General features: G+C 32.2%; 2 pseudogenes; both read right to left on the reverse strand.

Annotated features, from left to right (window-relative positions):
* Nucleotides 1–37600: 37600 nt before the first annotated feature.
* Nucleotides 37601–37763, reverse strand: LOC145284230 (U2 spliceosomal RNA; annotated as a pseudogene).
* Nucleotides 37764–37905: 142 nt separating this feature from the next.
* Nucleotides 37906–38087, reverse strand: LOC145284270 (U2 spliceosomal RNA; annotated as a pseudogene).
* Between the last annotated feature and the right edge of the window lie 34002 nt (nucleotides 38088–72089).

Consider the following 72089-nt stretch of genomic DNA (forward strand, 5'->3'; position numbering starts at 1 on the left):
TATTCCTATCCCTCGCGGTTAACAAACTGACGAAGCCTAGAGAAATCGTTGGCCGAAACTTCGTAAAATAACGACTATAAAGGTGGGATAATAGTCTGCAAATAAAAAAAATACAAATTAAAATTTTCAAAAAGAATTTCAACAATTAAATAATATAAAGCGACGTTTTTTACTCAATAATTTGTTTACATATTCACCGCCATGTTCAATGCACTTTTGACAGAAATTTAATGACGTATCTCTGCTTCCGACGTACATCAATGACAAATCAATGTTTTCGTAAAGTCTAACACCCTGAATATCTGCAACAGAGATCTGTACATTTCAGGTAATGGACTTTATAGTATCCTCTGATCCATTCTGGTGGAATAAAAATAGGATACTTTTTGGAACGTGCCATGTTTGATATAGTTTGTAAATTAAGATATTGAATTATTTGCTGATAGCTGCCAATCCAAAATACGTGGTGTTCTAATGTTATGTCGAAGTCATTTGAAGCAGATATTCCATATCCTAATAAGTTAAAGGTTTCTTGTCTCTACCGGCAGTTGTGTTTTCTTTTTTTGTAACATTGTATTTTGATATTGAGCAGTTTATAATATTTCAACTTTCGATCGATTTTAAATTTAAAATACGACAATGCTATTTTTAATGAAGCCAAGAACGATCGCAATGTTAATTTAATAATTCAGTTTTCGTACTCTGTGTCCATCCATCGAGTTTAATTTTGTAAAAAATATATGTAAAATGTAGTACCACAATGTCTGAATTAACATCACCATCAATCATAATAAAGATGTGTTACACATTTTATGATATTCCGTATCATTTCGATTTTTCGAAATATATTTTGATCTTAATTGTATTCTCTCTCCTCTGATCTTGAGCACGTAGTACAATGGGGTAAGGAGTGGCTGGTTACTTTTAATGCATCTAAAACCAAGCTTCTCTCTTTACATCATCAACATTCTGATCCACATCTGGCATCAATTGAAATGAATGGCTCTCGTCTTCAGGAGGCCTCAAGTTTTGACAAGCTTCTGGGCTTGACCATTACTCCTGATCTTAAATGGAACACGTACATCAAATCTGTTGCCAAGGCCGCTGGAAAAATGGCGGGATCTTCCTATCGATCCAGTAGATATCTCACTGCTGATGCAATTCTCTACCTATATAAGAGCGATGTATGTACAAGGATGGAATACTGTTGCCACATCTGGGCAGGAGCTGCTAGAAAGGACTTGTCCTGCCTTGATAGACTTCAAAATAGACTTGGTAGCCTCGTAGGAGATGTCCTTTTCTCTTCCTTGCAACCTCTATCTCACAGAAGAGATGTTGTGAGTTTGTCTCTGTTGTATCGTTACTTTCATGGAAAGTGTTCGACTGAGCTTAAGTCTGTGGTCCCCCCTCGCCAAACTTTTACAAGAAACACTCGTCTAGCTGTAAACACTATCAATAATTCCCCCCACTCTTTATCTGTGCCTAAACCTAAACGTAGATTCCATGAACAAAGCTTCTTTCTTAGAACTGCACGCCTGTGGAATTGTCTTCCGTTTTCCTGCTTTCCGGCTGACTACAATATGGTTGTGTTCAAGTCTAATGTAAATAAGTTCTTGATGAGCCGTTCCATATAAGTTATCAAATTAACCGAATTTTCATTACTAATGACTGCTATATTGTCCAATTTCTACTGTACACTCTTTAACACTTATCCTTGAGTGGCCTCTTGGCCTTGATAATGTGGTGATTCCTGTGTAAAAAAAAATTCTCACAAGGTTTCGTTACATGTGTAACCGAGCAAGGACACATGTATGGGAGCAGCAGCAGCATCTGTATGACAGCCCACATATACAAAGGATCTGCGACGTGACGTTAAAGTGAGGAAAAATATATTAAAAAAAAGGATGTCCTGACCCAGTAAAGCAGAAAGAGCGCGTTAAACATGTATCCTTAGAGCAACAGGGAAAAACATGACAGACAAAGACAGAATACCACGTGTTCGACACGACATAATCTTATTAAGCACATTGGAGTACAAGAACGCCTTTGAACAAAAAAAACAAGCCGTTATTATGAAAGTACCTGTAAATAAACGTAAAAGTACCTGTAAATAAACGTCTGTTGCTTTTACTGATATCTAAGTGAGTCAAATTCTTCCCTAGTTTTTGTTTTATTTGCGACTGTTTGTGCCCAACGTGTGTCCAACGTGCAGGCACCATCGTTGACACCTGACGATTACGTTATACATAATATCGCCGTGTTCTTTCTAGAACGAAATTCTTATGTACGGAATTAAAAAAAATGAATTATTTATTAAATACCAAAATAGAGGTTGCTTCTGGTTCCGTCAATCATAACTGAATAGGCTCTAAAGTAATTCCTAATAGTTTTAGAATGAGTTGGAAGGCTAATTGGCTACACGAACCCTCTCCTTCATGAACTTTCCTCTCTCACAAGCTTTCTCTCATTTACTTTAATCCTTATATATAATCCCCACCAATAAGTTATTTAACCCTCTAATTTACTTAACGGAAAACAGCTGTAAACGTTATGCTTTTCGACTTCATATCCTAAGACCTTAAAACTATACTACACATTCGACATAGCAAAATATTTCCTCCCTTAAAATTAAAAAAAAAAGTTCTTTAACTTTTTTTTAAATTTCAAATGAAAAAAGTTGAAGAATTTTTTTTAATTTTCAAAATTTTGTCTTGCCTGATGAGATCAATGATAATCGAAACGGTCTGCACATCGTGGAAAGATATGACTATATTTACATAAAGAAAATAAAAAAGTATGAATTTTCTTAATTACACTTCGTCTCGGCAGCCGTGTCAAACGCATATCTTATTTTTCTTTTATTAATATTATTGGAATCCCCCCCCTTTTCCTTGTGCATATTTGTGAATTATTCCACGGGTTCCGGTCTTTTGGATTATTTTGGACCATCTTCCAATTGCGTGATTACCTTGGATTTTACTTGTGCGAATGAAAATTTAATTAACTTTCTTGGATTTACATTTTTGGATTTTACCGTCATTGGATGATTTATCTTCCACCAAACTATCCATTCACGTGTAATCACATTTTTCTTCACCATATTCCCTCTGTTTCACTTTTTGTTATCAAGTAAGATCTTTGACTTATTTACAGTTTCATTAAATACTTTTGTATGCAAAATCCGATCCCGCATTTTGCTAATTCCTACCCTCTGATGAGAAGGAAAGTATTAAGGACTATCCATTTATTAAGTGTCTCCTTTTCAGATTAAATATGTTTTAAACTCTTTTTCAAAGTGTTTTTAACATGTTTTATTAACTATTTGCTCTTATTATAAGCTCTATCTCTTATTTGGTTTGATCGAGCTTTTACATCTGGTTGAGATTACTTTACAAATATTAATTCTTTAATATTTATAATATACTTTAGTTTTACCATCTTGGATCATTTTGGTAAATTAAATTGTAATTATTATTTTATCTATATATTTATATATATGAATATATATATATTTATATATATGAATATATGTATTTATATACAGTATAACTCTTATAATTTGAACATCCGCTTCGTTCAAATTAGAGGATGCTGTTCAAGTTTCGTGATAAAAAATGTGCTGCAGTTAACTTTAATTTTCGTAGAATTAAGAAATAGTAAATGAAATTCATTGCTATATGATACTTTAAGTATATATTCAGTTGAGTATACAATATATTGCAAGTAAGAATTGTTAAATATTATTACCAGGAACAAAAACATTGAAAATAAATTAAATCTACTCTTACTTTTTATGTAATTATTACCTAAGTTATCATCTACAGAAATCATACATTTTTTTTAGTTATTCATTGAATGAGTCTCATTGCAATTTCTATTTTCATCGATTGAGCTTTCGGGCGCTGCATTGTATTCCGTAAGCGATCAAGAACATCTACAATTTCGTGGTTCTGTAGCTTCTTTATGATTATATCTCTTTGGAGTGACATTGATTGCAAAACATAGTTGTCACTAAAGTAAGGACTTTTTCTAGAAATTTTATAACCGTCTCCATAGACTTTTCTGCATCATCCCATGATATTGTTTTATCAGAGTGTTCTTGGTTATTTACATTAGGGCCAATAGAATGGGAGCTGTCGCTATTTTCATCAGCATTACTGCCTTCAGGATATTGATCAGTAGTTTCCCCATCTTGTTGCACCCACATTTCAGCATCATTTGCATTAAGTGATTTAAGAACAGCGTGGTTGTTCGGTAACCGTTTGGGTTCAAGAATTTTTTCTAGATCAGATGTATTCTTTGATTCTTTCAGTTCAGAAGCCTTTGGCGCTAGGCATAATTTACTCCATGCTTTTGTTAATGTGCTTGCTCGAACTTGATTCCATGCACTTGCGACAGAACAGATGGCATCTTTCTTAGTAAAATGGCGCTGAAAACCTCTTATACTCACGGTACTATTTATCATATTCATCATGAAATAATTTCTGTAGAAACATTTTAAGTTACAAATAATCCCTTGATCCATAGTTTGGATGAGAGAAATCACATTAGGTGGTAAGTAGCACGCAACAATATTCCCGCAAGATGACACCAGTTCTGACAATTGTCCAACAGAAGCACTTTGAATCAGGTTTACCTAATTCAAGAAAACGCCTCTGGACAACTGGCACAAATTCTTGTAAACTCATTTTTAAACAACTGTTGATTCATCCATCCATTTTGTGAAGAATAATAGGATACTGGCAAAGGTGAAACTTCTTTCAATGCTCGGGGACACTTTGATTTGCCGATGTTATGAAGCTTAAGTTCATGAGTTCCAGAAGCATTAGCGCATACCATCACTGTTAGTATCTCTTTATTTAATTTGAATCCTTTTATCTTTTGTTCCTCGAATCCGGCTAATGTTTTTGTAGGTAGGCACTTCCAATTTACACCACTTTCATCAGCGTTGTAAACATCCTCTGGTGTTAAACCATAATCTGCAATTATTGTCTTAAATTTGTCACAATTATTTGATGCTGCGTGTGTATCAGCAGACTGTTGATCGCCTAACATTGTTAATTGTCTTATACCATGTCTACTCTTATAGCTCCTAAGCTAGCCTTCACTGAATTTCATATCTTCTGCCATATTCAACTCTTCCTTAAGATTTTACTTTAGCAATTAATATCGACCCAGATATTGCTACACCTTCTTTCCGTTTTGCTACAAACCCCTCATGCAATATTCGATCGAATTCAACTTGCTTTGGTCTGCGAAGAGTCCTTCTTTTCACATGTCTTATTTGGAGAGAAAGGAGCAGCCTTCAATATTTCCTCCTTTTCGTTTTTGATGTAAAACAGTGTACTTCTCCAATCTTATAATCTCTCAGTATAACGCTATTTTCAACGCCAGCATCTAATTTTTCTATAATTTGACGTTTTTCGAGTAAAGTCAGTGTCACTTGTTTTCTTTTAGAGTTGCAAACCATTGTGATGGTTTTTTAAATATAGCAATCTGAAAAAAATGACAGTGTAAATTAATTATCAATAACTAATCTACATTTATTACATAGTATCAATATTAACATTTCTGCGCAATATCTGATCAACCATGCAAACAGTTTTACTGCAACTCCGCATCGAATATGCTAATACAATTTCAATGACGAGACAGTTCAAGTTTAGAGAAATTCCAGGTTTAGAAGAAGTCCAAATGAGAGGAAGTCTAACATTTAAGGAAGTTCAAATTAAATGAGTTTTACTGTATATATGTATATATATATATATATATATATATATATATATATATATATATATATATATACATTATTTATATATATTAATATATTTGTAGTCATCGACATACAGTCCTGTTTCGTTGTATCACAATTAATCATTGCCGCTAGACTAGCACCTCTCCCAAGCCGAGGATTGAATATAATATATATGAATATCTCTCTCTCTCTCATATATATATATATATATATATATATATATATATATATATATATATATATATATATAAATATAAGTGAACGTGTCTGTATGGGTGTCTATATACATTTCGCTACGCAATAACTATCAATTTTTAGTCAACAGTTACACTCTAAGTTAGATATACAGGGTACTGAGATTTGGGAAAATCGATGTGATCGGTTTTGGGCCAGAAATTTGGCGATTAAGGGGTCAAAGTTCAACGATTTAATCTTTGAGAACTCTACCAAACTCCTCCGACAATTTCGGCTATACACACTTGAAATTTTAGATATAGGTTCCTTGGACATGGATCTACCTTAATAACTTGATTTGAGCCCAAAACAATAAATTTTACGGGGTCATAATAGGGGTCAAAGTTAAAAGAAATTGACCTCTGCTGTCTCTTCCAAATTACTCAGACAATTTATGGTCTAAATATTTGAATTTTTACATAAAGGGTATTCTGAGATAGGACAAGCTTTTTCATCAGTTTGTGTCAAAAATTTTTCGTTACCAATATATAAATGTATGTATGTATGTATGTTTGCATGTCTGCCTTAAACTTTCAATAGGTGCGACGGATTTTACCAAGATCAATATCGTTTTAAAGTTCGACCTTTAATACGACAAATATCGAAAAATTAGCTAAAAACATTAATATCTTCCTCTTCAAATAGGCAATTTTCTACAGGTAGGGTCACTTTATTCGCCGATATTTTTTAAAGTTATCCTCTCCTGTAGATTGTCTAGCCTTAATTTTGAAAAATGTCGCTTCCGGTTTAGTGGTGGTCGTAACAGCATAAACGTTAGGTTTTACCCCGTTCTTTTCCTCCTTTGCGGTACCGTTTCAAGCCTGCCTTCCTACAACCACTTTTTTCTTTTGCTCAACATACACATCCAAACAGCCGATCAACGCCTGCCTGAAATGCTAGTATATATATATATATATATATATATATATATATATATATATGTATATATATATTTATATATGAATATATATATATATATTTATTTTTTGTATGGATATATATATATATATATATTATTAATTCTATATATGTATTTAGTTATATAATATATATATATATATATATATATATATATACATATATACATAGTACTTTTATTATCATCGTTGTTATAATTATTGAACTACATGCACTAAGCCGTTGCCCGTAATGAGAGCCGTCTAATTATCAAACGCTTTTTCTTTTAATTGTATTGAGTAGATAATTGGGTCTCAAATAAGTGAGGGCGTGAGATACGCGAACAAGCCGGAGAGAGGAAGGCCTGGAAACGGCGCGTATTCTAAACTGATGACCCAATATTATGTATAAGACGAAATACCCCACACACATGACTATATAAACTATTTTTAAAAAGATATGCTATGAAATACCCCCGAAAAAGCACCATCTTATAAAACTTAAACTAAAGCCATAGAAAGGCGCTTTATCTCTCTCTTGACATTAACTTTATCTGAATGAAAAAGCTAATAAACAATAAAGCCGATAAGGTAAACTGTTTCTTTGACATACATCTTCTGTTGTTCGCTTGCTCTATGGCGAGTTTCTACTAGTGTTCCAGTAGACATTTTTATCCTATATATATATATATATATATATATATATATATATATATATATATATTTATATATATATATATATATTTATATTTATATTTATATTTATATATATGAATATATATATATATATTTATATATATATATATATAAGTTGGAAAGCTACAATAAACATCCATATGAATACTTTGACCTTAGTTGCTGATTTCAAAAGGCGAAGAATTAAAATATACATGTGCCTATACTTTTAATGCTAGCTTTATTTATGGTGTCTTTTACATAAATTTAAAAACCTTCCCAATACTTTGCTGATGAGGAAACTTTATTTGTTAAAAATTCTATATGTAAAAACTATTGTCCGTGGCTTAATGTCTACCAAAATAACAACATTGTTTTCCGAAACGATCGTACAAATTATTGATTTTATGTTATTCCTTCTTGTGAAACGGATTTTTTTTATTTAATTCTAATTTGAATTTTAAATTATCAATCACATTACTGAATATATTTATATATATATAGATATATATCTATTTATATATATGAATATATATATATATTTATATATGTGAATATATATATAAATATTTATATACATAAATATATACCTATATATTTATGTATATTTGTATACAGATATTTATATATATACATGAATATAGATGTATAGATGTATATATATTTATATGTATATATATATTTATATGTATATAAATATTATATATATATTATATATGCATGTATATATGTATATATATGTATATATATATTTATATATATAACTATCAATATATTTATATATACGTATATATATGTAAACATATGTAGATATGTGTATGTATAAATGTATATATATGTGTATAAATATATGTATGTATATATATATGTTTGTATGTGTATATATATGTAAATATATGTGCATATATATACATATATACATATAGATATATTTGTATGCATATGTATATACATATATATCTATATGTATATGCATATTTATATATATATATATGTTTATATATGTATATATAAATATAGATATAATTGTATATCTCTGTATATATATATTTATATATATATATGTATATTTATGTATATATATATGTATATACATATATGTGCATATATGTGTTTATGGTTATATATATGTATATAGATGTGTATATGTTTATATATATACATGTACGAATATATGTATATATATATATATCTACTTATATATCTATATATATGTGTGTATATATATGTTTATATATGTGTTTAGATGTGTATATTAATTTATGTATATATATATATATATATATGATGAGAATAATTGAAATAGTATTCAGACAAAATATTTATATATAATATAAAGCTGAACGCGCGCGTGTGTGTGTGTCTTGTCACGAATAGGCTCGTATATGGTTGACTATTATAGAAAAATTATCGCATATAATGAAAGACGATGTATCGAGACACAGTAATGGGTATTTTTGATCTGGCATTATGATGATTCCTTAAAATTGTGGTGTCAGCGTGCTCGCCTGGCCACAAAGTATGGGAATAAAAAAATTTGAAAAAAAAAAGTTTACAAGTGTTTTTGATATAGATGTACATAAAAATACTTTGATAATATGTTTTAACTTAAATAGGGATGCTATAATAAAATTGTGACGTTTGCGTTCGCACCTGGCCTCCATAGAATGGAAATAGGCCAAATTTTAATAAACACTGTTTATATCTGTGTAGGTATACTTTGATAGTTCTGTTTCAGTTGTAAAAAAAATGGTATAATAAAATTATTGGGTGTTCGTTCGCGCCTGACCTCCATAGAATGGAAATATGTCACACAGTTTAACAAGTTTTTTTTTTAATATAGATTTACAGAATATTGTGATAAGTGTTTCAGTTTGAATTGGTATGGTATAATAAATTATGGAGTTTATCTATTTTATTTTTACGTTCATCATATTTTGCTTTGGTTTTGATACCCCCAAATTCGAAGCTATCTCTTTACAACACTTCCTTTTCATAACCTATCATACTTTCATAAATCAGAGTCCATTTTATGTAGGCTGTTTTTGAACCCAGTCAAGGACGGGTACTTTCGTTAGTATATATATATATATATATATATATATATATATATATATATATATATATATATATATATATATATGTTTAAAGATAGGAAGAAACTGTTAAATATGAAACAAGAAACTTCTATATCCTGCAAACATTTCAGAATACATGCACTTAAAGAACTCTAAATTAGAAGATCAGAACAACTATGAGTACAACTATCCCCCATCCAATACCCCCCCGAAAGAGGATAAGTGAGATCGTAACTATGATCATACCCGTATATAAGTCGCTAAATATTCTACTTTCTCAAGCAGTTATAATATTACTAACCTAAATAAATACCTGTATGAAAGTATATTTGAACCAAACGAGTAATAGATTGTTGGATGAACCTCGTAATAATGTATGCATGTAGATATGTTTGAGTGTGTGCATGTATGTGTTTATGATCTATATATATATATATATACGTGGGTAGAAAAAATGAATAAATAAATAGATAAATAAATGAATTAAGGGAAATAAGAAGAGGTAAAAATGAATAAATGGATAAATAGATAAAAAAGTAAAAAATGAAAAGTGAAAGAGAAGAAAAGGAAATAAAGAAATAGGGGGAATGAATAAAGAGGAAGGTGAGTACTAAAATATATAAGCCTTTATACTCTGTTTATATAACCTAAATACTCTGATTTTTTGTCATATGTTATTATATATTATTGTTATATCGTTATATTTCTTATGTATATCTGTGATCCTCGAAAGAGTGCTTGCTAAATATGAGGATATACCTATGGACTTCAAGCTGAATTCACTATAAATTTTTACATAGTAAAAAAACGTACAACTTATGAAAAAGTAACAAGCGGGTGGGGGCGGGTAATATAAATTTGCGTGTGGGGTTTGATAGAAAAGAGAATTATGTAGTGAATGAGTTCGTTTCTATTTCTATTTTAGATGTATCATTTGGTGGCAGTGTACATATATATATATATATATTTATATATATGTCTGTATTTTGTGTAAATAGGTATGTATAAGTGTATTTATGTATGTATCTGTATGCATGTGTATGTATATATATGTATATGTGTGTATATGTGTGTATGTATATAAATGTATGTATATATATGTGTGTGTATATATATATATATATACATATGTATGTATATATATATATATATCTGAACTATTAAAATAGGTGTCTCGTATACGATGATTGTAATAATGTATATTACAAGAATGTACGGGTGTCCGGGTATATATTCATGTATGTTATGTATGTATATATACGTCCGTGGAGACTGGAGTGGTACGCGGTTTGATATATGTAGGGGTTACCACACTACTGAAGTAAAAGGGCACCTTATTATTATTAATAATAATAAAGGTTTTTACATTTGTGCATGTAATGCTGTGTTTTTATACGTTGTGAGTGAACGGGTATATGTGTGTCCATGCGTGTGTAGGTATGTGAGTATATGCATGTGTCTATGTTGGTGTGTATATGTATATGTGTCTCGTATACGTCTGTGGAGATTTGGGGGCACGTGTTGATGGGGATGTGTGTTTGCGACTGCGGATGGTCTGACTGTGTGTGTATGTGTTCCGTGTATACTGGTGTGCATGTGCGTGTATATGTATATGTGTATGTATATGTGTGTGGGTGTATATGTTAGTGTGTGTCTTTATATATATATTATATATATGTATATATATATGTGTATATTATATATATATATATATATATATATATATATATATATATATATGTATATATATGTGTATATATATCTGTGTTTTGTTGGGACGTGGGTTTTGGCGTTCCCAATCGACAGTCTTATTATTGTTATTATTATTCACATTGGTGGTGTCATAAGTATTATCAATGTTATAAGAATTATTATTATTAGGATTGTTAGTGGGATTAATATTAGTTTTGATATAATAACAGTCATGATGTATGGTATCCAGGTGTGTACATGAATGTCTGTGTTTGAGAGTCCGTGCATTGATATAACTGCGTATGTAGGTATAGATGTAAACATGTTATAACTATATGTGAGCATTATATGTCTATGTATGTGTATATATGTGTGTATGTGTATATATGTGCGGGTGTATCAAGGGTGCGTGTATATACGTGTATTTATATATATGTATGCGTGAGGAGTTTGATAACGTTCGATGTTTTATGTTTATTTTTATTTTTTGTTTGTTTGTTTGTTTATTTATTTTATTTTGTTTTATTTTTATTTTGTTTTATTTATTTATTTAATTTATTTTAATTTTAATTTTATTCTTGTGTCGATATAGTCATGGCCCGTTTTCAGTGCGTGTGTGTGAGTAAAATACAACGAACAATGTATATCCGCTCCTGAGTATAGATATAAGCGTATGTTTGCTTCGTGTGTGTGTGTGTGTGTGTGTGTGTGTGTGTGTGTGTGTGTGTGTGTGTGTGTGTGTGTGTGTGTGTGTGTGTGGATTGAATGGCACCGGTCAGTAATCAATGCCCATAAGAAATGTTTTTAATTTAGGGACAACAAGACAAAATACTAAATCCTCAAGCACCTTATGTCATAAAAACAAAAGATAGGATAGATAAACTTAAAAAGGAATATAAAAAAAGGGAAATAAAAAAGATGTTTATTATCTTCAAAGACCTCACTTGTCCTCTCCCCCTCATAAACCCCCACCCATGTTACATTCTAACTTTGTAAACGAAATAAAATGTTTTTGTTTGAAATATCAGTTGTCACCTGTGAAATTATGTGGGAAATTAGTTTTGTGTTTTTATGTTGTCATATACAATATACAACACCAATATATAACTTAACTAAAAAAACCAACGAACTCATCACACCGTATTTACCTTGTAAATACGGTGTAAAATCTAAGGAAGAACTTATGCAGATTCTACAAGTAACTAAAATCGATAATAAAATCACCGCCTCTTTAGATGTTGAAAATCTATTTACAAATATACCAGTGAACGAAACCATTGAAATAATCATAAAGAACATATATAGCAATCCGACCCTTCCTCCACTTAAAATGAGTTCAGTAATCCTAAAAAACATATTAGTAATGTGTACAACCAAAGTTCCATTTTTTAATCATCTGGGAAATATATACACACAGGTGGATGGCGTAGCGATGGCTTCCGTATTGGGACCAACATTTAGTAATTTTTATATGGCTGATCTAGAAAACAAGGTATTTAATTTAATAGAGAAACCTTCTATTTACGTTCAATATGTAGACGATATACTAATTCTTGTCAATAACACAGAGGAAATAGAATATTTAAAGGGTATCTTTCAGAATAATTCAGTTCTTAACTTTACATATGAATTAAGTACTAATAATAAAATCTCGTTTTTAGACGTTCTCATTGACTCTAGCAGCGATGATTTTATCACCTCCGTTTTTAAAAAACCTACATCCGTTAATTCCTGTATTTTAAATTTTAAAAGTGAATGTCCATTCTGCTATAAAACGAATATAATAAGGAATCTTATACACCGCGCAAAAGTGATTTTCTCCAGCAAAAAATATTCTTTAATGAATTAAAAAATATAAAACAAGTGTTAGTAAATAATCAATTTCCTAACTCTCTTGTGGATAAAGGAATAAAATTAGCCATTAGTAATTTGAATCAAATTAGTAATATTCAAGAAAATTATCAACCTGTTAAAATATATATTACCGTAACCAGTTACACAAAACTACAAAAATCGATGAGAGTATTCTTAAAAATATAATCCGTAGATATGTGGCTCCCAAAAATAATAAAAAAAATAAAATTTATTATATATTATTAAAAAATACAGACAACAAGCCTTGTAATGAAAAACAACATTTCGCAAACAAATGACCTGTTGGAAAGGACCAATGTAGTTTACAAATTTAGCTGCTTAATAGGAGAGTGTGTCTCCAATATTAGTAGTATGATGGTTCAACAACTAACACATTGTCGCGAAGATTGACTCTCCATCTCTCTGACTCTAGCTCCATATCACAACATTTTAAGGGACATGGCTGCCAACATTCGGAATTTCGAAGAATTATGGTAGAAAATACAAGAGTATTGCAGAGTGAGAGAAATGTAAATAGGCTAAGAATACTCGAAGCATTGTACATTAAAACAAAGAAGCCTCAAATAATAGTATTAACTGTGAGTGCAGCCGGAACATCTTGAAATGTTTGGGATAAATATTTAATAATGTATATATGTGTTTGTATATATAAATGTGTTTAATATATGTAAAAAAAATGTCCGCCCACTTAACTTGTAACAAATTACCATGTCACTAGGAAATATATATATATATATATATATATATAAGTAAATTAAAAAAAACAATCCCTGCATTTATTTCTACAATATGCCTGAGGATGATAGAAGTACTTCTGTCGAAAGCACTCGCGATTATGGATCCAACATATACAATTTCGAGAAAAACACAAAAAAGGACTATTCGGAGATTGGAGAAGATAAAAAGGAAAATTGTAAAACAGAATAATCCCGTGCTATTCAATAATATCTGTCTAAATGAGAAAATGCTGCCTAAATATACACAATATATATATATATATATATATATATATATATATATATATATATATATATATATATATATATAAGGAGAGAGAGTGTCTGGAAATAAAGACGAAACATTCTATTAGTACATAGTACATAGCTGGGTTTGTTCGGTGTTCTTTGTCACTCTCTCCCTCTCTTTGGGCATCTCGTAAATATATATATATATATATATATATATATATATATATATATATATATATATATATATATATATATACGGGGAAAAAACTAAGATCTTTAGATATTTTCAGTTTGCAAGTTATATGCTTATATATTTTTATTTTTGTATATCATTGCAAATCATTGAAGGGTACATCCACTAAATGAAGAAAGAGAATAACCAATATTTTGAGTTCGATATTATTATAAAAATATTAAGTATCGCGTTTAAATAATTAATAAAATAACATTATAAGTGTTCACTAATTGTCCGTATGATCCAGAAAAAATTGACGCAATTTATATATCTTTGCTCTCAGATCTGAAATAAATGACTTAATGTGCAATATATTAATTCAAAAGTGAGCACCGTAAATATTTGTTTGCACGAAACTTGTCGTTTGGATCCTCTTTTTATAAGGAGAGACATGGCATTCATTTTAGGATGTTTCGGATATTTAAGTGCCCAAAACGTACGCCTTACACTTATTTTTATTTCTAGTTTTAAAGAGTTCTAGAGCCTTAAAGCTATTTTTATTTCTGATTTTAGATATCACGATTTATTACTTATTATTCCTATATCTTAACGTCTATCTATCATCTTTATGTATCTATTAATGTATTTTGCTTATTAATTGTATATATATTAAATATATTGTATACGTATTAAATTCGAGAACCTGAATACTTCTTGTCATTAAATAATTATTTCTAAGCAAAACAATTATTCAATATGATATTTTACCAACAACTTCTTCTAAAATGCTCCACACATGCGTACATATGAGCAACGACGTATGGCCGCAGCTAAAAATCATCTGATTGAGCGGAACCAATGTTATGATTCAGTGCATCGAATTCGAGTTAAATCAGCTGTAACGAACATGTTCTTGACCAGTGCTGATATGTGTTGTTAACAAAACGAATTTAAAACTGACCCATATGCCAAGATCTACATTGCTCGCTTTCAACTCATTTTCATATTAAATTCACCATTACAGCACTTTAAGTCGATTGTGGTCATGCACACATTTTGAACATTAGTACTTTACTAAAACAATAAATACTCATTTCCAAATCTATCGTTTTTATTGCACAGTTATCAAATTTCCGGTGGTTTAAGAAAGTAGTCGGTATGTCTGTCCAGAGTGTCTGCACTATCACTAACATGGGTCTGATTTATTTAATGGAATAGTCCTACATTCAATAACAGTCGATTCAGTTTTATCAATTGTATGCCAACCGTGCCCTTTCATATAGAAAAGCTTATTCGACAACCAATGGCCTTAACTTAACATGGACACAGATCTAAAGTTGGCATTTGCTGTTGATCGAAGCTGTTCTTGGGCATTTGCAATATTGATTGACGAAGGCAGCCTATACCTGACATTATTTACAAATACATGAAATTGGTTACAGACTTAAAGTTTTTATGCGTCTTTGATGAAACAAGATGCTCATAATATTCACAGACTGCAGTTTCAACAATTGCGCTACACTAAACTACCATGGAAAACTTTAACATTACAAACAGCGCTATGAGTGAACATGAAATATATGAAACTAATAAAATAAAGGAAAATGTAAGTAAACGGATGACGTATTAAAAATTTTCTGTTTTGATGTTAAAAATCTTCGTGTATTGATGTGTGCTACGTGGCAATAAAATGCATTTATTGCCAGATCTGGAGCAAAAAACGAGATTATATCAAGAAAACTTGCAACAACGTTTGAATACCTCCAATAAAAACGTGTATGTTTAGTTCGATTCAAAGGAATGTTTTATTTAATTACCGCATGATAGCATCATAACATGTTACTACGCAACGCTACATAAAGAAATGAGTGCATAGCACGAAATGCGTATTTCTTCTGGAACGAACGAATTTGACTAGAGATGTTTCTTACATGACGACGGCAATATATAGATTGCAAATATCGGAAGCAGAAATTATAGATATTTTATTAAAAAGCCTAGAGAAAACGAAATATCCTCTCAGTTATTTTATGAATCACAAAAGAAGAATTGTTTTGGCCAGAATTAATTTTGAATCGGATTATATATCGTAAGGTGTTGATAGGGAAATAAATTTTATGACTTATTAATCATGTTATAATAATATTATTGTAAAATAAATTTATTCGAATTATGTGGGATATATTACTTTGAACTGGGTACCAGATTTTTGCTAAAAAGTTCAAGGAGTTTCGAGCTCATTTAAGACACTTTTGCATTCTGAATTATAAATAAAGTTTTTTTTTATTTCACCTCCGTTTTTTTAATATTTTTCTAGTTTATTTTTCTAAAATATTGCAATCTAAGCTTTTATGGCTAATGATTTGGAAAAATCGTGTCGAACCTAAGCTTCTCTATTTTTATTTTACGTTTACGATCTAGAAATATGGATCTAAATTGTAAACCAATTTTACTAGGCTCTGTTACATCTCTGGACCTGTTGACCTACTATACCATCACACAAAATTAAATGTTTGAGACCAGGATATCCTCTCCTACAAACTATATGTAAATGACCAATGGTAATGAATAAAGACAAAAAATTTGAGTATGGCATTCGGTGCGCTAATAGTGTGGGAGGAAGGAGAATTCACATGACCGATTGCATGACAAATCCTAAAAGCACTAATCGTAGTAACACACCCCATGTTTAATAGCCAAATTTTTATTATGTCATAAAGTTAAATAACCTAACGTAACACGCGGCCGCAGCCGAGATAGAACTCACTACACAAGTTTTGTAATTTAAATCTTGTCCGTAGCTGAATACTTGATGCTTCGCCAGGGCCATCAAGAGTATTTTTTACCGCGACGCCATCACTAGATGGGTTGCCTATATGACGATATTGCGATTTGTCTATATCGTATTAATAAAAATAAATAAATTTAATGCTTAAGATTCCAAGAGGCGAAGGAATTAAAACAAACAAGTGAACCGTTACAATGACAACGACGGCGACGCCGACAGCGACGAGAAAAAAGAAAAGAAAAGCGCTGATATATTTAAAATTTGGAAAACTGTGATCAGCGTTTCTTTCGAAGGAAGTTAACCGTTAAGAATTTGAAACGCAAGTTACTTGCAGAAGGGATCCCAAGGAGAGAACCTGTCTTACTAAGCGACTCCGCTGATAAAAACAACACCAGGAGAAATATGAAAAGAAAAACATAATTGGTGTCAATAAGCGTACAATAAAGTTTGGTTTATCTTTTACTCTTCTCATTTGTCAGTCATAAAGACATATATATATATATATATATATATATATATATATATATATATATATATATATATATATATATATAACCAAGGTGTGAGAAACTATTAAATGTAAAAATAACTCAGAAATTTCGCTGGAGTTTGATAAAAAAATATCGTTCTAAAGAAAAAAGAAAAATAATAAAAGCGAAAAAAGAGAAATATAGACAAAGAAATAAAACAAAAGAGCATATTGGTGTAAGGGGCATAATCCTGTGAATTATTTATGTTATAAATTTGTCTTCCAAATGACATAAAGGGGAGCAACTCTGTAAGTTATTTTGTTATGAATCTGTCTTATTCTTTGTTATTGGAAGCTCCAAAAAACAAGAGAAAGGAAAAAGGAAAAAAAGAAGTAAGATAATGAATATATATATATATATATATATATATATATATATATATCATCTTTTTAAATTTGTATATATTACAAATAAAAAAGGAATATATATATATATATTTATATATATGCATAGTGAATTGATTATCTTTTCATGTTAAAAATATATGTTGAAACTTCTCTGACCTATCATTTCTTACAGCGACAGAACAGCCGACTGCTAAATAAATCTATCTAGTCATCTGGTATCTATTTTATATAACACACAAGCCTATAGTTTGTGTTTAAGCCGAGAAGGGCAGTTTATTGTTACCCTCATTTAAAATTCTCTTTTTGATAGAGGAAGTCAATTAAATACCGACTTTCGCGTAGCTCCTCGCGCCCTTCCACGCAACCTAAGGATATTATTTTTTTTTAATGAATTTATCACGATCGAATAATAAAGCTAACTTCAAAGGGGGCACGTCACACCTACCACGGCTTAAAGAGGCCCCTCTACCATCGAGGGGAGGATAGAACATAGTATTTTACCTCGTGGCAAAAGTTAAATATGTTGAGTGTATGGTAATAGAGAACGACAAACCGGTCTCTTCAACTCCAGCTGAAGTGGAGATGTTTCAGTTTTTCAACAGAATTTCGGTTTTCGAACTACTTTATCGAATTTAACGTCAATAATTTCAGACATAGTTTCCATTACTTAGCATTTAAATCATAATAGTTTTTTAGTCGCATGCAAGCAACTCTGTAAGTCACTCGGTCGGTCGGTCTTTCGGTCGGTCGGTCGGTCGGTCGGTCGGTCGGTCGGTTAGTCTGTCCGTAACACTTTTGTGCTTGGTCTTTTTGGTTAACAACAAAGGTATGTTGTTAATAGATGCTGCTCTTAGTTTTTCAAGCTTTTCTTAAGATCAAAGTGTAGTATCTGTTCTTACTAGATGCTTACTTATGTTTGTAACTTTGTAATATAAAGTGGGGGATCACTTTTCTGTATTAATTTAATGTAAAATGATCACCCACTTTACAACCACTAAGTCTCAAAGCCATTCAAGTCATTCTACAGATCATTCAAGTTGTTTTTGAAACATTCCAGTTATTTTTTTAAGCATTCACGTCGTTCTTAAGGTCATTCAATTCATCCTTAACTTCATTAAAGTCATTCTAAGTAATTTGCTTTTTATTTATTTAAGTCATTTCAGCCCATTTGTCGGTCATTTTTGTTCATCTTTAAGAATTTCATGTCAATCCTACATTCGCGCATTGATTTATTACACGAGAGCACGCGACTAATGGCTATCGGCCTTGTTATAATCAATACTTACGTTTACCATTTTTGTTTTGACTGAAAATTGAGTAGAATTTGATTATTTATGAGAACTACTCAACAAGAATTTGTGTAAAAATGTAAAAATTGCAATATGAGGCCAAATAATCAACAAAATGTTTGCTCATTTCATTAGTGAAACGGCAAATGGTTTCAAATAATTGATACGAATTATTATTCCGTTTTACAAATATCAAGAAAATAAAATAATTGAGTTTTTATAATTATTCACTAATATGAGATTTTTTATTTAGTTTTACGAAACGAAAAATATCTATTCAAAATTATTGCATTTTGTTCCTTTACGTCTTAGTATGTTTTGATTATTTCATGAAACTAACCAATAATTGTCTTTATTATACCTACATGACGTAAGGAGAAATCAATAGCACTTTCAGATTCTGTGAAAGATTTAAGCCGCATTGAAATTTATATGAATGTTCTATTATCTATTTATATATGACACATGCAAGTATTGACTTGAGGGGTTATAAAAATGTATGGAAAAATGTTTCGTTACTGCCAAGGGACGGGTTCCCTAACGACAGAAGATGAGAAAAGTTTTGTTGCATTAGACCGAAAAGCAAACATTTTTCTTGTCGAATCAAAAACCCAGCGTCCAATCAATGATATTTGGTTTATTAAGAGCAACTAACAAAAGACGATTTTAATGCTTCAATGCATCTTAATATGTTTAGTCAGGCGGGTAAGCACGATTTGGATGAAAAGTGTGTATGGTAAACTTTATTTGGAGAAATATATTATGTTAACTGGGACCGTGACTGAATGGCATTGTTTCAGAACTGACGGTTCCAATATATCTGCTTATACTTTTTTGTACTAACTGGCGACCCGGCATTGCCTGGTCGTACAATACGCTTAAAAATGATATTTTAATTTATGCAGATTTCGTATATATTATTATATAATCAATCCTCTATGTATTATTTTATATTACGAGGAATAATTTTGCCGGAGGAATAATTCGCAAAAAAAAAATTAAAAAAATGTAAAAATAATGATAGTGTCGTTCATCAAATTTTATCTTTGTTTGGTGACTGTATTTGTTTACAATATCACAATCTATTTTCACTAGACTTAAGGTAATATGCCACACATTAGTCAGTTATTTTACAACTTTTATGTAAATAATGTTAATTCATGAAAAAATTTTAAAAACTATATATTATCGACTCATTACCACTTCACAAAGTTTCGAAATTTTAGAATGCGATGCCAGAAAGACGTTGCAAATCTATTTCTATTTTATCATTATTTATTGCAAGTGCTCGATCGAACTTCGATTTAAGGTCCTAGTTGTGATACACCTGCAATGAACACTCCTTCAACTATAATAAACAATTTTCCCTACTTCCTATCTATGCTAAAACTAAACGCAAATTCCATAAATAAAGATGATTTTCTATTACTAACTTGTGGAACTCTACACTGCGTGTTTGAAAATGAAGTTAATCCTACAAACGAAATTAATATATTGCTATGTGTTTGAAAATCAAGTTAATCCTACCAACGAAATTAATCTATTGCTGCGTGTTTGAAAATCGAGTTAATCCTACCAAGGAAATTAGTATATTGCTACGTGTTAGAAAAACAAAGTAATCCTACCAACGAAATAATTATATTGCTACCTGTTTGAAAATCGAGTCAACCCTACGAAGGAAATTAATATATTGCTACGTGTTTGAAAATCAAGTTAATCCTACTAACGAAATTAATATATTTCTACGTGTTTGAAAATCAAGTTAATCTTACCGACGAAATTAATATATTGCTACGTGTTTGAAAATCGAGTTAATCCTACCAAGGAAATTAGTATATTTCTATGTGTTTGAAAATTAAGTTAATCTTACCAACGAAATTAATATATTGCTACGTGTTTGAAAATCGAGTTAATCCCACCAACGAAATTAATATATTACTACGTGTTTGAAAATCAAGTTAATCCTACAAACGAAATTAATATATTGCTACGTGTTTGAAAATCGAGTTAATTCTTCCATCGAAATTAATATATTGCTACGTGTTTGAAAATCAAGTTAATCCTACCAACGAAATTAATATATTGCTACGTGTTTGAAAATAACGTTAATCCTACCAACGAAATTAATTTATTAACAAGAATGCTATGGAAATCAGACAATATTAAGAAACAGATCATGTGATGCATTACAATCAATATAACTATTTGATTAATTACATGAAAATACAAACTTTGAATAATGACATTTTCTTTTGTCACAACCAATATGCAAAGTTGTTAATATTAGAATCGATAAACAAAGAATCCGCCCAGCAGTTCAACAAAGTACATCTGGGCATCCAAGAGATAACGTAAGGAAAGTGCTGGGAGTTTAAAGTGAAGTTGGTTCCCGCAGAGCCAACCTCAATCTCTTGTCTTAATCGACCGGACAGAGTAGTGACAGCTGGATGTTTATTGTCTTAAATTGAATTAATTCAAAATAGGATATTTTATGTTTTACCACAAATAGATCCAACTTTCACATTTCAACCAAGATAGAATTGAATAGATACTTGCGAACAATTACTGTTTATAAACGGTTTAAAGGACAGAAAACCAACAGAGTCTAAAAACATATTTTATCAAAAAACTAATGACTTCATATTGTTTTGAGAGTTTTCATTGAAATTTTATATGGTTAACATAAGTAATTTATTGAGTATAATTAGTGTTTGGAGTAATTGTTATGGAGAATGAAGCTTGTATGAGAATCCATAATCATATTATAAATTATGTTGATCTTCTGGAAAAGTTTGTATTTCAAACAAGCGAAAGGTTTCACTACACGTAATATTATCAACAGTCTGGATGTGTGATGACGTGCAACACTAGAAGTCAACATGAATTGCCGTTGCTCTATGAGCACCTCTACATCGCCACTAATTCATGAACACGCAATAAGTTACCAAGCCAGCAGGTCATACGCTGGATTATCCTAATACTTTTTAAAACATTTTATTGTTATTTAACTGACTAACTCGTTTTTAGTTTGTTTTCATTTAATATTTGTTGTTATATTTCTAAATTGATATAAAATGTTCCGATTTTGATTAGTGTTTCTTGCATTTGTTTCTGATAATATATCATTTTATTTTGGTCTATTTAAATTAAATATGTAAAAACTTTTAACAAAATATTTAATAAGCAATTATTAGATCTATATTCTTAACTTTGCTATACGAATAAGTAATTATAATTTTTAAATTTTTGTAAATATAGATGATAAATCGATTAGGAGATCTAGTCGATTACAATGGATGCAGAAATGTTGACATTATAAAAATTTAGTTTTCACGTTTATATATATATATATATATACACACACATATATTTATATACATATATATATATATGCACATATATTTATATACACATATATATGCACATATATTTATATATATATATACATATATATACATACAATATTTATTATGACACTATATATATATATATATATATATATATATATATATTTCAAGGTCGTACCATCGGTTTCGTCACATATATATACATATAAATGCATATATACATATATATATACATCTATATATATATATATACATCTATATACACACATATATACATATATATATACACACATATATGCATATATATACGCACACATGTATATACATATATATAGACATATGTATATACATACATATATATATACATATATATACACATATACACCCACATATATACATATATACACACATATACACACATATATATACATATATACACACACATATATATATACATATATACACACACACATATATATACACACACATATATATATATATACATATATACACACACACATATATATACACACACATATATACATATATACACACACATATATATACACACATATATATACATATATACACACACATATATATATACATATATACACACACACACACACACACATATATATATATATATATATATATATATATATATATATATATACAGTGATGATCATATTTATTGGCACGGTAAAATAAAAGTTAAATTTTGTCTAATAAATTCTAAAAAAAGGGATTAAATTAAAGAAAATAACAAAGTATATTATGTATTTTTAACTGGCCTTTCCGATGCAGCAATCGGATTTTAGAAAAAATAAATAACAAAGGAACAACAAACATAATTGCAAAAAACCCTCGTTCAAAAATATTGGCACGGCTTTGTTTTTCTTTTAGTATCAGTATAATATCAATCAATTTCCGGTTTACGTGCTTTCTGAACTTTTTTATAGCCATATTATGCTTGTTTAACGCTAATTCAGTGAATAATTTTTTTCAGATAATTTTTAGATAGCGATTTATTTAAACTATTATAAGTGACTAAATTATAATTTTCAATCGCCATGGTTAAAACTAAGGAACACAGCGAAGACGTCAGGAAGCTTGTTGTAGCATGCCATACCAATGGGGAGGGCTATGATAAGATTTCAAAGAAGCTAAACCTTCCCAAATCCACTGTTAGAGCCATAATAAACAAGTTCAAATCGCAAGGCCACGTTATGAGTTTAGAGGGTAGAGGGAGAAAAAGGATTCTTTCCCCAAGAGATGAACGGAAAATTGTTCGACAAGTAAAACAAAACCCAAGGATCTCTGTTGGGGAGATTGTTGATGAACAGAGCACCACTGGAGTGATTGTATCTCGACATACAGTTGGTAGAGTTTTGAAGAGAGCTGGTTTAAAAGCATGTCGTCCGAGAAAGACTCCCTTATTGAAGCCTATGCACCTGAAAGCAATGCTAGCCTTTGCAAAACGTCATATTGATAAAGATGTTGCATTCTGGAAACGTGTTCTATGGACTGACGAAACGAAAATAGAGTTATTTGGCCATAATAAAGTGTCTTATATTTACAGAAAATCTGGCGAAGCTTTCCTGCCTAAGAACACCATACCCACAGTGAAGCACGGTGGAGGCAGTTTGATGTTTTGGGGATCCTTTGCTGCCTCTGTAGCAGCGCGATTTGTTAAGGTCACAGGTAGCATAAAAAAGGAAGATTATGTTAAAATATTGGATGAAAACCTGAAAGACTCTGCTAAAGAGCTCTCACTTGGTCGTCGTTGGTGGTTCATGCAAGATAATGACCCAAAGCATTCGGCTAAACTGACTAAGAAATGGCTTGAGGACAATCATATTAATGTTTTGGAGTGGCCATCACAAAGCCCAGACCTTAATCCAATTGAAAATTTATGGAGAACATTAAAATTGAGGGTAATGCAAAGGAAGCCTAAGAATCTTATTCAATTGGAGGATTATTGTCAGGAAGAGTGGGCTAAAATTACTACTGAAGAGTGCAACAACTTGGTTGTAAACTATGAAAAGCGACTGAGGAAGGTAATCAAGGCCAAAGGCTATACAATTGATTATTAAATAAATCGTGCCAATAATTTTGGACAAGGGCTTTTTTGCAAATATGTTTGTTGTTCCTTTGTTATTTAGTTTTTCTAAAATCCGATTGCTGCATCGGAAAGGCCAGTTAAAAATACATCATATACTTTGTTATTTTCTTTAATTTAATCCCTTTTTTAGAATTTATTAGACAAAATTTAACTTTTATTTTACCGTGCCAATAAATATGATCATCACTGTATATACTAGCATGCCGCCCGGCATTATCCCGTTTTTAAAATCGCTTAAATATGATATTTAGATTAATGCAGATTTCAAATGTATTATTATATTATATTGGACCCACCACCGAGAATCAAAACCAAAATGTGTAGCTTACGATGTTTTTATGTTAATAACTGTACTATTAAGATATGTTTACTATAAAGCTAAAAATTAAAACAGGCTCCAATAGCAATTACGTCACGCACGCATATTCATAATGCCGTCGTTCTTCATCTGGCAAATTATTTTTTTTTAATTTTTCCACCTTTGCACCGATTTTCACGGATAAAACCTAAATATAAATTTTCTCCATGGATTCGAATACCCTATATATGAAGTTTCATGTCTGTAGGCCAAAAACTGACAGAGAAGTTTGGTAGGCAAATGTTTTACAACAAAACATATACGCATACATAAATATATATAGAAAGTGCGTTGCGTTTACTATAACTTTTTTATGCCAATATTACGCAAGTATATCTCATGATGCAATTCTCTATCTATATAAAAGCCAAGTACGTCCAAGGATGGAATACTGTTGCCATATCTGAGCAGGAGCTGCTAAAAACAGTCTATCCTGACTTGACAGAGTACAAAATAGACTTCGTGGCTTAGTGGGGGATGCCCTTTTCTCTACCCTGCAACCTCTCTCCCACAGAAGAGACGTTGCGAGCCTATCCTTGTTTTATCCTTATTTCCATGGCAGGTGCTCATCTGAACTCCAATCTCTGGTCCCCCCTCGCCAATCTTTCACGAAAAACACCCGTCTACCTGAATCCACTGTGAAAAATTTCCCCCACTCTTTATCTGTGCCTAAATCAAAACGTGGATTCCATGAACAAAGATTCTTTCTTAGAACTACACGCCTGTGGAACTCTGTTCCGTCTGCCTGCTTCCCACGTGACTACAACTTTGATGTGTTCAAGTCCAACGTTAATAAATTCCTAATGAACCGCCCTCTTAAGTGAACACTTCATTAAATCTCCACACTAACGTACTGTACTTGCAATAACCCTTATCCCCGAGTGGCTTCCAAGCCTTGATAAGTGGTGACCACCGTGTAAAAAAAATCATGTACAATATCCGCATTAATATATAATTACCTATCAATAATATTGAACTAAAGATGATCATCCCATGAGAAAACCGAAAAAAAACTAATAGGAATTAATAAATAATAATGGTTAAAAGAATACGTAAATCACCTAGATCTTTTTTCAGGCGAATGCTATTCTAGGACCCATATATAACAAAGTTGTATTTTCTTTATAAATAAATAGAAAAAAAAGATTTTTAATATGAATGTCACTACACAAAAAAAGCCCCCATTAATAGAAGTATAGATGTATATATAGATGGTTGACTACCATTTTTATTCCGCTTGACAGATTAAACGTGGACGTTGAAATTAGCCTCATTTGTCAGGGCCTTCGAAATTGAGTTAAATCTAACTATTGTCTCGGGGTATAAATTGTGAGACTCGCTTCAACGCTTATCTCTAATGACGATTTATTTAGTAATTATACTTCGAGTATAATTGTTACACACACACACACACACACGCAAAAACACACACACACATATATATATGTATATATATATATATATATATATATATAATGAAAGAAATCTAAACTGCAAATGAAAGTTTACAAGGAAATTTATTGTGACAAAATACTATAACAAAATTGATTCTTAATACTTCTTTGCAGTATACTATTGAACAATATATTTCCTTGTAAATTTGTATTTCCAGTCTTGATTGCTTTTGCGCTATGACGAATCTACTTTCTATTGTGGTTGTATTAAGCTTTTTTATTTGATTTGGATTGCTATAAATCATGTGCATCGCTTTATTGCAGGTAAATATTTTTTTTAATTTTTAAATTGCTATGAAATGCAGAGAAATGAAATTTGGTACACTGAAAGAGGGTGTCTTATTTCCCTTATTTTTTGTAAGATTTGAACCAATATTTTAAAAATTACGCTAATGTTTCTATTTTCTGGTAATTTTAAGTGTCTATCACTTTATTGCAGGTGTGAAAAATATAGATTTTCAGAAATAAAACAATATTCTAATTTTTTATTTCTATTTATATAAAATAAATAACATATCCAGTACCAATATTAACAAAAACCAAGCCCGATTTTTATATTTTTAAAGAAATATTTATCAGCATTATTCCTATGCGTCAAAATCACTTTAAATAACCTATTCTCAACTGATGATTTAAATCGGCGGATATGAGATGTAATGCTATAGGAAACTTTCAAAATCTTCCTCCAAAGTTCATCCTTCGACCAAAAACTGAACACCATCTTCATGAACTTTTATCTTCATTATTGACCAGAGTTGCTCGATTGGGTTTATATCTTGAAAATAAAGTGGCCATGTCATCAAATTTTCTCCACTAATGCCTAATGACTTAAGGTAGGATGCCGTAGCCTTGGCTGAGTGGGATGGCGCATTGTCGTGCATAAATAAATAAAATCAATTTGCGGTAAGGCACCAATGGAAGGTCATCAAACCATGGTGACAAATTCTCATTTATAAATAAAATATAAGACTGGCTTCTCAGTTTCACACTTTCTGGCACTCGAAATGGTCGAATTAGTTCATTGCAAATTATTCCAGCCCAAAACATGACACTTCCACTTCCCTGTTGACAGCGGAATCAATGAAGAGTAGGAGATCCAAGAGGACTCCAAACTTTGGCTCATCTATTTGATCCATCAAGGGTTGCTCTGGCCTCATCGGCGAAAAGAATATTTTCAAACTGGTTTTCATGTATTTTTTAGCCGAAGCGAAACGTTTTTCCTAATGAGTTTAGTTTAAAACAGATAGGCTTAATGCTTCTTGCAGTTTCGTTTAAAACATTGTATCGTGTCTTTTTGGAAAAAGAAAGCAGTACTGTTGCTGGTCGGCTTCTTGATAAGTTGACGGCGAATTTTTCTAACATCACGAGCAGAAACTGACTTTGTGTTTTTGTCCTTCCTTAGTTTGGTGTTTGGATTTTCAACGAATGAAGACAGTGTTCTTTGAACTCTTCCAAGCTCTTTGTCTAGATCTACGAGAGATATACTTTTTTTTCAATGCCTGCAACACGCTCTTTTTCACCCTTTCTAGAAATTTTTGGAGACCCGCAATAAAGTGATACACACTTAAAATTACCAGAAAATCGACAAAATAGTATAATTTTCAAAATATTTGCTTAAATCCCACAAAATAAAGGAAATAAGGCACATTGTTATACGCTTCCAATGTGCCAAATTTCACTTCTCTGCGTTTCATAGCAATTTCAAAATTAAAAGCATTGACTTGCAATAAAGCGATACACAGGGTTTTTAAATATGTATATTTATATTAGATTTAAGCGTCTCTTGCGTTTGTCTGGTAAATTGATTATTTCTATTACCTGAATTGATATATATATATATATATATATATATATATATATATATATATATCATGTGTGTGTATGTACATGAAATATATATATATATGTGCATATATATGTATATATATATGTGTGTATATATGTGTATATATTTACTTATTCATGTGTGTATGTATCTTTTTACATATCATCAAAACAAGGCCTAGTATTATTCAGACATTAAGAAAAACTATGAGTTAAATTATTTAGAGAAGTATATTAAATAATGAGTTCTGCAGCCAGATTATTTATCACCATTACATTTAAATTTCTGCATGTTTGTATATTCGGAGAGATGGAGAGCAAGAAAGTAATTCTAAAAGCAAGTGATATTACTCCTATGTGTATGTTAAACGACTACTTTAATAGAATGTGTTCTAATGTACTGGTTGCACTGGTGCTTACATTGATGTAAATAAATTTAACTGAATCGTCAGGGGACAAAAATAAACACCTTTATATGTACAAGTTGTCATATGCTGAAAAGTTTATTGCCCAGATTTTCTTTTCTAGAACAGCTATTTGTTAGAATTTTTGGTACTCCTGCAGTATTTTACCCACCGATTTCACGATCTTAGCCGAGCGTTTATCGACATCCGTCGGAAAACGCCGGAACATGGCGAGCCGTACGATCAGCCAATCAGGGCGCTTCAAACGAACGCGCAGCAGACGAATAATTTTCATTGAAATTACACACATAGCGTTTCATTTCAGTTATTTTATTGTTCAAAGTAAAAATACACAGCCTTTCATTTCAGCTATTTAATTTAGCGATATCAAATCGCGGAAGGCTACCCGATTGGGAAGGAGCTTCTTTCCACATCCTCTGAAAACCCTTTGCTCCCTACTTTGCCTCTACAGTCAGTAGAAACTCTTCCAGTCGGAACTAAAAATAAACAGTAATTGTTGTCCTCCCCCCTACAAACATTACTGAAAAAAAAAAACATTGTTGTTACTGTTTAATAACGTTTTGTTAAAAACAAACAAAAAAAAAACATTGAAGTGTTTATTACTGTTGCTTACCCCCCCCCCAAAAAAAAAGCTATCGGAAAACAAAGTGAACAAAAAAAAAATATTCAACAAAATAAATTTATTTTACTTTAAAAACACTTACGGTAAGTGTTTGTGATTTATTTTATCCAAATTTTTTGTATTAATTTTATCCATTTTGTTGTGTGTGTGTAATATCTTTTCCTTGTAATGTTGTTGCTATTCACATACTTTTAGCGTTCTTGCACCGTAGCTCCGAATTCTCGGCTTTCGTCGGCGTTAACGCCGAAAGCGTTCGTCAACGCTCGGCTAAGATCGTGAAATCGGTGGGTAAAATACTGCAGGAGTACCGAATTTTTTTTCTATTTTCGATTTCTCTGACTGTATCCATGTACACAAGTTTAAATGTACTGTGAACAAGTATCTAGCTACAAAATTCTCACTGTGGAGTCACTTGTAGACATTACCCCTAATTCACAAATAGTCCCTTAGTCTCAGTGGCAATGTTCTTTTTAACTGAATTAAAGTAAATAAAAATCTAACAATTTTGCTAGGAGAGTGAGAAGCCTTAGGAGAGGATAGTGTTGTGGGCCACAATTCTTTAAGACCGCAGCAAAAGATGCTATTTCCCGGCAATTTCGGAAGCAACGCTCAGAAAATTATATTGCGTAGATTTTTATGGAAATGTAGATCAGCTCAGCAGAGCATTTTCTCTTCTTGCAAAGAAAAAATCAGCTATAAATGTGTCACAATTTGTTTATGATATCTTGAACGTGGAAAGTAATGATAGTGAGATAAACAATTGATGGTTCCTGTCTGTGGTAACATATTTTGGGAAGTAGTGGTGTGTTAAATTTAGTTGGAGTTTCAAACGAGAATTCACGTCTCATATGGTACCGTGCATGCACAACATATTGGTCGATCAGTGGTGGGAGGGTTAGTTGTCGGTAATTCACTACATTATTATAGATTTTCAAATGGATTACAAGTGCTTAATTTCCTCTAACCAATAAGTTTTGTTTCTTACGTTATATCTAATATTGAATAAGCATGATACTTTCTACCTATGCGCAATACCAGCTTTATGGGTCAGAGTAAGCCATTATATATATATATATATATATATATATATATATATATATATATATATATATATATATATATATATATATAAAGCTGATTGTGTGTGTGTCTGGTCACGAATAGGCTCCTATACGGTTGACTATTTTAAAAAACTGATAACATATAATGATAGAAGATGTATCGAGACACAGGAATGCGTATGTTTGATCTGGCAGAAAAGTGGTTCATTAAAATTGTGAGGTCTGCGTTCGCGTCTGGTCCACAAAGTATGGAAATAAAAAATTTAAAAATAAAAAAAAAAATCTTTACAAGTGTTTTTGATATATATGTACATAAGAATACTTTAATAAGTATGTTTTAACTTAAATAGGGATGGTATAATAAAATTGTGGGGTCTGCGTTCGCGCCTGGACTGGAAATAGGCACAAACTTTAATAAAGATTTTTCATAGCTATCTGCATAAGTATACTTTGATAATTATGTTTCAGCTTGATGAAATATGGTATGATAAAATTATGAGGTGTTCGTTCGCGCCTGACATCCATAGAATGGAAATATGTCACAAAGTTTAACAAGATTTTTTAATATAGATCAACAGAATATTGTGATAAGTGTTTAGTGTGAACAGGTATGGTATAATAAATTATGGGGTTTATTTTTTTTTACTTTCATTATATTTTTCTTTGATTTTGATACCCCCGAATTCGAAGCTATCTCATTGCAACCCTTCCTTTTCATAACCTATCATGCTTTCATAAATCAGAGTCCATTTTCCGTACGCTGTTTTTGAACCCAGTCAACGACAGGTACTTTGCTAGTATACATATATATACATAAACATACACACATATATATCTACATATAAATACACATATATATATATATACATATATATATACATATATATATGCATATATACATATACATATATGTATAAAATAAAAATACCAGCGATGGTTGACGTTATATTGGTTTGACAAAAGAAAAAAAAACGAATGAATTTATGAAATAATCCACGTTTCGTCCCTATTGCAGAGGACATATTCAGGATATTAAAAGGAAAAATGCATAAAGCGAAAATGATCCTAGACCATACGAAAATGAAAAGAAAATAGTGTTAGAATCCTACCCATATCGGGAAGGAAAAACATATATATATATATATATATATATATATATATATATATATATATATATATATGTATATATAGTCATATATGTACATATATATTCATATATATACATACATATATATATTCATATACATATATAAATATACATATATATATATATTCATATATATACATATATATACACACACATATATATATACATATATACACATATATATATTCATATATATACATATATATAAACACACATATATATACATATATGCATATATATATTCATATATATAAATATATATACACACATATATACATATATACACATATATACACACATATATACATATATATACACACATACATATATACATATATATACATATATATACACATATATATATGCACACATATGTATATACACGCATATATATACACACACACATATATACATATATACATATTCACATATATATATACACATGCACACACAGATATATGTATATATATATATATAGTGTGTGTCAGATGGCGATGAAAAGAAATCAAATAAAGTGCTCGATCGCGATTATGAGAGCTAAAATACAAATATTTGAAAACTGTATACATATTCCAAAGACGGGCCAGCGGTTTCATTGTATTGAACCAGTCATCTGTGGCTGATATGAATTCAATACAAATTATCAGTTTGGGTGAAAAGAGAGAAACAAAACTAAAAAATAAACAGATAAATGTATATAACATCACGCAATAACCCCCTAATTATTAAAACAGTGGCTATCAATGAAATATCGACTCTCAAAATATATGCAATTACTCCAACCTTTCCATCCCAATTCGACGCGTTTAAATAGAACAATTTTCTTACAAGTTTTAATTTCTTATATCACTTCGTTATTACTGCTAAATCTATTTGTACTGAAGATTGCAAATGGCGAGTATTTGTTGAAGGCTCAGTCTGAAGAATACATTTGTATCCGGTGCAATTCGTTTTGTTCTTCATTTGGTTTTGTCATCGAAGCACAGTACATTATCATCGGTTCAACATCATTTATTTATTTTCCTTCAAGTACTGGTTGATTTTGACAGTTTTATTTCGTGCTGTCTATTCAGCTTACTGCCGATGATAGTTATATGTTGAATACATGTTTCATCCATCGATAGATATTGACGCATAATCTAGTGTTTAGTGCGTTGAAACATTTATAAATATCGAATCGTCGACACGTTATTGTTTTACAAACACGACGTCTACTTTAAAAATATGCAAAATGGTGAGAACTGTGCTTTCAGATATCGCTAAATCTTCAACTATTTTACGCAACTTCATGTGAGGATCGGCTCCAATGCGTTTGCAGACTTTTTCGATATTTTTCGCAAAAAAAACCCCAACCCACTATAATTTATTGAAACGTTCGGTATTATGTGTATCCCTACGACTGAGTTTACAGTCAGCATAATACACTTAAACCCTATTTTTAACGGATCAACATCTAAATAGCACTAATTATACTACAGCTTTAACAATGTTAGCAACGAAGCAACATCTCAATAACACTCATCATGCGATCAATTTGCGTGCACAGTATGTTTTGCACATCAGCAAACAATAAGTTAACACAGAAAATTCAGAGTTTTCTATTGTGTTGACAATTTCATTCACTTAAATTACTGTAATTTGTACACTAATAATAAAATTGGGCTCAAATTTTCACATGTATCATTTGAAGGTCTCTAATTTATACACATTTCAGTTTATAATAAGGTCAACATCACTTATCGCGTGACCGAAATATGTATATTATAGGAGAATCGAGGAAAATGTTGTAATAGAAGCGGAATTCGTGGTTATATGTCGGACATCACTCAGTAGACCTCATTTCAGTATATACGCTGGGTGTGGTAACGCTAATTAGTCGTACATGACAAAACACGTGCTTGTAGATATTTTATATGTACAATGACACGCCTAAGTATTAGACTACATGCTATTTTCTGTTATAGCTTTACTTCATGTTCGTCATATTGCCTGATATTTGGTAAGTAATATCTGATAGTTGTTTTAGCGGAATGTTTTTTGCTTTTTTAATAGGAGGACACTACATATCAAGGCTCGGAGGCCACCCGAGGATAAGGATCAATGTATATAAAGTGGTATAAAGAGCACATGACGCAGTAATCGTTAGTAGTGGAAATTTGGTAAATTTGATTACTGAATGGGATGGCTCATCAAGAATTTGTTCATGTTGGACTTAAAGACAACCATATTGTAGTCAGTTGGAAAGCAGGAAAACGTTCCACATTTATGAGAATTAACCAATGAAAGGCTTTTGACGTCATTATAAAAATACTGAATTTTTGATTCAGTACAGTTCCCTATCAACCCTCTGTCTTGAAACGACTGAATCGTAACTGCATTGATTATTCGCCGCCATCTTTGTTACTAAGAATTGCTCAACACGCGAGAGGGTGACTGCATTGATTCTTTTTCGATTTGATTTACTGTCGCCATCTTTGTTCAGTATAATGTCTCAACACTTAATACAATATAAATAGTGATTTCTGTGCGCAATAGCAGCATCAGATTCTGGAGAGAACCACGCTTGACTGTTAGATTTTTGCTGAATTCTTTTGGAGGGTATGAACGGTCTATACCTACAATTAACTATTAAGCCAGGTCTGATACTATGGAGGACACAATCTTTTCAAACAGGGAACAAAGAGGTAGATATAATATAAATGTACGAATGCTACCCCAGTCATCCATAGAGTATCGATATACTGTACGATGGGGAGGTATATTGGAGTACGTATTACATTTTGTTCTTATCTTAACAGAGACAACCGAATGGTCGGAAGATCCCTGCGGGGTCAGAACGGAAAACAAAATAGCTCAGGGCAATATATGAGAAAAAGGTCGAGGAGACTTGCATACTGACTATCAGTGGGTGGGTTCGTGAAAAATCTGAGTTAATGGAAGGAAAATTTAAAATTAATGGTTAAATCAATATTTGAATTAAAATTAAAATTTACCCTATGTCAAAATATTGGATACATCAATTGAATGTTTTGTTGGATAGCCTCTGTTTCGTTTTCAGTCGATTTTATAGTTGGTCACATGTTTAATGCTTCAATAAAGTGGTTTCAATCTGGTAAAGCAGAACAATAGTCCCCATCCAAACGATAAAAGCTTCTTTGTAAATTGGTTTTTAATTATCTCTATAGAAAATATATAAAATATAAAATAAATAACAACAGTTACACGTGTGTTATATTATTACTCCCTTTGATAGTTCAGTGATAAAGCGTGATGGGTCACTAGCTTCTTGATCTCGTATCACGCAGATTAGTCGTAGACAGATGTAAAACACACATACCCCCCATATATATATATATATATATATATATATATATTCGATAAGTATTAAATGCAATTTTTCATAACGGATGTTATATCAATTAGGAAATACCTGTCTGTGTTTACTTGCCTCAATAAAAAAATGAAATTACGTGACTATGCTTAAAAGCATCAAATGATTTCAAAGTCTTACATATTAATAAACGTGACTTATTCGATATTAAGTGTAGAGTTCAGTGACTGAGGCCACATGATTTATTTTATTATTTGTGTCTGTTTCTGATAATTAAATATCAATAAAAAGGTTATGGCTTTCAGCCCTGTTCATTATAGACTGAACACTATCAAATTAAGGTCGAAATCTAAAACAAACGCTGAACATTAGAAAATAAAACACCTTGTCTGTGAATGATTAAATCTAATTTTAAAAACTAAGTTCTAAATGACCAATGTAAATAGAACTTCTTTGATTTAATCAATGTTTTGCGGGATTTGGAAAAGTTAGGCAATTTCCCGGTAGTTCTATGCATTTATAATGTACTGCTAACGATTATACGGACCTTAAAAAATAAGTGTATGTAAAAATGAATAATTTATTGTCAAAAAATTACTCTAAACATAATTAACTACATATTATTATAATAGTTACTGACAAAATGAATGCCGATGCTGAAAATGTATGAACATTTTGACTACTCCCTTTACTTAAAAAATCACCCAAAATCAGGAAATTAACTAATTTTAATGAATTTTTCAGTATTTATTAAATAATGATTGCGGAATATAACGCACTAATTATTTTTTATTTAAATCTTAGTAAAAATGTATTATTTTGTTTAAACAAAAGATACCTTTACTAAAGGTATGGTTTTCAGTAGTAAATAAAAAACGCAAGAATATATTCTTGCTTTTTTAAATAGAAATAAAGCATTGTAAGTTGTAACAATAAAAATAAAATAAAATAATTTTGACAGGAACATTACATATAAATGAATTCGATATAACTCGAAGAAAAATGAATTTCTCGAACTACCGATATTACCATTGAATTAAGCATTGTTTATTTAATATTTGCACACATACAAAACATTATAAGTGCAAAAATTATTTCTACTTTTTTTTAAAATTGCAGGTTTCGCATAATTTTTATATGCAAGATATTAAATATTTCCTTGCTCGCAAGAATGTGAAACTTTCGGCATAAGATTTTTTAAAAATAATATTGAACTATAATTATAAAAAACATAATTGAAAAACAAGAACATATAAAAATAATTAAATTAAAAAATGGAAAACTGTATACAAACGTTCAGAATAGGAATGTACGGATGTACGTCTGGGGAAAAAAGAAACTATCATACACCTCCCTCCCTTTTAATTACATGACGTCATTTTCATAGCCTTTCGACTGTCTGAAATTTTGGGCCTTCGTATATTCCGTGTTTACAAAATTTTAGTTTGTTGCGTTTTGCGAACGGCCGAATCACTCGGGTTTGGCTAATTAATTGTACAGACAAGGTGTTTTTTTTTTAATTTAATTCAAGATCTCAGGACTTTACGTTAGTAATTATCTTTGAAATAGACCCAGAAAACTAATATTTATCTTTTAAAGGATTTTTACAATGGTTTTATTTAACTTCAAAATTTAACTGAATTGGGTAGCTCGCCGTGAAAACATTTTTCATAACTTTTTTGTTTCACGTGTACAAATATTTTTTAAAGTATTTTATGTATCTAAATATATTATAAGTTAGAAAAGCTTTTCTTGCGAAGCATAGAAATCGTAAAAAATATTTTATTATAAATATTAAGAATTAAATCAAAGATTCAAGTTGAAAGTTATTCATTTGTAAAATGCACGTTTATAAACTTCGCGAGGTAAGGTATGAAACAAAAATTTTAAATAGATCCAAATATCACTGTAATTTATTTTATGTCATGTACATTTTGTTGCACTTAACAAACATAAATCATCTATTATTTAGCAGTTAATGATTGAGTTACATAAGTTTTATCTAAACACTTTTAAAAGGTCAGCTAAACATGAAATGAATATAAGGTAATTTTTAGATTCAATTTTAATTAAATTCCCATATTTTGTAGGGTTTCTAAAAGTGCACTTGAGAAATTGATAAATTTAACATTAATCTTGTATGCTAACATAAAAAAGGTTATTTTATTTAAGTATTTTCAAGCCTTGAAATAAATGCTATATAATCTGTATCTCATTTTTTAAAGATATTTTACTTAATTCTTTAATTTAAATAAAGATAAACATGTTTTTGCATAATATCAACAAGTAGATATAAACTTATTTTTCAATATACTAGTTTATTGAAAAAGTAAAGTTATTTGTAATAAAACAAGGCCGATAGCCATTAGTCACGTGCTCTCGTGTAATGAATGAATGCGTGAATGTAGGATTGACATGAAATTCTTAAAGATAAACAAAAATGACAGAAAATGTGCTGAAATGACTAAAATAAATAAAAAGTAAATGACTTAGAATGACTTTAATGAAGTTAAGGATGAATTGAATGACCTTAAGAATTACTTGAATGCTTAAAAAATAACTGGAATCCTTCAAAAACAATTTGAATGATCTGGAGAATGACTTGAATGGTCTTGAGACTGACGGTTGTAAAGTGGCTGATCATTTTACATAAATTAATACAGAAAAGTGATCCCCCAATTTATATCAAAAAGTTACAAACATAAGTAAAGCATGTAGTAAGAACAGATACTACACTTTGATTTTGGCCAAAAGGCCAAGAAAGGAGTATTTATTTGCTCCCCCACCGAAACAATTAAACACAAGGGCGATTTTTAATGTGGGGAGTGTGTACTTATTTGCTTCCCCACTGAGGAAATTAGGCACAAGGCAGTTTTTTTTAACGTGGAGAGACAGGTGGGGGGATGGAAAAGGGGACCAGCTCCCGATGGGTGGGAAATGGGAGCTGGATAGGGACAATTGGTATGAAGTGTTGACCCTACGTTGACCAATGTCCTATATGTGGGGTTGCCCATCCATATGGTATTTGCTTGCAGTACCTGCCGGAACAGATACTACACTTTGATCTTGGCCAAAAGGCCAAGAAAAGGGTATTTATTTGCTCCGTAACCGAGAAAATTAGGCACAAGGCCTATTTTTAAAGTGAGAACTGAAGGAGAAATGGGGACCAACTCCCCGGGGAGTAGGGGAGCTGGATAGTGATAATTGGTATGAAGGGTTGCCCCTACATGGACCAAGGTCTTATAAGTAGAGTTGCCTCCACATATGGTCTTTGCTTTCAGTATCTGCCGGAACAGATACATCACTTTGATCTTGGCCAAAAGGCCAAGAAAAACTTTGAAAGCTAAGAACAGCATCTATTAACAACAGACCATTGATCGTAACCAAAAAAGGTCAAGCATAAAAGTGTTACGGACAGACCAACCAACCGACAGACTGACCGACCGACGGAGCGACTTATAGAGTCGCTTGCACGCGACTAAATATATATTTAAATCAGATATAACACCTTAAAATGTAAAAAAAGAAAAGTATTCACAATTAAATCTAATATTCTCATCTCCCCTCTCACTTTTTTAATGTCTATTTCTCTTTTGTATATTTTTCTTTTTGTTTTTTACATGACGTCACCACTTATCAAGGCCCAGAAACCACTTGGGAATAAGGGTTATTGCCTTGTTGTAATCAATGGGATAACTTCGTAGTAATCGTTAGTATTGGAGATTTGATAAAGAGTCTTAGTTAAGGGAGCGATTCGTCAGTAATTTGTTTATGTTGGACTTGAAGACATCCATGTTGTAGTCAGATGGAAAACAGGCAAACGGCAAAGAATTCCACAGGCGTGCCCTTCTAAGAAAGATGCTTTGTTCATGGAAACTACGTTTTGATTTAGTCACAGATAAAGAGTGGGGGAAATTACTGACATTGGTTTTAGCTATACGGGTGCTTTTCGTGTAAGATTGGCGAGTTGGTACCAGAGATTGGAACTCGGAAGAGCACTTGCCATGGAAATAACGATGAAACAAAGTCAGGCTCGCATAATCTCTTCTGTGGGAGAGAGGTTGCAGGGAAGAGAGAAGGGCATCCACCACTAAGCCACGAAGTCTATTTTGTACTCTGTCCAGGAAGGATAGGCTGTTTTCAGCAGCTCCAGTCCAGATGTGGTAGCAGGACTCCATCCTTGGATGTACTTGTCTTTTATACAAATAGAGAATTGCATCAGTATGAAATATCTTCTGGAGCGGTAGAAGGATCTCATCATTTTCCCAGCGACCTTTCTTAGTTTTTATATATCTAGAATATTGAGCACTATTCGATTTAACATACGACCTACCAGTTGTATTTAGAGTATTGAGTACATTTGAATTCAGCATCTATTACGTTCGAAGTGATCCATTCCAATATTGCCTGTCTTACATCTACGGAATTCAATAATATTTAATGTAGCATATATTATTTACCGATAATCTTCATAATTTATTGCTCTAGGGATTGTTTCAGTTTATTGAAGGGAACGATAAATACGTAGTATTAAAATGTGTGTTTTAATATATATTTAAAATCTTATAACTTTACCTCTTATTTACCATTTTAAAGGCCGTTTGTATACTGTTTTTGTAGCAAAATATAATGAATAAAATAAAAACAATTTCATAAGTCACCGGTGGAAAAAAACAGGACTCCACCCAGATTGTTATTGAAAGACTAAATAAAATTAAGGTGGTCTTAAGAGCACTATTAAAACCAAGTTTCTAACTTCGTCAGAACAGCAATTATTTTGTTAATTGATCCGAGGAAAAATGGCGAGGCCTCTATAACGCTAATGAAAACACTAATCAATATAAGTGATAATCCAGAGCTCTACTAAAATTCTTTTAAGTGCTTTTATATTTAAATGTAAAACTACTCAATGGTTTTATGTGATTTTTTGTTGTAGCGAATGGCGTTGGAGAGCTCAGAATTTTGGTTACAATACTAGCTGATGTCACCCAAATCCTTTGAAATCCCTTCTATATATCGGGTACAATATAATAATCAATACAATGGTGCTTCGATAATAATAATTATAATAAATATGCATGAATAAAATTATTATATTTAAGCGTATTTTAAGACGTGTATCCGAAATGCCGCGATTTGTACATAAATTAGTACAACATAATAATAAAGAATTAGCTCTATAATAATAATAATTTAATATTGCCGCATTAAGAATCTTTTTAAAATTCAATTAATAACATATTCTTTTACATGGGGATCACCACTTATCAAGGCCCGGAAGCAACTCGGGGATAAGGGTTATTGTGTGTACAATAATCAATGGGATAATATCGTAGTAATAGTTGGTATTGGGCATTTGATAGTTTCTTACTTAAAGGGGCGGTTGATCAGGATTTTTTTTATGTTGGACTTGAAGACATCCAAGTTGTAGTCAGGTGGGAAACAGGGAAACGGAAGAGAATTCCACAGGCGTGCACTTCTCAGAAAGAAGCTTTGTTCATGGAATCTACGTTTTGATTTAGGCACAGATAAAGAGTGGTGGAAATTACTGACAATGGTTTTAGCTAGACGGGTGTTTATCGTGAAAGATTGGCGATGGGGTACCAGAGATTGGAGCTCGGAAGAGCACTTGCCATGGAAATAACGATAAAACAAAGACAGGCTCGCGACGTCTCTTCTGTGCGAGAGAGGTTGCAGGGAAGAGAAAAAGGCATCCCCCACTTAGCCACGAAGTCTATTTTGTACTTGGTCAAGGCAGGATAGGCTATTTTAGAAGCTCCAGCCCAGATGTGGCAGCAGTATTCCATCTTTGGACGTACTTGGCTTTTATGCAGATAGAGAATTGCACCAGTAGTGAGATATCTCCTGGAGCGATAGAAGGTATCCCACCATTTTCCCAGCGGCCCAGGCAACAGACTTGATATACGTGTTTCGTTTCAGATCAGGAGTAAAGGTCAAACCCAGGAACTTGTCAAAACATGAAGCCTCCCCAAGATGAGAGCCATCCATTTCAATTGATTCTAGATGAGGATCAGAGCGTTAACAATGTAAAGATAGGGGCTTGGTTTTAAATGCATTAAAAGTAACCAGCCATCTCTTCCCGCACTGTACCACACGCTAAAGATCAGAGGAGAGAGAAAATCCGTGAGAGCTTTGTCATTTACGACCTTTGATGTGTTGCCATAGATGGTCGTGTCATCAGCATACATGTCAACGAATGATTTAAGTACGTGTTTTGGGAGATCTGATGTAGATCAGGGTGAGAGTTGGGCCCAAGATGGACCCCTGGGGGACTCCAGCATTAATACTGTGGGCCTCTGATTGCTGCCCATCAACCTCTGATAGGCTCTTATCAGCCTATCAGAGAGAAATGATTTAATTACTGAGAAAAGATTTCCAGTTATACCGTAGCTGGAAATCTTGTGAAGTAAGCCCTTATGCCATAACTTATCCAAGGCCTTTGATATGTCAAAAGCAATTGCCCTAGAAAGGAAGCCTTTGGCGAGAGGTTCACTAATCCTATGGGATATAACTGTTAGGTCATCAGCTGTAGATCTAGCAGAACGGAAACCATATTGCATGTCACTAAGGAGGTTATTTCTGCTGAGGTGGTTGACTACTTCTTTATTTAATATGGATTCCAGCAACTTACTCATGACGTACAAGAGACTAATTGATCTGTACTGAGAGGGATATGACTTATCACCTGAGTTCTTAAATATGTTGTCTGTTGTAGGAGGAAATACGGGGAGTTGATGACCTTCGTCGCAGAGGGTAGAGTTAGCTGCAAAGTTCTTGGCAAATAGTTTGACCTTGTCTGACGCTGATGAGATGACCTCAGGTCCATTGATGATGGTTGGGATAGAACGCACGCTTCTGTTCAGGATCCTGTTTGCTATATGCCAAAACTGGTGGGAACCAAGCCGCTGCTCAGCTACTTTGGATTCAACAGACTGGGTATATAGCTCTCTTGCATTTTTATTACTATTTTACAGTGGTTGCTGGTAGTCCTGTAAGCAGCTTTAGTCTCAGTACATCTATAACTATCTATCTATAATTATCTTAACTGATACGATGCAGTGGTCGGAAGAATCCAGGGGAGATAGACCGGAACATGAACATAGCTCAGGGGAAGTTGTGAGAAAAAGGTCTAGAAGGCTTGCATACTAACCTGTAGTATTGGGCAAACGGGTGGCTTCGTGAACAATCTGAGTGAGGTCATAGGCAATGGAATAACCATGACAGAACCTCCCCTCATCATTAGTCTTATTTAAGTGGGTCAGCTATTCCACATTATGGACATTGAAATCACCGCAAATGTGAATGTTAGCCGAAAGGTGGGCAGAGAGGATGAGGTAAAGTTTCTCAAATATACTCTTAAAGACAGTAACCCCACTGTTGTGAGGGCGATAGAGGGCAAATATAAATGTGGTGGTGTAAGCAAGTGCAACCCGGAAGAACATATAAGGTAGATTAGGGTCTTATCTGGAGATATCCCTGCCACAGGGGAAGCCATCTTTAATGTAGGCGTATATTCCATGTCCATGGCGATCCTGGGGGCCAAATTTAGATGTTAAGTTAGAGTATTTTTTATTATGAACTAATCTAGTGAAGTGATCGGCCCTATGACAGTTTCGCCTAGAAAGAGTAAGTCCGGTTTCGTTTCCTGTAATTGGGTTTCAACTTCTGGAAGGTTAGAACGTAGACCCCTGATGTTGGAGAAGTAGACATGGTAGTAGGGGTCTACTTTGGAGAATGGGGTTCTAGGTTTATTCGTGTTTTTGTTTTGTTTTTTTAGATATTTCATGATGAATTTTTGGGGTTATTGGAACAGGTCGACATATTTGGTTAGAGTAGGATACAGAGGGAAAGTAAGAGAGAGAAAGACAGGATTTTTTGTAGCACATGATAAGGTAAAGCCGTAACAATAACCCACTAGTATGGCTCTGAGAATTCCCGCCAGAAACTACTGAATGACCCAGAATCCATTCAGCAAATGGCAATACAGCAGCCCCGGTACTTTACACCTGCTGATAGGGCAACCTCCTTAATGGTTAATCCAAGGTTAGGGTCCTTGACTATCACGCGGGTAACATCAGCCCAGATGAAACGTTTACCTCCAGCACCCTTACTAGTTACGTGTCCACAAGGATAGACATAGAAACAGAAAAATTTCCGACATCTCAGGCTACTGTTCACGAAGTACTACCGAACTGGAAAGCAGCTTTTTCTTCGCCCTTTGTCAGAAAGGTCACTCGTTGGAAATGAGGATTGAGGGACAAAAAAGGGGAATCGAGAGTTACTGGAGCTGCCGATAACACAACCACAGTGTATTATCTATTTTCCATTGAAAAAAAAGAAAAAATATAAGAAGGACTTATTAATATCTAGTTGATATAAGTCCATTACTCCAGTCCCAGTTTAGGACGCTATTTGAAAATAGTCTCTCTCCCATATTTATGAGTGGATATTTTTTGGCTTTATCTAACCCTAACCCTAACCTCGATAGAGAATGATTCGAGCATTCTAGCTTTACCTTATAAGTAATGGAACTTTCAATTTGTGAGGTCGTTTGTTTTGTATTAATTTAGATTTGGAAGAACTCATTTAAAAACTTGTAAAGATATATTATTTTATTATATCATAAATTCTTATTGCTGCAATAATTTAAGTTATAAATTTAATATATTTACTAGAATACCATGTCCTTTGCTTTTCCAGTTTTAAAACTAGTCCTTTATTTTCCACATGTAAACTAAACCACATTTCTTTTTCATGCTCGCATTTTTATAATGAAATATATATATATATATATATATATATATATATATATATATATATATATATATATACTCACAATCATGAGCAAAATAAAATGTGCCAAGCGTGAAAGAAGGAGGAAATCGATTTTTCAATATTTTTCTACGATTTTTTGTTAATTGATGCTGAAAATGTTTATTTTGCAGATCATTATTATTATAATAATAAGTGGAAAAATTATTCTTAAAAATGGTAAGACCGCATCTTGGGAAAGATATAAAAAAACAGATGGCAGGGTTAAGGCAGTCAAAAATGATTTACAAGCAGATGTTTGATATTTTAAGAAAAGAAAATGTGAAAATATCTCTTTCTGTAGTGAAGTGAATTGGTCTAAGGTTCGAAGTCTTATGCTTGGTAAAAGGGAAATCTGGATCTGGTCGCCCTAGAGCATCAATTTTAAAAACGACCACAGACTTAAATTAACTGTTTTGAAGGACTGAAAGAAAACTTATGTTGACCATAGCAAAGAATTCAAAACAGGGACTGAAAATTCTCTTTCTAGATATATAATATCCAGAGGAATGAAAGAAATGTGATTTTCTTCTAAAAGGTGTGCAACGAAGCCATTTTCATCTAAGAAGAATATCAATGATAGGAAGAGATTTTTCTTGTATTATGGCAAGAAAGATACGGACTGGTTCAGGAATGTTTTTTGGTCAGATGAATCAAGACTTTGTCTTGTTAGTTATGCTTCCGATGCTCCCGAACGGTGCAATCGAAGAACTGGAGAAGGATTTTCGCCAAGTTTCATAAAAACGGCAGTTAAATACGGGAATGGAGGTATAATGCTATGGGGAAACTTTTACTGCAGCGGAAGTTGAGGAACCTATTAGATGTGAGAAGTTAATCAATGCGAAGGAATACATTCGAATATTAGAAAAAGGACTCTTACCAAGTATCCAGAAGCTGGGAATATCCCAGAACATTATTTTTCAACACGAAAATGTCCCTGCACACACTGCTAAAGTCCCAAGTAAATGGTTTTCTGATAATTCAATTAATGTGATATTTTGGCCCAATCAAAGACCCGATTTAAACCCAATCGAGAATATTTGGCCCATATCTCGTGCATTGGCTGGAAGAAGTCTATCGAATAATGACAAACGGTGGGAAGCTGTGCAAGGCGAATAGAATAGCATTTCCTCTTTGCAGTGTTACACTTTGGTTGAGAACATATCTAAAACTATTAATCTTTTAAAGAAATCAAAAGGGAATGCGATTCCATCCTAAGCAGTTATATAAAATTTTTGTATAAATATTTATATATTATATATTTATATATAATTTATGTAAATGCCTTCCTCTGTGTTATTAGTCCTGTTTAATTTACTTGTTCAATTTTTCATTGTTCAATATAGCTTTTAGTGCAGTAAAATGTATAAAATTTGGTTTGCCCAGTTTTTTCTCAGGAGTATATATATATATATATATATATATATATATATATATATATATATATACAGATATATATACACAAATATATATATACAGATATATATATATACAGATATATATATATATATACAAATATATATACAGATATATATATACAGATATATATATATACAGATATATATATACAGATATATATATATACAGATATAGATATACAGATATATATACAGATATATATATATACATACAGATATATATATATATATGTACAGATATATATACAGATATATATATATACAGATATATATATACAGATATATATATACAGATATATATACAGATATATATATATATACAGATATATATATATACAGATATATATATATATACATATATATATACAGATATATATACAGATATATATATATACAGATATATATATACAGATATATATACGGATATATATATATATATACAGATACATATATATACAGATATATATATACAGATATATATATATATATATATACAGATATATATATATATATATAGACATAGATATAAATGAAAGACAATATAATTATATTACAATGTCGAAGATGTTAGTTATCATAACAGTCAGTTCTTTAATCATATCAAATCTTCAGTACATTTTACAGGTATAGTACCGGCAGAAAGAAAGTCCGCACTCGTAATTTTTCAAAAACTTAAAATTTAGGCTAAATTTAATGTAGCATTTTAAACAAACTATAACTCATTTGATTCGCTATTTATTCCTCTATAATTTTTCCTGTTCATATTTGACTTTTAATTGAAGTATTTTAGTGTTCACGTCAATTTAAAAAAAATAACTTCAAATTTAGGAGGCAAAAGAAAAAGTCCACAGCAATAAATTCGCTTAAAACCAGCTTGAATTATCGCCCCTAAATCAGTTTAAAATATCCACCAACAGGCAACAAAGCATCTCTAATCGTAATTGTTGTTATTTTAGGTTATACAACGTAACATTTAGTCCATATGCGACTTTATCTTAGTGATCGTCGGCAGCTCATTAATCTCCACCTTTCTGGTTTAATCAATCGAGAAATCGGCTGCAGATTGAGATGTGACGAGAAAATGGAACGAAAAACACCCGCAGTGTTCGTGATGCCTCTAAATCGTGTCCTACTAGAGTTACGTCTAACAGAAGACAATGCTATCAAGATCCGCAGCCTAAGAAACAGATTTGAAACGGCTCCACAAATCCAACAACAGTGCAATCTTGTTAAAAAGTGCTCTCTAGAAACTGTCAATAACAGATTGAAGGAATTTAATTTGCGAGGATATGTTGCAAGACGAAAACCAATGATTTCTGTAAAGAACAGAAAGCGCCATCTGGAATTCAGTGAAGATCATGACTCTTCATATTGGTCAAAAGTGCTTTTTTGCGACGAAAGCAAGTCAAGTACGCTAGGCCGTGATTGTAGGCAGTACGTCCGTCGGAGGAAAGACGAAGAATTCAATCTTATGTGCTCAGTTTCAACTCTGCAATGTGATGGAGGTTCAGTTTTGGTGTGGGACATTATTAGTGCCAATGGCCGCTTGCAAGGTCGAAATAATTCGACCACGCACATTATCATGTTGACTGTACATTTTGCCATTTACTTGTGTTGAAATTTGGATAATAATTCCATCTTTCTGCAATATAATGCTCCCATTCATACAGTTGGCAATGCCAAAAGGTTCCTGGGAGAGCATGATATTCTATGTTTGGATTGGCCTGCACAATCTCCAGACCTTAATCTTATCGAAAACGTGTGACATTACATCAAGCAACAGCTGCGCAACGATAAAATTTCAAATTGGGAAGAACTTTAGACAAAAGTTAAAGAAAAGTAGGATGCCCTTCCCCCGGAGTATTGCTACAGTTTAATTAATGTAATTCCCCAAAAAATTGCAGGCTGTAAAATTGAAGAATGGCTATGCTATTAAATATTAACTAGTTCATTGTGTTTCTGTTCTATTTGTGTTGCATTAATGTTCTAAAGTTAGATGTAAATAACAATTTTCCATTGTGTGGACTTTTTTTGCCTCCTCAATTTGTAATTATTTCCTAATTGACGTGCACACTATAATATTTCAATTAAAAGTCAAATATGAACAGGTAAAATTATAGAAGAATGAAAGGCGAATCAAATGAGGTATAGTTTTGCTAAACAGTTACATTAAATTTAGCTTAAATTTGCAGTTTTTGAAAAAAAACTACAAGTGCGGCTTTCTTTTTGCGCCTGTGTATATTCTATTTACGTAGACTATTTAATATTTGTATGTTTTATTGAATTTTATTTACGTATACTCATCAGAAAAGAAACAGGATTTCTTTTAAAGAAATAATTATAATCATGTGATGTTGAAAGGGAAGCATATAGAAAAATTCATATCTCATGTCATTTAGGTTGTCATATATATATATATATATATATATATATATATATATATATATATATATATATTAGTGTATTTAGGCAGCATTGCTTCATTCAGGCAAACATTAAAAACAACAGAGATACCTTGCTTAATTATTCTTTTTTTCATTTTTTCGATCTTTCGTAAGATTTTTTTAACTTTAAGATGGAAGGTATTTACAAATGTTCCATGGTTCACACGAGCGCTTTCGATTCTTTCTTGAATCATCATCAGGTGGAGATAAAATATTAAAAATAGAAGTGAAATATATAGTTACGAATGATAAAAAGAGTCAATGAAAAGTCGATTAAAATATACATTTACGAGTGATAAAAAACTTGATTAAAAATTAGGATGATAAAAGGCAATGTTAGTAAGACCAGTCGTACCACTAACATTGCCTTTTATCCTTTTAAAACTGAATGACGAATGTATTAATACTTTTAAAAGATAAGTTTACTAAATAGTTCAATACGTGCATGTTTAAATATTTCAGTTTATTTTATTTCTTTGCTCCGTCACATTATCCAGCGCGACCACAGCCGAGATTGAACTTACTACACGAGTTTGTAGTGTAATTCAAATCTTGTCGGTAGCTGAGTACTTGGGCTATCAAGGGTATTTTTATCGTAATGGCATTACTAGACGGGGTGCCTACCACGACTAAAGAGAATCCCATCTACCCCCGAGAGTAGGGTTGACTTCGCCAGTTTCTCAACCGAGTACTTTACCTCGTGATACATACAGCGCCTCACCTTTGCAAATGTTCACCCATCTGGTACTGGCCAGGCTCAATGTTGCTTAACTTCGGTGATCTGGCGAGAACCGGTGTGTCAACGTGATTGTGCGTATATAAACTTTATTATTTCAACGTAAATACATATAATATATTTCTATAGAGATGTGTTTTCTTTTTATTCTCTTGTTTTGCATTTGTTGTCTCTGTCTGTATTGCTCTTCGAGTGCATGGGAAAAGTTATGTGAGTGTGCCAAAAAAGAAAATGAGGAAATCGCTTAATTAATAATTTGTCCGTCTTTATAGAAAATTGGCAAGGAAATAGTAAAAACAGAACAAATGATATATTTATAGAATTGTATATCTAAAATAACACACGGAAAATTTTCAACAAAGTAAAGGTTTTCTCTCACTAAGAAATTGAAAACTTAAAGAGAAGTTTCGTTTATATGACTTGTTGAACTGAAAGACTTCACAAAAGAACAAATGGCATTTGCCCCTCTGTTTTTCTCTTTATTATTATATATATATATATATATATATATATATATATACATACATACATACATATGTATACACACACACATATAGAGAGAGTATTTTTACCTAAATGCGAGTTGGGAATAATTTTCCCTTTGACAAATTTGGTACCCCCAAATAGGAAGCGGCATATATATATATTGTTTTTGAAATATAATTATCCACTGATACGTATTTCGTCGTCTACGACTCATCGGAGTGGCTAAGTCTAGCGAGATGCGAAACCGGGATCATGGTAAGGTGCCTAAACTCTTACCACTGAACTACTTCGCACGATTGTTTGTATATATCGCGATTTACGTAGATGTTATTTTATTTGTTATTGTTTCTGCGATACGTTTTGAATGAATTCAATTCTTTATATTAAAGTGCATTTTTACCTAAATGCGAGTATATATTTAATGTTCGGAAACAACAATTTCTCAAATAGCAAAAATGGTAAGAGTTTAGGCTTCCTACCATGATATATATATATATATATATATATATATATATATATCTTCTATCTATATCTATCTATCTATATATCTATAAAAACAGAGATGTGTGTGCCACAGACGATTTCTGATTGGTTAATCCAATAATCACATCTCCTAAAAAACTATGGTTCGTAGGCTTTTAACGATACCATAAAATATTATGGCTTTATTTATTGTCCATCTTGGAAGGGTTTAATTTTTTCCTAACTTGCGATTTACAAATTACAAAGATACGAAACTAACTTACAATCTAACAATCGAACCTCCGACATCACGGCCGTCATTATGAAACTAAACTAAAAAAAAAAACCCGCGTTCACTCGTGGTCTTTACATTTCGGGTTTGGGTACGTGTGCAGTTTTCCATTGACATTAAAAAATGGAAATATTTTAAAAAAAAATATATTGTACGTACTCGTCATGGGATAAAGTTTTCCTACAGAAAAAATCACGTAATTTCATCAAGTAGTTATTTTTTTATAGCGAAAAAAGAAAAAAATCAACGCTACAAGCGAAATTAAACAGAAAGTTCAAGTAGGGGGATTTCCCCCTTTTTTTTTATAGCGAGGCCAAATTTCGCGAATTTGGCCATTTTTTAAAGCAGTTTGGCCTTCAAAATTTCTGTTTGGCCATTTTCTTCACCGATGAAATAAAAGAAGCAAATAAAAACAACGCAATAAAACTTTTAAAAATACGGCACACTTTTGTTGTTCTTGTTTTTTTTTTTTGGTAATTTTCCTTATTTTTTTATTTTTTCAAGATAATACTATTAAATGGACACTATTATGCCAAATTAGCCCCCCCCCTCCAAAAAAAAATGCACAAAAATTCGAGATTTAAGGTTTTGACGAGATAATTTAGCGAATTGTCCGGACTATTGCGAGATAACCATCCATTAGTTTTTCCTGAAATTTTGCCACAAATTGTATTTCATTACATAGATGTGCATAGTAACAACATTTTTTTGCCGAAAATTCCCGTTGCGTCTCCAGATTTCATCGGTGAAGAAAAAGGCCAAACAGAAATTTTGAAGGCCAAACTGCTTTAAAAAATAATATTTAATATATTCAACGATTTGACCTTTGAGAACTCTACCAAACTCCTCCTACAATTTTGGGTCTAAACAGTAAACACGTGATATTTTAGATATAGATTCCTTGGACATGGATCTAACTTATTAACTTTACTTGATCCCTAAACAATAAATGTTAAAAGGTCATAATAGGGGTCAAAGTTTTAAAAAATTGACCCTTTTTTTTTTTCTCAGCATTAACCTCAAAACACCTGGGCAACGCCGGGCACCGATTGCTAGTATATATATATATATATATATATATATATATATATATATATATATATATATATATATGCTACCCCTCCAAATATTTTGGCCATTTGAAAAGTTGTTGTTTTCGAACATTAAATAATATATTTTGTATAGAACAAGTAAAGCTTAACAATAGTTTTATTAATTCACGTGTTTTTATACTAAACGTATTTTATAGGATTAAATAAATACAAATTAACCAAGAATACAAAGAACATTAAAACCTAGTTGTTTATCGAAATGCCCTCTTTTGGTCGCTTCACAATTCTCGGTATTCTGTTAAACAAAACTGAAGATACTTATGCCCATTTTTACTTACAATGCTTGCCAACGGAGGGCTACGTGTTTGTTTAACTCTCGCATTTTGACCAGGTGCATCCAATACTATTAAAATACAAAAAAAAATAGCTTTTGGAAAATCATACAAGCATGTGAATGAAATGTTGCCATTTTTAAGTTGATATTTCAGATGATATTCTGCTCTTTTCTTATCAGAATACACAGCTTTACTGAAAAGTTGCACATTTTCAAAATTATAAAAACTTCATTTAAAATCCTATTAGATAAGAATAATTTTTGCCCGTGTACGTTAGATCTGTTGAATGCGGATCCATTGTACAGTTCAAATAATTTTTCAATCAACGACTATTTAAGTCTAAACGAGGTCTCTTTCGCTCTCACTCTATATACAGGGTGACCGAAAAGAAACGGGCCCCAACTTGATTTAGGCCCAGTTTCTTAGTGTTTTGTCCGAATGAAATGAAACTTTGGTCATAACTAGTTTATTTTACAAAAAACATTACATCAAAACACTAGGTTCTTTGGCCTTTTTTCTCCGTTCTACAGCATATGTTGTAGATGGCCTTCATTTAGCTCCGTGTATTTCTTAAGGCGCAGTGCGAAGTTGTCCATGTCGTTTTTACATACCGAATTTGTAATGGCTCTCATCTCCTCCTTGATTGCTTTCCTGAGTTCCGTGATGATTCTGGGTTTCCCTGCGTAGACTCTATCCTTAAGATAGCCCCAAATAAAAAAATCTGGGCGGCTTAGGTCCGGATTATGGGTGTCCTCTGAAAATCAGTCTTGAAACTGATTACTCGGCCTCCGAAGTTCTCTTTCAGCCAATCTCGGGACAGGTTTGAAATGTGAGAACTTGCTCCGTCCTGCTGGAATCAGAACTTGCTCATGAGCGACGGGTAGATGATCTGAAGCTTACCCTTGAAGCACGCGAGCAGCCTTGCTTCGAGATCTCATGCCCCTTGCATTAAAACTAGCTAGGTTCAAGGCCATATTTCCCTAACTAGTAATATTCTTCTACTAAGGGTCTAAAGTCCTCGGGAGTGAGGACGTTGAAGGCCTGACCAAGACTGCCCGTGAGCAGGTCGGACGTAAGCTGTCCGTCTCGAGCCAGGCCCCCCACGTCCAAGGGGAACGTCATTTTCAGAGCCCTATAAAGGGAGGGGTGAACATAAAGCGGAACCCTCCCTTCGCATTGTGTGGTTATTTTACCAAGTGATGGGTGCTCCCCGTCCACGATTTTGAGGCCCCCGAAGGCCGACTTGGCTGCTTCTATCATGCGCCATAGCGCTTTCGCCCTTCCTCCCCTATTCACCCGGACGAAAGTGATGATAGACGGAGCATCCTGGAAGTTCCTGGGGTCTGTCACCTCTTTTCCGTCCACTTTCCGGAGACTTTCCAATTCCTTCAGGTATCGCCTCTGTCTCCCATTTAAATCAGAGACCGCGTTACTTAAGTCGGCGTTGCATATTTGTTCCCCGGGAAGGAAAGGGTACTTCCTGGTTTTTCCCTCCCTCGGGGCTGCCGACTTTTGTTCCTGCCTTTTCTCCTTTACTTCTTTCTGTTGGACTTCTTGGACTTCTTGGACTTCTTGGACCTCTTGTTCTTCTACCGGAGCTTCCATCTGCCGTTGCCACCGTTCTTGTTGTAGTTTGTGGAGCCGGCTCTTGTTTCTTTGCCCCCTTTTTGGCCGCCACTGTGCTCCACTTTTCTTTTGCTGGGGCTGCTTCCTCCTTCCTGGTCTCTGTAGGGGGGGTTCTCCGCCGATTTGCCCGTCTCGGCTATTCCAGCTTGTCTTTGAGGGCAGAACCTCGCTACATGGCCCGTTTTTTGGCATTGCCAACACTGGGGTCTTCTGCCCTCCACAATGACGGCCATTGACCAGCCCTCGCAGGTGAATTGGGCCGGAATCTCGTGGAATTCCTTGCGGGAAAGCCTCATCTTGATCTTGTAATCCCCGATATTATATTCCGGAGGCCCTTTACCGCCTCAATGCCTTCAACTTCTCCATATTGGGACATGATTGCCCCCAGCTGCTCCTCCACAAGAAAGCACGGCACCCCTGTAATTGTGACCAGCGTTCTCCTCTTTGAAAGGTACTCTGGTCGTACCTTGATGTTCTTCCATGTGAGATCCCCTCTTGCCAGCTTCTCCGCATCCTCCTTTGTTGGCAAGAGGACCTCCCACATGGCGTTAAAACGTCTAACGGCGTATTGAGCGGGGATCCTCAGTTCCCCCAGCAGCTCCATCATGCGGTCTTTCGGTACTCCCAGAAGGCCCTTTCCGGTGGCATCCAGCGTCAGTAGGGACACTGATCTCTCCCTTATCTTCGTCAATGTCTCTGGAACCACCTCTATCTGGTTCCCTTTTGTAAGGTCCTTATATTTTTCTTCAAAGAGCCTTCTGTAGTACTCTGGGGACTTCGCTGGTGCTGATTGCTTCGGGCCCCAACTCTGCTTGCTCTCACTGGCTGTTGCCTCCACTGTTACTGCTGCTGCCGCTGGGGTCCTCTGTGCTGCCGGTATCGGGGAATCCGTAAATGAGAGAGCTGGCCACTCCTCTTTCTTTTCCGACTCCACCATCTTCGACCCCCACACCCGGGGAGCACCCATCCACCACAAACACCTCCATGGACCTCGTTCTCCTTAGGCTTTCTTCCGCCGACTTTCTAGGGCTACTCCTAGCCGACTGCGAAATCGTTGGCGCTTCTTTGTCCCAACGCCTTGCGGGACGCCTCCTTTTCTTCCCCTTCCACGGTCCACCTGGGGTTTCTTCAACGAATCTTTTCCAGGCCTCGACCTCCTCCTCCCTGGACGTTGCTGTTCCCGTGGCAGGCGTGATCCAAGGCCATCCTGCATTTACTGATCTAGAGATGTCCTCCTGGGAGGTCATCCCAGCGCCCGAAACCCAACCGGGCGCACCTGCACTGGGGGTGCCCTGCACGGCGTCTGCAACCCTGCCAGACGCTATTGGGGTGGAAACCGACCGCGACGCAACCGACAACGACCCTTCTGAGTTGGGGGTGGCGACCCCCGGAACCGCACCGACACTCGACCCTTCCGAACTGGGGGTGGCGGCCCCCGAAAACCTTCTCGACCTGAGGGTGCCTAGCGAAACGGCACCCTCCAAACCCTTCTCTACACCTGGGGCGTCCCCCAAGGTGGCAGGAGCAGAGGCCTGCTCCATCTATTTTGGCGGCCCAAGGCCCAACCAGACGCCCGCCGATTCGGAAACCAAGGGGACCTTCGCCTAAAAAGGCACGTCGGTTTCCCTTGGCCCTGCCGGCTGCTTAAGCGCTAGCTGGACCCCGGACTGCCTGCAATAAAAACGAAAACAAAAACAGTTAGTAATTTGCCCGAGGGAATAACAAAAACAATCACAGTACAACAATAAAAAGAAAAACTTTGCTAGTCCAAATCCCCAAGAAAGGGGCTGGTCCTTGCGAAGTCAGGCACAACCGAGCGTTGCCGTCACTAACGAGTAGGGAACGGCGAACCCATCACAATGGACACAGTAATGGGGTATCCATCATCTCAAGAGAGTGATGGGGTATGATCCCACACAGTCGGACGATTCTATTTATTAACGATGCTGCTAAGAACTGACGAATCAAATAAATTCACGTGCTGCTACCAACCAATCAGAAACCAGAATTGCTTCATAAATATTAAACCTTTTCTGGTGCAATTTCACATATTCTTTCCCGGGTTTCGACACGGTAAGAATATTTTGTTCTGAGGAACTGTCTACTACAAACAAGTCACCTACCAGGACTTGTGTGTAACAGCGAACCATCTGAAGCTTGAAATGGCTTACACTTCTACATCTTCTTCTGAATTCTGCTTTGGAATGGAGCCTTTTCGAACTGATGCATGAAACTGTCCTGGGTTTTCTTAAATGAGCCTGTCTTGTAGTAAAATTTAACGGTGTATTCTTTGTCCCAGCTCCCACTGAAGTCTTGGTGTACTCACGGTCGTTGATTCTGCCATGCCCTGTAAAATAAGTGCAATCGGTGAATAAATAATGGAGAAATCGCAGTTTATACGGGGGCACCTTGTATAAGTATATATATATATACATATATATATATATATATACATATATATATGTATCGCTTGAAAAATAACAACAATAACAAAATCTAAATTTATAAGCGATAAAAATAAACAGTATAATTAATCTAACGGTTAAGGCACCGGACTGTGGTAAACATGGTCTGAGGTTCGATCCCTAGAAACAGTTAAACTACGCTGATGAGAGGTAATGACCTTGAAACACGCGTGTACGTAGATTACTGTTTTAAAAATTATAAATTAATAAAAAATGTTATATACGTCCAAAATTTAAAAGGGCGACTTTCTAAGTAAATAAAAAAATGAGCTCCGAGGCGGAGCCAATATTAATCGTATGTATCGCTTGAAAAATAACAACAATAACAAAATCTCTCTCTCTCTCTCTCTCTCTCTCTCTCTCTCTCTCTATATATATATATATATATATATATATATATATATACGTTTATACATGTATATGTATGTGTGAGCTTATGTGCGTTTGTTACCTATTAGCTAAGTACCTAGGTGAACATTAGTTATTCAAATAACGTAGTGTAATTACGCCCTTGATAGGTTCAGTAAAACCTTATGTGTTTCTCATACGAATTAGTAGATATTCATTTATGTATTACTAGCTTAAATGTTTGGGGGTTTTAAATTTATTTTCTATGAAACGTGATCTAATTATTTGTAGTGCAAAAAAAAAACAAAACAGAAAGCGTGATTTAACAGTGGAATTCAGTTTTAATGCCACGGAGTGAATGATATTAATCTATGTGTTCAAACGGATCTGGAAAATTTAAAAAGTGCCACACCTCATTATTATAGATTTTATATTGATTTTTACGATTGAATAAGTTAGAAGTAATTGGTGGCGTTTAGGAGATTCGCATGTTCGTGCTTCATTAGAAACGCAAATGTACTTTATAAACTTGGTTTATTCTCTGTATCAATATTGATGTATTATTATCAATAACTGATGAGAATTTCATCAATAATGTACTTTTCGTGGGGTAAAATATAAACGAATTTGTCATACGTAAATAAAACACAAATCACCTAATTCAATAATTTTCTCTCATTAGAAAATTCATGAAATTAAAAAAAACGTGCAAAAGATCAAACAAATTCCTTACATTATAGCATAGATAAGAAAATAAAGTTTAATGAGATATTGAGAATCTCTACTGATGGCCAGTAATAATATAACTATTTGCAGTATTAATATTACTGTTGGCAGTTATAATATTACTTTTGACAGTATTGACATTACTATTGGCAGTATTAATATTACTATTTGCAGTATTAATATTATTAATGACAGTAATAATACTACTATTGGCAGTATTAATATTAATGTTGGCAGTAATAATATTATTAATGACAGTAATAATATTACCGTTTGTAGTATTAATATTACTATTGGCAGTAATAATATTACTGTTGACAGTATTAATATTACTATTGGCAGTATAAATATTTATGTTGGCAGTAATAATATTATTAATGACAGTAATAATATTACTGTTGGCAGTATTAATATTGCTATTAACAGTATAAGTATTACTACTGTCAGTATTAATATTATTATTGGCACTATTCATAATGGAATCTCTAATGATGGCCGCATTAAACAACATAATTTAAATTGAATTTAATGAATCCCGAAAAATAGACCAGATTGAAAAAAAAACAAAAAAACAAATGTATATACTGTAAACAAAGAGACGAAATGTTTAATATTATATTTAAGCTAAGTAAGCATGTTGGCCAAAATACGTTACGAGACAATAGCCATCTGAATTGGAAAAATAATGTGTTCAGAGTTCTGTAAGCGACGTCACTTCCAACAAATAAATTAATTGCAGAAAGCTAATTACTATCATCAATAAATACGGCATAATGCTGTTTTATAAGTGAAATGCTTAATTAGTTTTAACATAATATTAAACATTTCGTCTCTTTGTTTACAATGTGTAAATTTGTTGTTTTGTTAAATCTAGTCTATTTTTCGGAATTCATTAAATTCAATTTACATTATGTTGTTTAATGTAGCCATTATTAGAGATTCCATTATGAATAGTGCCAATAATAATATTAATACTGCCAGTAGTAATACTTATACTGTTAATAGCAATAGTAATACTGCCAACAGTAATATTATTACTGCCAATAGTAATATTAATACTGCAAACGGTAATATTATTACTGTCATTAATAATATTATTACTGCCAACATTAATATTAATACTGCCAATAGTAATATTAATACTGCCAACAGAAATATTATTACTGTAAATAGTAATGTTAATACGGCCATTAGTAATATTAATACTGCCGATAGTAATATTAATACTGACAACACTAATATTTATAATACCAATAGTAATAAGAGTACTGTCAATGGTAATATTAATACTGCCTATAGTAATACTAATACTGTCAATATTAATATAAATACTGCCAACAGTAATATTACTACCGCCAACAGACATATTAATACCGCTAACAGTAATATTAATACTGTCAATAGTAATATTAATACTGCCGATAGTAATACTAATAATGAGAATATTAATATAAATACTGCCAATGGTTATATAAATACTGTCAACAGTAATATTAATACTGCCCAAGAGTAATATTAATACTGTCAACAGTAATAAAAATACTGCCAATAGTAATAATAATACTGTCAATATTAATATAAATACTGCCAACAGCCATATTAATACTGCCAACAGAAATATTAATACTGCCAACAGTAATATTAATACTGCCAAAAGTAATATTGATACTGCCATCAGTAATATTAATACTGTCAATAGTAATACTAATACTATCAATATTAATATAAATACTGCCAACGGTAACAAAAATACTGCCAACGGTAATATTAATACAACCGAAAATAATATTAACACTGCCAATATTAATATTGATACTGTCGATAGTAATATAAATACTACCAATAGTCATACAAATACTGACAATATTAATACGGTTATATAAATACTGACAACAGTAATATTAATACTCCCAAAAGTAATATTAATACTACCAATAATAATATAAATACTGCCAATAGTAATACTAATACTGTCAATATTAATATAAATACTGCCAACAGCAATACTAATACTGCCAACAGAAATATTCATACTGCCAACAGCAACATTAATACTGCCAACAGTATTATTAATACTACCAATAGTAATATTAATACTGCTTTAGTAATATTAATACTGCCAACAGTAATATCAATACTACCAATAGTAATACTTATACTGTCAATATTAATATAAATACTGCCAACAGCCATATTAATACTGCCAACAGAAACATTAATACTGCCAACAGTAATATTAATACTGCCAAAAGTAATATTGATACTGCCAACATTAATATTAATAAGGCCATAAGTAATATTAACACTTCTAATAGTAATATTAATACTGTCAATGGTAATATTAATACTGCCAATAGTCATACTAATACTGACAATATTAATATAAATACTACTAACGGTAATATAAATACTGCCAACAGTAATACTAATACTGCCAAAAGTAATATTAATACTGCCAATAGTAATATTAATCCTGCCAATAGTAATAATTATACTGCCAATAGTAATATAAATACTGCTAATAGAAATAGAAATACTGTCAATATTTATATAAATAAAGCCAACAGCCATATAAATACTACCAACAGTAACATTAATACCGCAAAATTAATATTAATACAGCCAACAGTAATATTAATAATACCAATAGTAATATTAATACTGCCAACAGTAATATTAATACTGCCAACAGTAATATCAATACTACCAAAAGTAATATTAATACGGCCAATACTAATATAAATACTACCAACGGTTATATTCATATCGCCGATGGTAATATCAATATTGCTAATAGTAATATCAATACTGCCAATATTAATATTTATACTGCCAACAGTAATGTTAATACTGCCATTAGTAATATTGATACTGCCAACAGTAATATTAATACTGCCAATAGTATTATTAATACTGCCACTATTGATATAAATACTTCAAACAGTAATATCAATACTGCCAACTATAATATAAATACTGCCAATAGTAATATAAATACTGCCAATAGTAATATTAATACTGCCACTATTGATATAAACACTGCCAACACTAATAATTATACTGACAACAGTAATATAAATACTGCCAATAGTAATATAAATACTGCCAATAGTAATATTAATACTGCCAATAGTAATATAAATACTGCCAACAGTAATATTAATACTGCCAACAGTAATATTAATACTGCCAACAGTAATATTAATACTTCCAATATTAATGTCAATACTGCAATAGTAATATTAATACTCTCAATATTAATATTAATACTGCCAACAGTAATATTAATACTGCCAATAGTAATATCAATACTGCAATAGAGTAATATATTCTGGTGTTTACACATGTGAAATCTAAAATATACTCATATATATATACATATATATATATATATATATATATATATATATATATATAGGTAGGTATTTTTTCCATGTGTGTGTATTAATATATGTATGTTATTATCTACCATCTAACTCGTATCGTTTGATCTTTGGTCTGTATCTATTTATATGTTTGTATTATGATCCCATCTTTACATATACCGTAATGTATCATGTGGATGTTTTATTTTCTGCCAATAGTCTATGTGTATGTTACTGTGTGTGGTAATTTTTCCTTTCATTTGTTATATTTATTTCTTATTGAATTATATATTGTTTTATCTATATATTTATTTTTATATCTTATAATTTGTATATTGCAGTTACTATGGGTTCTTTTGTTATTATGGGTCAACGGATAAAGGGAGAGCTGAGTTCCAGTCTGTTATTCAGGGAAGGTTTGTGTTTGGAGATAAGGAGTGCTTCACCAATTATAAGATTTCCAAGGTTTCTGACTGAGGCAAGTATACTAACGCGAATCTTACGTTGTGTGCTATTGCATGAAATAATGTTTGTGGAATGAAAAGATTCTAGTGTGTATATGTTCTTTATGCGTTGGTGTAGTGGTCTAGTGGTACTCTTTATGTAGGATTTGTTGCATTTAGTACATTGCAGGTCATTGACCACGTGGGTGTGCAAACATAAGTCTGTATCTGGGATGGGGCAGTTGGATAGGGAGCAAGCGTCGGATGTATGTAGTGTTTCCGGGTTAGGTGCTGTCGTAAGGTTGTGCTGGTGTGTATAAGTTGTATGTCTAGCTTCTAATGGTGTATGGCTCTACGTATAACTGAGGAGATTCTATCTTTGAAGAATTAGGGCTTGAGAAAACAGGTATTTGAGAGAGTTTGCTGTTAGCGTTTTTTTCTTTTTTGAGTGAACATAAGGTGGAATTGGGGTAGCCGTTTAAGGAGAGGGTGTGTAGGAAGTTGTTAGTGTGCAGAATTTTGTCGGACGTGTTGGTGCACTTGTAGCTTATGCGTTAAATCTCTATGTGCCTGGCTCAGTTTGCCTTGAAGGGTAAGGCGGATATAAAGTGTACAATCAGACGTGTGCAGGCTGGTTTGCTGTAGAATTATGTAATATAGAGCCGCTTTCCTTTATGTTGAGTTTGAAATCAAGGGATGAGAGAGTGCTAGAGTTGTCTGGGTGTTCCATGGTGAACTGCAGATGGGGGTCAATATTGTTAAATGCGTTTAAATTTTGATGGCTTCGTCACGCGAGCATGTGAGTATGAGGATCCCATCTATATATCTCGTGAAGAGAAAGTAGGTGTTGCAATTGCTTAGTGCTTGTCTCTCGAGTCTATACATGTAAGCAATAGCTAGGAGACCAGAGTGGCTGGAGCCCATGGGTAGGCCAGACACTTGTTTATAGGTATGGTTTAAAAATTTGAAGTATGCGTTATCAACAATCACTCGGAGAAGTTCGTGGATGTCGGCAGGGGTTATTCCGAAACAGTGTAAGTTATTGAAGGATATGAGGTCAGCCATGAGGTTGATAGCAGGGTGTGCCGGGATGGAGGTGTACAGGTAAACGACGTAATTAACACTGCATAAATATTATATATCTAAACACTGCATAAAATAAGTGTGATTAAGTTTATCATATTTATTCTAAGTTTTTGATAATCATTAACACTTTTGATTTTTTGTCGTAATCACATTTACGTGGACAAAACAATAAAAGCTGGAGAAACGAGAAAATTACTAAATCACAACAGCCCGAAACACCGTATATGATCTCATAAAATGTGAAACCACCAAACCATATTAGTTCCAGAAAAAACCTTACAATTTAAGCGTGATATGATAACTTATATTTAGCTAAACATTTAAAATTTCGTTACTCCTATGTAGCATAATTTGTTGAAGTAAGTTTAGTTTAAATTTTTTTAAAAATAGCTTCACATTGTTCTGACTTTAAAATTAATTTCAAAATGTATTTTAAGACGAAAAGAGAAATGTATGTTTCGCAAATACTGATAAATATAACCAGAACTAAATATGTGCATATAAAGCTTACAGTAAAGGGCAACATTAGTAAAACAAATGTACCGTACATATATATATATATATATATATATATATATATATATATATATATATATATATATACATATACATATATATATATATATATATATATACATATATATATATATATATATATATATATATATATATATATATATATATATATATATATGTATAAGGAATGAAAAAATACCAGTGGTGGTTGACGTTATGTTACGAGAAAAATAGAAAAAAACGAATGAAATTATTAAAAAATCAACGTTTCGTCCTTATTTCAGAGGACATCTTCAGGATAATTGAAATAAAAAATAAAAATGTAAGAAAAGAAAAAGTCATAGATCGTGCGAAAAAGACAGTTCTTGAATCCTACCCATGTCATACGCACACATATGTTTGTCCTTGCCGACATGGGTAGGATTCAAGAACTGTCTTTTTCGCACGATCTATGACTTTTTCTTTTCTTACATTTTTATTTTTTATTTCAATTATCCTGAAGATGTCCTCTGAAATAAGGACGAAACGTTGATTTTTTAATAATTTCATTCGTTTTTCTCTATTTTTCTCGTAACATATATATATATATATATATATATACATATATACATAATTATTTTTTTACTATAATAATTAAATACCTACTGACACTAGTGTTTCATCCTTTCGGGAATCTTCAGTCTAGGGTGTCAGTCGAACGATTCGAACCCCGCATCACGAGACATCTCTGGCTCGATTAGCGAAGACCTAATCCATTCGGCTACCATTAACCGCGTGAAATAACGTCGAATTTAAACATTTAATTTTAAATGTTCATTTACGTCAGTCATATATATATATATATATATATATACAGTATATATATATATATATATACTGTATATATACACATTATGTGTGTATTAAGGAATAGTTCTTTTATTTACATATAAACTGATAGAAATTACAATGTTGTTTTATATTTTGTCAAATTATCATATTTTTATTTTTCCATTTTAAAAGGATGTTGTAATAAAATCATGCAAGAATTATTTTTAAGTTTAACAAAAAAAGTCATTAAAATTGAATCAATATAAAGTTATAATTCAGCAGATATTGCTGTTATTTCTAATCTATGTATAAATTCCAAAGAATATGTAATTGTTGTATGAATAAATAATGCATTCATATATACCAGAAGGTGCATATGTAAAAAGTCCATGAGGGAAGAACCTTTCGTAACATTGTAAACATTTCTGATGACATATATTCATATGTATACAGAAAAGGCAATGAATTTACCCGAATGTCTATGCACCCTTATACATCCTGATTCCATAATGCTCTTCAAGCCGACTCGAAAAACCCTAAAATACGTAAACCTGATTGTTATGAATTAAATAATAGGTTACATTTGAAGTTTATTGCAGATCCCCGAGTTCGTCAGAAAGATTCCCGAGTTCAACAATAAAAACTAGAAGAAAATCGGGTGTTAAATAGACCGACGCTTGAGAAAATAACTCTCAGGATGCAAACTGTAGTCTGGAGATTTTAAACAATAGAAATAATCGGTCATCATCAGAAAAAATAAATTGGAAAAAAATGATGTATAATAATTTATTAACTATTTAATTCAAACCACTTCTTGTAAATATCAAATTTAAATATTTAAATTAAATTTAAGTGTGAAACTCATAATATTTGCATTCATCAGACTATTGTTCTCAGTTTGAGCGTCATTTTCACAACGTTTCGATGGATGTAACCTTATTCAGGAATGTTTCTGCCGAAGTCAGTAATTTAGACAGAATTTTGAACGCATAAAATTGCGAATTGATTAGAACGTCTATCCAATCATGGCTGACGGTACAAGATCATGCTACATCCTTAAGCAGATAAAGGGTTCCGTTGGAAATTCTGTTAAAATTCCCAAGTTCGACAAAAACATTCATGAGTTCGACCTGATACACCTGAAGAAAGTCGGAGGTTACATCGACCGAAACGTTGTGAAAATAACACTCAAGATGAGAACAGTAGTCCGATGAATCTAAATAATACGAATAACCAATCCTTGTCTTAAAAAAATAGAAACGTAGTATGGAAACGTTTTTAGTTTATCAATATTTAAAAAAATAAAAGGAATACAGATGATTAATCGCAACAATTAATGAATACTAAATTTCTTCAATATGTACTCACAAATTTTATGGGAAGGTTTGAAAATGTTTTGTAAAAAGAAACCATAACAATAGCATATAATTTTAGAGATATTTTAAATTTACCTTCATTTATTGAATAAAATATCAATTGAAGATTGTTTATTTTTATATATGAAAACTATATAAACTGCTTTTAGTTAGTTATATAAATTTCTTTTACATCCTCACGAAGGAAGAACTGCCATACTTTGGGGTAATTGCGACAAATCCGGGGTTTTTGCGCCAACTAAAAAAAAGTGCTCTTTATATGTGTGGTTGCCAAAAGAGCACGTTTACCTAGTTGGCGCAATTACCTCAAAGTACGGTACTATTATTTTCCATTGTTTTGACAGACAATTCTTTAAATATATGTATATATGGTTCTCAAGTCTTCCCAACTTTAATGCTATAGTCACAACATTTTAATCGATGTAACTCTCGAACGTCCTCGTGTGTACCTTGTTGAATTCGGGAATCTTTATTTAATCCACGTTGATAACATACTATTTTTCCGTTAACCAGGAGATTAGCCCGAACAATATAAGTCATCAATTCTCATCTAAAATATTTCAAAAACCTAATAACAGTAAAAGCAGTTCAACTAAAGATGTGCTAAAAGATTGTATAAGCAATTTAGTGAAACTAAAATATTATTAAATAAAGTTAATGATAATAGATTCAAATTATTTGTTAGTGTCTTCCACTATTAATATTCTTTCTTCATGTAATTGTGTGTATATTAATTATTACGCGTGGTCAGTTTGGTTACAATCAATATACGTAAAAATTTATTCTATTTTTATTTTCTAAAACAATCATTAAATGTAGCCTAGGTTTAAATCGGTTCAATGTTGACGAGAAAGAACAAAATAATGGGTAAGGGGGAAAGAGATAAAGATAAAGAAATCGTTTGACAGAAATCTGAATGCATGTTAGACATACTATCTTATTTCTCCTTTTTTATTGGTTATGACCCCGAGTAATGCTGGGTAGCCATGCTAGTATATAATAAAAATAACAGTTCTATGCATGTGTGCATTTATATATTATTATATCAAGATAAAACTTTAATACAAAGTTTGTATTTTTTGACCGGCGTTGCTCCGGAATACGTAGTACAAAAATACAGGAAAATATTAATACCACGAAGGTAAGCTAGTCCAAATTCTGATAGATGTATGTGTTTCATACGCGTCCTTATATTATTCCTTACGAACTTGGAAGAAATAAACGATTACATTTTCAAGATAGGGAAGCAATAAGCAATTTTTACATTAATACTTATGTAAGCGCTTACTCCAATTTTATTAATCGGCTTGATGAGCTTATAGTAATGGTATACTTGTCGATTTTCTAATCGTAGCCTTTTTAAAAAAGGCACTGCTCGATTAGTCCATAATAAAGGAAGGGTAAGAGTAGACACTTAGTGTTAATCGTGCTCTGGACACTACCTCAATTTTATTGGGGTGTTTTAGTAGCGCTTTGGAGGCCTCCTAAATTTTATTTTATCTACTCCTCACTTACACATAATAAAATAGTTTACACTTCTGGTAAAGAGATCATTCTGCCGCCTAGTGCCAGAACGATTACCGATAGTATAAAAAAAACGACGGCTATGGTAACACATTCTATGTTACTATGGTAAACGTATACAATTACACTAATTGCTTAAACTAACAAAATCGGGAGGGAAATGAATTGAAGCAGATCAAATGTCGATATATCCAATATCAAGTGCAATATAAATTGTCACAATGGACAACCGCGAAGTAGTCTGCTAATAAGTTTAAATGAGAAACGCGTTTTCACTTCCCCTATAATATTATTTATATTGCTGTACGGATACTTATGTAAAGAGAAACATTAGTACTACTATTTTTCTACGTGTCGCCTAAATCACTATCGCAATAAATAAACATGAGAGCTGTTGTGATATACATATATATATGCATATATATATGTATATGTGTATATATGTATATATATATGTATATATGTATATATATGCATATATATGTATATATATGCATATATATGTATGTATATATATGTATATATATGTATGTATATATATGTATATATATGTATGTATATGTATATATATGTATATATATATATATATATATATATATATATATATATATATATTACATTAACAGGACCTGTTTCTCAGTGTTGTCCGAGGAGATATAAAAGGGTGTTTACTTACTGAATTGCTAAGTTTCTCTATGTTCACCTCCCTTATTTAAATGAAAAAAATATCCTGGAACCTTATTTTTTGTGAACTGGACAGATTCAATATACTTTATGCGTTTTATTAAAGAGCAATAGTTAAGATAATGTATTTTCTCTCATAGTTTCGCAAATTAGTGAAATTGGTATTCATATAAGTGCTCTGGAAATTAGGCTTGTTAACGAAATTTGCATTTTCGTAAAAGTAAAAATTAAAAAAAAAACAATACTTGTAATTATATTAAAACAGTTATAAATGAAACGGGCTTATTATAAGTCAGCATCATTTTTACCGTATAAAAATGAGAATTTCTTGTACAGCCATAAATACGAAAGAATGATTAAATGCTTATGAAGAATTATTTGTAAATTGTAAAAACATGGCGAATTTCTGTGAGTGAGAAATCCTTTTCTACCGAGGTAATTTTGTCTAAAATAGAGTAGCCATCAGAAACAATTTTGTGTTTACATGCACGTGTAAACTAGAAACATTTAATACACATTATGTGAATTATTTAAGAGATTTGTACAAAAATGTACGTCCTATTACTATCTCGTACTATTTTCCTCCTTGATGACGTAAAATAAACTGTCAGCTCCGGAGTTGTGTGTTAAAATAGCAGTAAGCGTTTGCGTGATTTCTTAAAGAAAGAACACATTTTATGAATAGCATATTTAAAAGCAGAAAATATCCGATTTTTGTTGCATCTGATCTTTCACGGAAAATTCCTCCTAGACTGTGTTTACGATAAATATGCCCGGAATAAATATTTTAACATTCTGAATGCTTTTGTTTCTTGCTATCTATAAACTTTTCTTGCAAATTCCTACAATAACATAATTATGCATTAGTTGTAAATAATTTATTTATTTCAGGACTGTTATGGGAATACTGGACCTTTTAACTCTATCTCCAGTAATCACTGCCTTCTATAGTTGTTGTTGTCTTGCCACGTTTTGGCCGACTAAACCTTTAGCCCTCTTTGGATAGGATTGAAACCGCTACAATGCTCACTTGGAACCGTGGAGATTCAACGCACTGTGGGCCCTGAAGGGCGATCAAGGTTGAATTTTTTGATCTCATGAATCCAAGTTTTTTTGTTCTTATCTGGTCTTTCATTGTCGGGTCTGTACAGAATGTTATTATGTAATATTTTTTATTGAAATCCTTGTAGATGAGTAATTTGTATATTTATGTATTTATTTGCGAATTGCTATTTCTCATCTTCATAATAATAATTAAACTTACAGACTCATAATTGTATACATGGAAAACAATTAATTAAACGATTCCTTTTATTACAATAACATATGTTTATCTAAATTTATGAGTATGTCATTTAAAAAATTAAATTAAAGTAGAATGATGTATCAGTTTCACTATCTATTAAAAACTAAAATTAATTTGTTTATATTTTGGATGTCTGTAAATATTCTGCGCATCGCCTTTTCGTTTGCTTTCAGCAGAGGCTGGAGTCTGTAACTAATCTCGCTGTTTGCGTTCTTTCTAGTAAAAACAAAATGTTTTAGTAATTCAATATCTTTAGACTTTACCAATTATTCTTGAAACAGATTTTTAAAAATAATATTTATTTGTCAAGTTTTTTAACAAATAATTTACTTAGCTTCCAAAATTGATTGAATTTCGGAATTTTTTGAATCATCGTCAAAACATTTTTCATTAAAATATTTTTCGATTAAGAGATTAACTTCAGATTTATTCTCAAACACAATGAAAAATTAACTTGAGAGCTCTATAAATAAAAATGATAGACTGTTTTTTCGAAACTACGAGTCCAACTAGTTTACAACATTAAATTTCAGGTACCTAAATGTGTTATAAATTATGAATAACGGACACATTTTTCATAGATGTTAATAAACTCATATTTGCAGCGTGTTATTCGGGTTTCTGTGCAAAAGTTGTTTTTTTTTCACTATTCAAAAATACCAATTTTCTCAAAATATTTTTTAAGGGAATATATATTTTATTCCCCCGGAATTTTCACGGGTCCTTCTAGCTATAAAATAATGTAGGGTGATAAATAAATAAGAAAACTACAATGCCTTTTATTATCTTAATAGTGAAAAATACTAACCTTAACTATCTTGTCTACATCAGTTCCTACACCAACGTAATTATATGCTGTTTATTCATGCTGTTGTTCATGCTTATTCATGTTTTATCGAGATGATTAGTTATTGTACAGAAAAGGTTAGTTATTTTTCATACTCTCCGCACACGAATAGAACATAATTACGTATTGTCGTTGTATTTATCAACAAAGAATTTGCTAAATATTTATGCATATTTATATATCTACAGACTATACCATACAGCTAGTGATCACCGTCTAAGCAATATAACTTAACTAGTAACAATCATTAATCCAAATAAACTATAATTTAGTCACGAAAAACAAGCCCGTTTACACTAACCACTAATCAGTCAGACACAAACCCCTTACGTCTAACATTTCTTTACAATGGTAGGGGCGTTGACAACGTTGTGGTGTCCAAACTATCCGAGTAATTGATCTAATTAGAATCCAGGAGCATATCCCTCTTGCTTTATTTGTATCTGCCTCTCTGTGTTAAAAACAAGTATATTAATATATACAATATATATATATTATATATAATATATACAGAGAACCACAAGTGATGCAAATTATTACAATATATATCTTGTTCTTGTCTAATAGCAATTTCTTTGTATGTTATAGGACGAAGCTTGATTGACTTCGAATTAAATCTCTAAGCCTTGTAGCACTAGATTCTAAGGGTTAACACCTGCAATCTTAAAGCAAAAATTGTTGCCACTGTATGTTTAATATTTATTTAAATAAAGAAAAACGAATCCATCGTATCTTCATTTATTGAAAAATTGTAAGAACCGTCTTTATTCTTACCGTTAAAATAACTGTAAGCTAAATTTATTGAAAATGAATACAACAAAAACGTTTACTTGCATTAATTGATTTTTATATTCTGAAATAAATACTTTCTCGTTCTTACATATATTTCCCAGATATGTTGTAAATAAATATTCCAGTGAGCGGGCGACTGCTCTTTTTTAAAAATGGGTTATTTCGTTATATAAATTTAAAAAAATCAGTTTTATAAACAGTTGCATTTGATATAAATGTTTTAAGTAATAATTTAATGACCTATTTATTAATTTTAACATTCATATCATATTATACATATTTACACATATCTTCAAAAGTTATTTATGTAAAAGTAAGTTTAACTTTACACTATGTGGTACGGAACTCACTAAAATGAGCACCTAGGGTTTTGAAAATACTTGTATAGATTCTTTTTTTTGATTTTATAGAATTTTAACATCATATGAAGACAGTATTAATTTCTTTGCAATGGAGAATCAAAGGATTAAGGAAATATTCATGATGTTAAGCAGTTTCAATTGTCAGCTTCACCAATTAGTTGCATATTCAATCGATTGTGATTTAAATCACGGACTAAATCCCGCATTTCAATTCGTGTATGGTTACAGGTTTGGCGATATAAACGTTTTCTTTGAGATATTCATATAAGAAAAATGGTGCAAACATACTGAAAATCGAAATGATTTAAAATATGCAATATTTTATTGTTATAAAAACTACTAAAAATACAAGGAAACAACAAAGAGGTTAATGAGTGAAATAAAAATAGAAGTAAAAAAACATCCAGCAAGCGTTGGATAAATAAAACTAATTCTAATTCAAACATCCAGTATTTTATGATAACATTTGCTTTTATTTTTTCTGTGAAATGATTTCATTAATATGTATGACCTTTTAATAAACATTCCAGTTTACTCAGCATATAATGCAAAATCGAGGAACAATCAATAAGGATCTTTTGTCTGATCCGTTATGTCTATATTTTATATTTTATCCGGTTATTAAGAGAACACATAAATGAAGAGGAACTCTCGTGTGTATTAAGTTGCTTGACAGGAGCTAACATTGTTTAGGCCCCGTTGGGGACAACACGTTACTTTCACCATAAAAGCGTTAGATATAAAATATGGAGAACGAAGAAAGCATAATAAAAAATAAGAAAAGAAAAAAATTAAAGTAGATAAAAAGAACGAATAGCAAGTAGAGACATGGTGAGGAAATTACGAAGGGGAAAATGTGTGCATGATGAAAGTTGTAAAATAAATGTATGGAAAGAAGATAATAAAGACGGGATAAAAAATGGAACATTATAACAGGAAATGGAAATGAGTGTTTAATAAAAGAGAAAAACATACAGGGTTGACAAAATAAGAACATATATTAAACTATGAGAAAAATGAATGGGCAATCATTATAATAAAACATAAAATAAAACTTTAAAAATGTAAAAGCCAAAAAGCAAAGAAGATTGGTAAGCATCATTAATGTAAAGGATGAAATGATTCAATTAGCTAATAGCGAACAACAGAATTGGCAAATAAACTAAAAATAAAAAATGCACAGGAAGAATAAAACATAGATTTTTGTAAAGAAAAGGATTGAACTAAAAAATGAAACGTACCTCTCCACCGTACTGTATATCGATACTCTATGGCTGACTGGAATAGCTTCTGTACATTAATATCTGATCTACCTCTGGATTCCATGTTTAAAAATTATGTGTCCTCTATGATATCAGACCTGATCGAATGGTTTATTGTAGGCACAGACCGATTTATCCCATCCAAAAATTCCAACAAAAATCTTACAGCCAGCCATGGTTCTCCCCATAATGTGCTGCTGCTATCGCGCACAGAAATTAATTTTTCCATAGCTACCAACGTAATAGATGCACTGAGACTAAAGCTGCTTTCAGGACTGCCAGCAACCACTGTAAAAATTGCAAGAGAGCTATATGCTCAGTCCGTTAAATCCAAAGTAGCTGAGCAGCGGCGTGGTTCCCCCTAGTTTGGCAAATAGCAAACAGGAAGAAAAAAGCTTCTTTCTTAGAAGTGCACGCCTGTGGAGCTCTTTTCCATTTGCCTGTTTCCCGCCTGACTACAACTTGGATGTCTTCAAGTCCAACATAAACAGATTCCTGATGAACCGCCCATTAAGTAAGACACAATATTAACGATTACTACGATACTATCCCATTGATTACTGTACACGCAATAACCCTTATCCCATAGTGGCTTCCGGACCTTTATAAGTGGTGACCTCAATGTAAAAAAAAAACATGCGTAACGACAACGTAAGGATATGCCAGACTTGCTCAAGTTTTATAAAGTATTTCCAAGGTTATTGCAACATTGATAACTTAACCAATATACTCCTTATCAAATTGAAATTTTGCAAAATAGTCACTCTTATTAAATGGCATCTAATCCATATTATTATTTTACTTATGTATCACTCCTTATCAAGCCCTGGAAGCCACTCAAGGATAAGGGATAATGAATGTAATAATCGTAGTAACTGTTAACGATATAAACTGGTGATGATTTGATTTATGGGTACAGGTCAACACGATTTTGTTTACATAAGATCTGAAGGCTATCATGTTGTATTCAACCGGGCAGTAGGCCAGCGGTACAGTTTTATACAAGCGAGCAGTTCTGGTAACTACGCTTTGTTCTATAGAATCTTCGTTTAGATTTAGACACTGATAGAGAGTTTAGAAAATGTGGATTTTTGTTTTAGCTAGCTGAGTGTCTTTTTGTAAAAAAATGGCAGGGGAACCCATAGGTTGGAGTGCAGTCGGGCAATTGCAATGAAAATAACAATAGAGACGAGACAGGCTCACGTCTTTTCCGTGGGAAAATGGTTGCAGGAGAGAAAATAATAGCATTACCTACTAAGCTTTGAAGTTTATCAGGGCCGGATAGGGCGCGCCGAGCAGCTCCTGCCCATACTTTTTAGGCATGTCTGGCCCTTATATAGGCATTGCATCGCCAGCGAAATATATATTGGAGCGATAGAGTGATGCAATATTTGAAAATAGGAAGTCGAAATTCTGTCAAAAAATTGTCCATGACAAAAATCTTTCAGAAAGGTTTAATACAAATGTAAAAAATGACGTGACACTTATTGATTACACT

Source organism: Euprymna scolopes, chromosome 8 (assembly GCF_053919585.1).
Source record: "Euprymna scolopes isolate OS-2025 chromosome 8, ASM5391958v1, whole genome shotgun sequence".
NCBI lineage: Eukaryota > Metazoa > Mollusca > Cephalopoda > Sepiida > Sepiolidae > Euprymna > Euprymna scolopes.